This window comes from Pollicipes pollicipes, unplaced genomic scaffold, assembly GCF_011947565.3.
Source record: "Pollicipes pollicipes isolate AB1234 unplaced genomic scaffold, Ppol_2.1 Scaffold_5724;HRSCAF=6776_pilon_pilon_pilon, whole genome shotgun sequence".
Classification (NCBI taxonomy): Eukaryota; Metazoa; Arthropoda; class Thecostraca; order Pollicipedomorpha; family Pollicipedidae; genus Pollicipes; species Pollicipes pollicipes.
In genome coordinates this window covers 19,970,494-20,042,582 of record NW_023596746.1, presented here as the reverse complement: position 1 = coordinate 20,042,582, position 72,089 = coordinate 19,970,494, and the positions used below count along the sequence as shown (strand labels likewise).

General features: G+C 47.6%; 1 protein-coding gene across 1 annotated transcript; it reads left to right on the top strand.

Moving 5' to 3' along the window:
- Positions 1–26,907: 26,907 nt before the first annotated feature.
- Positions 26,908–28,962, top strand: LOC119103344 (ice-structuring glycoprotein-like). The gene is made up of 2 exons (XM_037226845.1): positions 26,908–26,948; positions 27,153–28,962. The coding sequence occupies exons 1-2, from the start codon at positions 26,937–26,939 to the stop codon at positions 28,791–28,793; spliced, it is 1,653 nt and encodes a 550-aa protein (XP_037082740.1). The 5' UTR covers positions 26,908–26,936; the 3' UTR covers positions 28,794–28,962.
- Positions 28,963–72,089: the final 43,127 nt, after the last annotated feature.

Sequence of the window (72,089 nt, the reverse complement as noted above, 5' to 3'; positions counted from 1 at the left end):
ATGTTAGGGTATCACCGCCGGCTTTTGAGTATAGGGTGAAGTAATGTCATGATTTTTTCGTAACTCATCGGATTTCGTTTCCTTTTATACAAGTGTTCCAAAACAAACTCCCCTCGGTAAAAGTTACTTTGCTTTCTTCCAAGTCCAGACTCTAGAGATACCATTTCTTGCAAGACTTTGACCATCTTTGGCAGGCATGCCCCGGTTGCTCCCTTTCCCTTGGATTCGCTCGCGATTTCGCGTCGCAGAAATCTCTGTTTGCGAAGTATCACGGGAAACACGAAAATCTCAAACTATAGTCAAATAGCCGAGATTGCAGCGGTATCGGTAATTGCGTTTTAGGGACCTTTCCCACGACAATTTTTTTCTAGAACACCGGCCCTTTTCGTCGCCATCAAGGTCTGGTTTGACCATCTAAGATACGCCGTCCCTAGGCTTTTTGACGCCCGAGACAACCATGTTCTGTCTAGTCTTGGATGACAACACCGATAGTGAGAAGTCGGCCACGACCTCTCTGTGCCAGCAGCGCGGGATTAGGAGGATACCGCACCGTTCGTCAACAGAGGCACACCATTATCGGATCTGGCAGATGAGTCTCTTTGACTGGCATCCCGTTTCCTTAAGACATTTGCTGGCCGTTGGCCATATAAGCCATTCGAAGGATGGAAAGTCCACAACGGCTCCGTTTTATCCGTTGTATCTTGCTTTTGAGTGGTGTAGAAAGGTTTCAATTTATTTTGCTGAAAGGAGTGTGACAATCATGGAGACCTTTCCAGGCATTGCAACCGGTGACGAGGACCAGATGGAGTGTCTTCTCCAAGAGGTGGAAGCCAACCGACAGAGGATTAACCGCTAAGCGCAAATAAGGATGCACTGGAAAAGCTTCGATGCGTTATAAGGTGTTGCCATAGCAATGAGATGCTGGTGTAATAACATCAAGTTAAGGTTAGTTTAGCACATACATTTTTAATTTACCTGGCTCGACTTTTTCATAAATATCTTGGTTGAGTTCAACCAGAGGATGGAAAGGTTTTAGTGAGGTGAGGTGGGCTTAAAGACATGTCAAATGAGCTTGCATATAATTAATGTACACACTATCAAGTCACTACCGTCGCAAGGATTCGTTTGACACCAGCTCGATGTAGTTCGAGGCATTTTAATGTTTTTGCATTGTTGCTCTCCCTAAATTTTATTGTCCTTTAGTCACGTGATACATAAAGTTGATGTCACGGTAAAACGTCCGGAATCGGCACAGTATGAAAACGGTAAGAGCTTTGCTTCCAGTGTTCATATCGATGTCTATGCTTATTTTTTGCAGCGCCTTTTTGGCCATCTCAGAAGAAAAATGGCTCAAAAGTACGTAACTTTAAAGCCTTTGCCTTCCTCATATATATATATATATATATATATATATATATATATATATATATATATACATACACATGCATACATATATACATTTTGAAAGCATTGACGTCACGGAACGCGCTTTGCATCGGAGAGGCCGACTAACCCTGAAAACCAATACTTTTCCAAAACAAGTGACATTCTGAGACACTCTAACGCAACATCTTCGGGAGAAACTTCTGCGCGCACGCACACAGATGGACCGGACACCGGCGTACTTGGACCAGAGGCTTGATCACACTGCAGTTGCAGCTGGTTCGACATCTGGTCGGCCTGCTGCCGCAGCTAGACCGGCGTATGTCAAGCCTGCTGCTGCAAACAGTAGGAGAGAGCAAATGAAACCAAAATGGCAATAGCTGTAAAAAAACTAACCGATTGAAAGGAATTTGCGATGCCCCAATCACGGCGAGTCACGAACTAGACGAGCATATTCTGCATCGCTATTTTGTATTCCCACGTTGTGGCGATTGGTGACAAGTAAGCAAGTGACGGTTTCTACAAAGTCAATTGCCACGCATGACTACGTGCATTATTTCCTCAAGATTGTGCCCGAACATTTTGGTTGGATTAATCCCATAAGACGCACTGCTGGTTGCCTGGGCGCTGATTCACCAGCCGATCGTAAAATTCGTGGAAAAAGTTCGGCGTGTCATAACGCTTGGCGTAGTCTGCCTTACCCCCTGGACGTCACCCAGCCTTTCGCGCGGCAGCCACCACCGGCCGCAAGCCATCCCAGTCAGGGGCAACCAGAAGATGTGACGTCACAAGCAGACCCTTGGTCGAACGCGCCCAGCCACGCATGGGTGAATTCATACGCAGGCGTTTTAACCAAATGAGGTATCGACGAGAGCGGCTATTTCCCCAGCTCGCACGAACACTTGCATTTTCCAATGGCCGTTGGCAGAGCATGGCTAGTATCCGCTGGATCCATTCTCGTATTTCCACGCCCGTCCATACAGGTGTCCTTCACATGGGCATGGTACAGTCACTTTCAGAAGCAGTTTTACTAATCGCCCTGTACAGCCTTACATCTTTGGGGCGTGGCCGACACCTCAAGCCAGTGGAGCGGGCCGACAGCCTGGTCCAGCCTCAGGCGCATGTGTCCATGCGTGCGCGTCGTCATCGACTGGCATGTGGCTGGGCCAGCAGTTTTTCAATGGGACTTAATGTGGATAATGAGGATGAGCTGAACGAAGGCGATATCGTCATACATAATGGACTATCACGCATAGAATATAGGCGGCTATATTATATAGGCTATGTCACGAATATGTTATGTGGGGTTTTGAACTGAAATAGCAATTTTGACGAAAATTCGGTGCTGAACAGAACTTTGCCCTTCTTAAGGACTTAAACACTCAAGTTGCTGAGTTGTACGCTCGCGAAGATGTGCACACCGTTTCGTGCAGACTTAAAGGTTACCCAGGCTTCCATGACGCCATAATAGCGTCATTCAAATGATGTCATTCCACTGGCCATGCAGCGGTCAAGGTAAGAAAAAAATAATTGTCGAGCCGTTCATGTCAGACGTTAGTGAGCACGACTTCCACATTCAACGGCTGTCTGTTGGCCCTTAATGTATGTGGTGCAGGGTAATCAAGACGTAATGAAACAATGACGTATTGAGGGACATATTTACTAAACAGATGACTTGACTTCTCCACAGCAGTCTTTCCACTTAAAAGTTCATAAATATTATAAGCCAGCTTATTTCATCTTATCTGATTTTTGCTTCAATGTCTTCAAATGGGGAGCATTCTCTTTAAGCAAAGCACATGAACCGAACATGTGAATGCTAGTAACCATATCAAACTCACGGATAAATGTGTGAGAATACCACGAGAACGAGCCAAAACGTGGGCACATAACGATATTTGGCTCAGCAAACCCTGAAAACACTGCAGCTGCTATCTCTTGGGGCATTGAAGAAGTGATTATTGTCAAGAAATTCCCTTGTCTAGAGCAGTCCTTTCCGCTTGAGAGTACACCAGTAGTTATAAGCGAGCTGATTTCACCATATCTGAAGCTGATTTCAGTATCTTCGAGTGCGGAACATTCCCTTAAACTGAGTCTTCAAAGGGCTTCACCTCTTTCCACACTAGCGTTATGAGACGGCATTATTTTAGTCATCTTAGTCCCAAATCTGAAATGAAAGAAAAATAGCTTAAACATGACTTAGAACCCACAGTTTGTCGCCTGGGCTAACAAAATGACTGACACTTTTTAATCCGTAGGCGCATCATGCGTCCATTCGTTTTTTGACGTTCGCGGCAGGCACTAAGCACGACGCAGAAGCAGCCGTTAAACTTTACTTCGTCGTTTTTGTTTCATCGTCATGTACCCACTGATATTGCGCAATCAAACACTCTTCAAAAAGATCTGAAGCCTACCATAGTAACGACGACACCCTCTGAGCAACACAGATTTACCTGAATGCTAGTGTAATGTCCGGTGAAAGACGTCGTTGGTTAGGCCAGCTCACTTTTCAACCAAAAAAGGGTGATTTGCTTCATGCATTCACATCATTGAACCACTTTACCATCCTCGCACCTGTTCAACCTATTCTGCGCACTTCGCAATAATGTGGTGCCCATTGCACAGGTAAGTGCAAACATATTGTTTTGAGTTGATGCACTTACATTCGCGATACAAGTACAAGAATTAACAAATTGACAAACGCAATTCGGACCCATAAATACGTAGTTCGCGCGAGATCACTGGCATAAAGTTCAGAATCTAGAGGAACCCGAGTCTAGAAAAGGACATGGTTGTAAAATGCATTGCATGGTCATGAAGCTCGCCATTTCAGTTCAAACCCCATGCAAACGTGAAACAATCTCTTGAAAGCATGACACAAAACGTGCACTACTTTACATTTTTCAAAGACATTGACATACGCAATCAAAATTATGGGAGTTTAAACACGTAAAAGACGTCAAATGCATACATGTAGAGCACACATATTGTCGTGGTAAATACAGCGATATTTACCCTCACACTTAATGTATTTACATGTCAGGACACATCAAGCAGAACCAAAAATAAGTGGATGGGCCTTCTGCCAATTGCATAACGAACAGGATGCAGGAACATATAACAAAAGCATAGATTGTAAAGCAATACACATAATTACCGTGCCTTCAACAAGGTTTGAAATCCCATAAAATTGAACACATCCGCTGTGCGCAGGGACGCCGTCAGTCGTGCACACTGCAGGTACGCCGCCAGCTGCTAGAACCGCATCTGCGCGTCGTTCGCGTGCACTTACGGGACGCCGTCAGTCGCTGGCACTGTGTTGACGCCGTCACTTGGTGGGGACTCTAGGGAGGCCGTCAGCCGCTAGGACTGTACCGACACCCTCAGTGGCGGGGACTTAAGGGAGTCAGCCGGTGGGACTGCACCGACGCCGTCAGTGCTGGGGACTCTAGGGACGCCGTCAGCCGCTGGGACTGGATCGACGCCCCAGTGGCGGGGACTCCAGGGAGTCAGCCGCTGGGACTGCACCGACGCCGTCAGTGGTGGGGAATCCAGAGACGCAACCAGCCGCTGTGACTGCACAGTGGCCGTCAGTGGCGGGATTCCAGGGGACTCCTGTAATATTAGTATCATTGCGAATATCCGTATTTCATTAAACTTGTATCCGTGCTTATACCCGCGCCCAGATTTTTATCTCGAGTTTGGTATCCAACTCGCCGATTCACTTGTTCATTATGGGTACCTGCGGCTTTACTCACCCTATGAGCTAAGCCCGACATGACTTTCTAGGGCCTCCTGAAGCTTCCAGGTGGCAAAAAAAGAGCTGATCCATCTGGTGTAACGACAAAATGGGCGGCCGCCTCACAACTCAACCAGTAGTGCCGACCCAGCCAGCATGGCCAGTATATAAACCACCGAACGGCCACTCAAGCCAAGCGTCCATGGGGCCACTGCGAACAGTGCCCGACAGACACCCGCGGATGGGCGCGGCAAAACGTCAGAGGCCTAACGCACATCAGGGGGAGCCAGTTTTTGTCCGCGCTGCTCAGCTGTTCTGTTTTTCGCTCGGCGACCTTGTCACTCCGGCTTGATAACACACTTTCACCGCCGCCGCCCGGTACATATAGTGTCTCCGTGCTGCCAGGGCGGCCAAGCCGAAGCATGCTTCCCTACGTCAACAGGGCCCGGTTCGGCAATCAAATGACACCGACCGGGCAGTGGCAGGCACCCTCCGAGAACGGTGGTGACAGCTCTAGCTCGACGAAACCAACTTTTGTCCCACCGTTATTCGACGTGTTATTTACGGTTCGGGGAAAAAGGTTCCTTCAGTAGAACCAATGAAACTACACCAGATCGATAAAGTAAAAATAGTGATATTAAGCTCTGCATCTGACTGGTTTGGCAGCAATGCATTCAGGTTAGACAGTGAGACCAAACTGACGAGCCCATCCCCCTAGGAGCGCTACTAGAAGTATCATTCCGCCGGGCGCAAGTTATTTTCCCCATTGCGTCGCTTAAAATGTGGAAACGTGTGCTGTTAAATTGGCAAAAGCTAAGCTGACAACAAAAGCCGTTCGTTTTTAGTTTTGTGCATATCTAAAACCCACTCCTATCACCAGATGTTCGTTCGAATAAATTCCTCTTGCAGGCGAACTGACTGTAGCGTCCTTGTGCTTACGTGGCTCTGAGCCTGCCGCTCATCGTTCCGTTATGCTACCATACATTTACTATTAGGGCGTCATCCACTTTGACTGCCGCGAGAGATGCAACGAAAAAAAGCTAACAGTAAAGTGAGTGATAGAATAAACGCTACAAGAAATCTTTTCACATCAACCTTTAACATGCGCCCGAGTAGTCCGTTGAAGATGGCGCAATCGGGAAGGGGGATACAGGGTCAGTTTGGCCTCCCCTACCATCCGGCAACCGTATCCAACGTCTTATAATGTGTAGCATAAAACTTAATTTGTCACTTAAATTTGCGTGGCTTTCTAAACATTAATTGGGAGCCCATTGTCGTCCCCTAGGTTTGGAAATCGTGCTCAGCGACGCGAGATCTGAACGACTCGCCTTCCTGACCTTGAGCGACGCCTGGCCTATGGGATGGCAGAATTTGAATAACGTTGCTATGGCGTCATTCATAACTAAATGGCCTTGAAAAAGTCTGCACAAAGTAGTCTGCACATTTCAGGGGTAGCTAAGAAGAAGCGCAAAAGTGAGAGGTTTTTAGGTCTTAATAAGGGTAGGGTTGAGAACTGCACCGAATGGTCTTCAAATTATCTTTATAATTAATTATCAACGCCTAAAACTAAGTCAGGCGCTAAGATCCTCACAGAAAAAAGAACATTTAACTCATTTAAGTCAGTGGCCTTCCCGGACCTCCAGCAAGTCAACAAAATCGATCTGTTAATATCTATGTGAACAAGGAATTCAGAACAAATGTCATCAAATTATCTCATCGCAGATTTTTCGGTAAAAAGTTGTTTGGTTTGAACCTTGTGGTATGCTCATCTTCATCTAAGGACAAGTTATTTAGTTGTGATCGCAAATTTGTCTGCTGACGAAACGATATGAAACTTGCAGGAGTTCGCCTCAAAATATAGTATTGTATCAATTTGAGGGTACCCTAATGATCGAATTCATCCATTGCCTGACTAGCCTACACCAGGCTGGGGACCTAGAGGGGCATATCTTATAAATGCACTCAAAATACCTGCTATTCATTTGCATACAGCTATGCCAATGTTTACTCCACTCCTCTGCCCTGGTCCGAAGTTATTCTTGAAAATCCTGCGGGAGGGTCAAACTACCTCTCCTTCCTTAGCGCGTATTAACATGGACGGGCCAAAATAACAATGCTTAGGTTCTTAGCGTTGCCTGGTATGGGATGTAAAGTGAACGCATGGGTTTGCTTTACATCAGAACGGTCCCGTTGTAAAGCATACATGAGCCAATATCCCACACGAAAATACTTGAATCTTATTCCTAAGATCTGTTTCCGAGACATTCTGGGATCCTGGGTCTTTTTTAAACTTTGTCAACTTATGCCAGGAATCTTTGATCTTTTTATGAAATTTAGTCGAAGGATTCTCTGGAACCCAAAAGTTGTGTTGCAGTTTGGTAAAAGGATCTTCTGGAATCTAGAAACTTTTCATGCATCTTTTTCGAATAATTTTCTGAGATCTTGGATCTTTTTCAGTTTTTAGGATCTTATGGAATTTTGTATTCTCAAGTTTTTCCAGGAAGGACTTTTGCGATCCTAGAATCTGCCTTCATACGCACAGCTGTGAAAAACAGTCTAGATAAATATGAAAGCCAGACCAAAGATTGGCAGGGCTGCTATATATAATGATTTGAACCTCAACCGGAATCACTGCTAGAGTTACGGTGAACCGCAACCGTAACCGGAATCACTGCTAGAGTTACGGTGAACCGTATGTTTTTCCCCCGCTTACTGGCATCCTGTTGTCTTATTGGCAGCTAAGTCATATCTCACGGCTGCATCTATGTACCAGATCAACTTTCAGCACAGAGTGGTTTTACCACTGCTATATCTGTAGTTTGTCAGTGACCCATTAATCTTTTTCAATTACAACTGCTCCCTTTTGTCTCTCCATCCTCTATTTTCACCAAAATATTGCTGTGCTTACATATAAAATAACTAGTTCTGAACATGCGCGGTCACAAGTCATAGAGACAAGAAAAAAAAAAAACGTCGGCCGGCGTTACAATCTCCGCAAGATTCGCGGCGTCAGCCTCGCGGCTAACAATAGGCGACGGTCACCGGGCGGACGAAGACGATGGCGTACCTGAAAAAAACGGTGCTCCTGAGCGCATGAGAGCCACAGTTAGTACGTTTAAAGTGTAGCCCGTTCGGGTATTTCACTTGTGTGATAATAAGATTGATGATAGGAACAGTTTGCTATTTACAGCACCCTGAGCTGGTTCTGGAATATGGTGCTATAGTTGGAAAAGTAACGATAAAAGTTTTATTTTTCGTTATACTTTTACTGCCAGTCTGCTCAGAGGATAGCCGATAAGTTATACGGGGGAAATTTGCGCCCCAGTCTCACCTTTGAACGCTGCAAATTGATTCGAAAAGCCATTGAAAAACTATTTCTCGACGTCGTTCTCTCGCGTCAGACTCCGCCGCCTGGTGTTAGCCAAGGCCCTAGAACAGAGGTGTCAGCTGTAGTGGAAAATGCTGCTCGGTTGGACGGACGCTGCAACCCCGACCGGCCGTATTCTTGCTCGTAAGGTGGCGAGCGCGCGCGTATATATTTTTTCGTACGTACGTTCCTAGGCAATCCATGTAAAAACAATGTGAGCAATACTGGTGACAGATTCCGGTTGGTTCGTCATATTTCACATTTCCGGCGCACAAGTGACGCATTGAAAACGCGTTTCTTTAACCTTAGTTCATCTTCGACATCACAGCATTACTAAGGGGCACAGGGAATGTCCGCATCTTGTGCGGGCCTTCGTTTGGTTTTAGTTGTGCTACTATTGACTTATCATACCTGCGTGGGGCAGGTCTTGCAGTTTGATCATGCTTACAGAGGTAAATTTTTGGTGTAATCCGCTGGATTAGGTCTGGTTTAACAGTTAGTGTGTGTCATAACATTTGTTTTGGCCATGTGTATGACCGCACGAAATTCTAAATGCATACACAATAGACGTCCTGATACTCTATGGTACGTTATATTGTGATATGCAGCAGTGTTTCTCAGTCTTAAAGGGAATGTTCCAAATTTGAAAATATTGAGTTAGGCATCAGATATGATGGGAAATGCTTTTTTGTAACTATTGGTAAGCATTCAAGGTTCAAAAACGAAGCTAAGTAGCAAAATTTCAAAGTTTATAAAAATGGGCCCCATTGCGTCATTGTTTGATGGCGTCATGCAATGGGTTTGTGACGACAGCAAAACCTGGCAGCATCTGGCAGCCAGACCTAAAGAATACCTCGAAACACACGAAAGCTGACGCCAACCGGCCATTCGCGTCGCGTCTCGACACAACCGGCCCCGTTATGTCGGTGGCGGATTAGAGGATGGGCTATTTGTGGATTTTTTGTTTTGGTGTTGGCCGTGAGAAAAGCTTCCGTAGACTGTTTGGCATGCGCAACGTAGCGATCGCCAGCTTTTGTGGCAGATTATTAATATTAAAGCACGATATGCTGTGCTACTGAAGTTGTTGCTTTGCTGTTGATGATTTTGTCAATACTTTATTTTTGACCCGTCGCTGCGCGGAGTGCTGTAGTCCTGACATTGATATCATGTAATGTGCAGAGTAGTCACTGTCCTTATTGTTTGTAACTGTAAATGAGACATCGTTTCAACATTGATAAATTTGTAACATTGTCTTTATTCTTTGTAACTAGAAATGTGGTGTCATGCGAAAATTAAATTTGTTATGTTGCCATGCATTGATTGTCAGAGCATTGCTATTGCCATGGTAAAGATGGTAAGGTTGGGCTACCAAAAAGTTTTTTTTACTTACCATTATTCATGCAATTAATAGTTAAACCTGATATAACCACTGAGGTGCAACGACATTCTTGCCGTAGACAATCCTTTAGCATTGTTAAATAATTTTTTGCCACTCATTCATAATTATAAGCTGCTATCTCATAGGTTTGACATAGAGCACTCAACCATGTGGTACATTGTGTAATGACACTGGTCAATAGCTTCACTGTAACAATATCTCGGTGCTGTACTGTGGTATGACATAATGAACAACACTATGGTTTTTCGACTGCAATCCATACCGCTTTCATAACAAATTTCAGCATGAAAAGATGGGTTAAGCATGTGCTCTTATATTGACTTTCCATCTGGCATATTACTGACCAAAAGCACATGATACAACATATATAAATTTCAGCAACAAACAACAACCAATAAGTGACATCACTTGGTCAGTCTGCTTCGGGAATCCAGAAAACGCAGGTGAGAAAAATGCAAAAACATCTTTCACTTCCATGGTCATGCAACGTGCTGCAGCCATCAGGCTGCTTTAATAAAAAATAACGGGAATTTTTTGTACATGTGGTGAAATGACACAGCAAACATACTGACCTTGCACAAGGCTGGAGACATGACAATTGCATGTTGTTATGGCTGGATGGGAAAAATGCAACGAAGTGATGAAGCTGCCAGTGCACACAGGGCCCATGATTAACATTATTGAGCGCTGTCCAAGACGCCAACAATAGTTTGCCACCTTTCTCAGCACCCAGCATCCCACGCAAGTTGCAGTGACTATGACATTGATTATTCAGGAGCAATGCTTGCCTCCATACAAGATTTGGGAAGGCAGTACATTGTGCATCAGTAAGAATAAAGCTCTTTATTTTCAGAATTCTTTAACGAAAGCCAATTTTGCAAAGCCATATAATGTGAGCCTATACTGAGCATGTCCATTAATGAACTGCACACACCAGTCCCTACGACCAAAATGAATTGCTGATATAATGGCATGCAATGGATCAATTACATGCTGTATTACAACATATACAACCTCGATAGGTTCACAATGTTGGCAAGATCATATTGGAGTACCAGTACCAGTACTTACCTTGTACAGCCCTGCAACATAAGTGCTAGTGTTTCTCTCAGTTTGCCAGCATTCCTTCGTCATGTTCAAACACAAACAAAGGTAGAGCCGGCATCAATATCAATAGGCATCAATGCATCAGACATCAGTATATCACATTTTATTAGGAGTCAGTAGACTGAAGAACACAAAAGAACAATGCTCTCGCTCCGAAGAACAAATCTCGCACGCACCCTCCCCATCACATCAATACCAATACAAGCCACTGGCACACACCACCAGAAATACACGCATTTCGAGCCCCGATTCAGAATCTTTTGTCAAATTAGCGTGATCTCACATTTGCACAGTTCGTGAGACTATCAAATTGCAGGTTTTCTCACAATTTCCGCTCAGATCTTCAGTCACAACACCGAACTCCACCGTGACCCCCCTTCGAAACAAAGTCCCAATGGGGTTCATGGTAATGCCGCTCAAGAGGTTCCTCTTTTAAAACGCAATTTTTTGTTCAAGATCTAAATTTGTGGTACCATATGTGTGTAATACTTAGATAAAAATGCATCTAAAATTACTGTAATGTCTCCCTAATTTCATACTGCCTTGCTAATCCATAAACCCGTGCAAGATTCTGTGCTCCGGTGCACAAGGCGCCAACAGAGCTGTCTGTAACAGATACGCTAGTAGAATATACAAAAAACGCAAGCAGGAGAAAAAGACAGACTTGCCGTCGCGTCTTCTTTTTATAACTTTGGGATAGTGACCATTTTTTGGGTGCCGTACTTTTTAGCAGACAGTGGCGTTCTTTTTTATAACATTGACCTGTGGTCTGGAAATAGGGAAAATGACCCGTTCACGACGAGTGCCGCACAACCCGACATTGCTCACAATTGTGTTCGCGACACGCGCTCAGCAGTAAAATCTTACCATCTTCAGCCAGCCAACAGCCAACCATCTTCCACGAACTGTAGCGCATTTGCATCATCGCCTTTGCGCATGCAGTAGTGATCATGATGTTTTGACCATAAACAAAAACAGCATGTAAAATCACGGGATCTAATGATGCTTCTATGGCGTCGTTATTTAGAAGACGATTTTGAAGCTGGCTGTAAATAAGGCTTTTCGTACTTTGCGGGCGTGTGACTAAGGAACCAGAGCGTTTTGGGTCTTAAAAGGGACATATCCGTGAACTGCATCAATATACCCTTAAGTTGGCTGTTTCGGTTCAAAACGCCACACAAATGTGGAGTATCCCCTTTAATACACTGCTGTTTGACGGAAAATTGATGTTTAATCAATCTGCAAGTGAATTTAGCAAATAAATGTACAAAGATGCGTGATAGGAAGTGTTGCACAGGTTTACTAGCTGAAGCCATTATAACACAACAGTTCTGCATCCGGTCTGACAAGAAACCATTCGCTGCACTGGACACCTACAAGACATCTGTGCTTGGATGCCCACACTTGAATGTAAAACTTTGGCCGGGCCAAATCACACTGAATTTTCAAATTATTGGTGTGTAAAGACATGTTTTGGCACATGTCTACCTGAAACTACCTTTGTGACATTGTGATTCCCTGACACATCGGCTCTCTTACCTCTGGAGTTGGTGGCACCTGTGTGCTAAGCTATGAACTCTTGGATTTAAAGAGCATGTTCTGAAATTGTTTCCATGATGTCGATGCTATGCTGTACAAGATCTACCCTTACCCCAGACATGTCAAATGTTAGGTGTGTCTTGTGCAATCTGGGTTTACATTGATGTTATCATCTGTTATATTTCATCAATTTTCTCTCACAAATGACTGGTGGAATACATATGCAATAAGATGGGAGATATCAGGACTTTTCTCCAACATCTATATTTTTCCAGAAGCATAGTGCATTGAATTTCTGTTTATCATTTTAAATGGGCATAAGCAGTGATGTGGATTCTATTTCATAATTTTGACCTGTATGTTCACATGATCAAATATCTCATACCACGATGCAACAGCGCTCTGGCTTTGGTTTACAACAGCTCAAGTTTGGCATGCTCATGGCCCCAGCATGCTTTTAATATGCTTTCAAAGGAATGCTTGCGATCTCACATGCCCATGTACAATTTCGACGCAACCATAGATTGGTGGACAGCAAAATAGGAAACTTTCCAAATCTGTGTAGACACTGACAATAGATACCAAAAATAAACAATCATCCCAGCTCCCACATTCTAATGCCTGATACCTCGTGCAAAAGGTTATAGCTACATGAGATTCAAACGGCTAAGCCAAAATATCTTGATGATCACAACCGAGCATGGGGTTAGAAATACACGTCCCAGGACCATCAGTATAGTGGTACATCCGGCTCCTACATCCGATACCCTGTGATTGGAAAGGATTGCCCGAAACATGCGACGGCTAGGGTGAAAGGTTTCGAAGTTCTTTGCCGAGTGTAAGTTTTCAGGGTGATTTGCTACAGGACATCAGTACTGTAGATTCAAAGAAGTCAGTCGTCCCTGTAGATTGCACACAATTTTGAGATGACGCACATTACCTTCTTCCAATGAAATCGACCGATTTTCAAAGGATACTTGGACTGTGCTTTCTTGGCAGGCCGACGTGATACGCCATCTGGATGGTTTACCACCCTGAGGGCAGAGGCCAGCCCCGCCATAGAGCCAACGCCAGGACCGACCAGAGAGGCCGCCGAGACACCAGCCGTTCAGCACTCCACGGAGAACCCAAGTGACAAAGTCGATGGCGACAGCGATGACGATGACTTTGTGGATTCCCGTCACGTCAGACCATTTGACCTGTCGGTGCCCGCGGTGATCCGCAGCATCCCCCCCCTGCCTATCAGCGGGGGGGGGGATGCTGCGTCCCCCATCCCCCAGCATCCCCCCATCATCCCCCCCCCCGTGCGCACAACGCCCTGTCGGATCCCTCAGGCAAGATGCAGAAGTCTGTTATTACAGATATGGACGATCACCCTGAGCATGGAACGACATGGAACAAGGCGTTGTCGGCATTCATGATTGACTGGTGCGTCGTTCATCGTACCGTCTGTAGGACGGCGTCAAGCAAAGTCGAGCGCTGGGCCGCAGAACATGTCATGTCAAGTTGAGGTCATGCAACGGCAAGTTAGGTAGTTAAACAGACAACGCACCATAGGAATGTTCTGATGCAGATTGTTTTGTCTCATTGCAGTGTTACTGATTACTGCATGTTCATCAGATGCCTTGTCGTAGAAATATCCTGGCCTTTCAGTAAATTCTATAGCTACAGGCTTAGACTTAGTGGGCGCTTTACTATCTGAGGCCTTTCTAGTCGCTCCAAATACAGAGTTTGAGGTGAGGGCACACGTTTACATCTAAATGTGCTTGGGGTAGTGCGCAAGATATCTGGTGTGCGCATGTATTGAAGAATAGAGGTGGTGCGCACAGGAACCTACATGCTTGTTTTGGGGCACCCAGCCGCTCACTACATGCCTGTACCGGGTGCCGGCCCGGCTCAGACTGCTGCTGTGCGTAGGGCTGGAAAGGAGTCCGATTTAACGTTGCGCAGTCTTCGTCTTCTTTGTGGCTACGGAAGCGGGGTGGTTTGATACCGTGATGTGTGATGATGATGACGTCAGAGTAAGGTGGAAGTGGGAGAAGGAGAAGGGGGCGGGGCGTAAGCTCGTGAGATCAGCTGCGACTTGGCCGCGGCCCGAGAAGTCGAGGCGCTCAACGAAATGCGATTTTAAGTTCCTGGGCCATGTGGCCAGCTTATGATCATTGGACAGTTCTGTTAACATCCAAACTGCTTGCAAAAATGCATAGAAACAAGAGAAAGAAACAAGCGCAAAATATTTGGGGAGGCTTCGCTCCATTAGCATCGCTTTCGTCCAATATATGCTCGACAATGTAGGTTTTAGTGGTCTGAGCTTTCCTGCTCCAAAACATCGTTTCTTGTTTTCTTGAAATCAAAACAGCATTATTTCTAAATATCTAAGAAAATCCAGTGAAGGCGAGGGCGCGAGCCAAACAGATATGCACTCCTCGGTCAAGGTAATGCATTCCGAAAAGAACAAAGTTCAGTGCAAAAAACTGAATTTGAATGTATGTGGTGCCAAGACCTTTTGCAAGAACATCTCAAGGAGCTGTACATTGCATTGCACTGACAGCATGCATTGGCTAATAGCAAATGGTTCAGCTTATTCCATAGGGAACTGGCAGAAAAGTTATAGAACGCCTGGCTTCGAACACGGCCGTTGCATTATGAATGCAGCGTGTCACCGATTGAGCTACTCGGACCACCATATGTACCGCAAGAGTCTGAGAATTCACGGCGTACCGCGCACGAAAACGTTGACCCGGTACGCCGTGAGAGTTCAGCTTCTCTAGAAAAAAGTTCAAAGGTTAGGCTCAAAGACAATTATGCAGTCTTTCGCTTGACACCGGGTTCATCCAAATCGTTTCGATACAATTCGATTCAAATATCTGTGAACAGCAGATGAACGTGAGCCTTATGGGCTAGTAGCAAAAGTACGTCGTGGAAAGGTTGTACTACCAGCGTAATTCGGTGGGGGATGATCTTAGGCAACGGCAGAGATTTGACGAAGGTACTGCTCCTTTCCAAGGTTTGATATCTCTGTTTCCAGGCATTTATTACATTATTTATTGTCATGAACTTCAGACCGTAGTTTTTCGTGCACATCATTAGTTTCATTTCGAGAAACAAAACCTAGGATGTTCCATTTTCGCGCCCATATCAGTTGCAGCTCAGGACATGCAGGTGTCATATGCTCTGTGGGATGCTTCATCCACATTACCTGCGTCTGTTGTATGTTTTGTGTTCATCCTGAGCACTTGGCAAAGGTTCCCAATTCGTTCAGTAGGAGTCGTTTGCTGTTGGCATTACCGTCTAATAGAGACAGGGCGTCGCCTGGATGGAAGGAAGTTTTGCATCATTCGTCCTCAATGTGTATGCGTTCGATATTGTAATTGTCCGCCTTCTTGTCAGCTAGACGTTGGCCAACAGAAACAAGTATCAACTCGAGTGATCCCCCTACGGGCAACAACGACCTAAAGGAGTTTCATCGGGCAAAGGTCCGTTGCATCATGTTCTGAAAAATGCGTTAAAGGAAATGTTCCACATTTGTTTGGGGTTTTGAACTGAAATAGCCATCTTGAGGACCTTTTGATGCAGTTCATGGTCATGTCCTTTGTAAGACCCAACACGCCCTGGTTCCTGAGTTATACGCCCGTAAAAGTGCGAAAAGGGTTATTGGCAGCCTGTAGCAAGGTTGCCTTGGCATTAATGACGTCATAGAAACGTCATGCGATTGCGGACATACTGCAGGCTGTTTTCCGCTTATGGTCAAAACAGCATAGTCGCTGATACATTCACAAAAACGATGATGCGGCACGTATGATACAATGCGCGGAAGATGATTGGCTGTTAGCGAGATTTCGCTGCCGAATGGGTGTTGCGAGCGTATGCGTGAGCACTGTCTGGTTGTGCGGCACTCGTCGTGAACGAGTCATTTTTGCTTATTTCTAGGCCGCAGGTCAATGCTATAAAATTAACCCAACTGTCTGCAAAAAGTACGGCGCCCGAAAAACGGGCACTCCCGAAAGTCATAGGAAAGAAGACGCAATGCAAAATCTGTCTTTTTCCCCCGCTGGCGTTTTTTTGTCCTTGTTCTACTGGCGTATTTCTTACAAATAGCTTGGCTGGCACCTTGTGTGCCGAAGCACAGAACCATGCACGGTTTTATGTGTTAGCAAGGTACTATGAAATTAGGGCAACGTTACAGTAATCTTAGATATATTTCGCTAAATATTTCACAAATGTTGTACGACAAGTTAGAATCTTTAACAAAAAATGTGTTCTACAAGTACAACCTCTTGAACCGCATTACCATGAGCCCCCGTCGGAACTTTGTTTTGAAGGGAGGACACGGTGAAATGCGGTGTCATGGCTGAAAATCTGTGCGGAAATTGCTAGAAAATCGCAAATTGAAAGTCCCACGAGCTGTGCAAGTGTGAGATCACACTTATTTGACAAAAGAATGTGAATCGGGGGCTTGAAATGTGTGTGATCACTGGTGATGTGTGCCAGTGGCTTTCAGTAATCTTGACGTGACGGGGAGTGTGCGTGCGAGGTTTGTATTTCTGAGATAGAGCATTGTTTTGGTACTCTTTAAGTCTCCTGACTCCTAATAAAATGTGATATATTGATACCTGCCTCTACTTTATGCTTGTGTTTGAACACGACAAAGCATAGTCAGCAAACTAAGAGAAACACTAGCACCTGTTACAGGGGTGTTCAAAGGAAAGCTGGTACTTCATTATGATCTTACCAACATTTTGAACCTATTGAGACATTACAGCATGTGATGAGTACATTGCATCTCATGAAGTCAGGAATTCATTTTGGCAGTAGGGGCTGGTGCGTGCAGGTCATAAATATACGGCCACGAATGAATGAACTACAAATGAAAATAATGTCATAATTAATAGTAGATAATACATAATACATTAATAATATGATAATTAATTACCAATAATAATAATAAACCACAAATAAATAAACCAACGGCCACAAATAAATCCCCCACTAATCCCCCACACGACACAGCCCCCGAAGAGAATGGCCGGATTGCGTCAGCTTTCGTATGTTCCAAGGCATTCTTTACGTCTGGCTGCCAGATGCTGCCAGGTGTTGCTGTCATCACAAAACCGTTCCATGACGTCATCAAGCAATAACGTAATCGGGCACATTTTTACAACCTTTGAAATTTCGCTAGGATCGTTTTGAACCTTGAAAGCTTACCAATGGTCACAAGTAAGCTTTTCCCATCATATTTGACGTTCACATCAATATCTTAAAACGTGGAACATTCCCTTTAACAAATTAAGTTTGGAACCACCTTGCCCAGGAAGCCAGGAACTGTCACTTCAGTACTCTCTCGAATGAAGGGCAGTAATATGAAATTAAACGCGCATTCGATATCGAAGGCGACGAACAAGCCATATTTCTGTGACCCTCAATTCGTGGATTGTGTCCGTCATTATACGCATACTGTCTCCTGTAAACCTTCATTTAAGAAGCGCTGTCTGTTCTGGAGCTACTAACTTGGCTGTTCAACAAATTCGTGCCACATGAACCTGGACCAAACCATATACTACTTGATGTAACTTGCCCGCATTCCTGTCCTCACGTGCTTTTCTGCCATTCTGTTAGCCAACATCTCATCTTTATTTTGGTCCAACTGAGATTCAAGCTCATTTAGGTCTCTGATTAACTTCCTCGCTTGCTCTTCTCTAGTCCGTTTTTTTTTTGTACACCGCGTACGAAATTGTTGTTTCTGTGGCATTCATGAGCAAAATTTGAGCACACAGCGAATCAGCCATAAATAATTCATCATCTTGTTGGTTATTAAAGAGAGACTTCGCTACGCAAGGGGGCTGAGTGTTGCCGCACGGTTTGACGGATTTCATTCTCAAAATCAACATGTGTGCTGTCCCGCAACAGGTACGTGTTCAGCTTGAAGCACCCCTACCTCGACTGCTCTGTTAAAGTTAGGTCTAATGTTGTCATAAAAAAGTTTGTTCGATATCCGGTTTGTGTGCTCGCATCCAGAATGTCCTGCTCAAAGTCATCGAAGCATAAGGAGACGTCGAGGCGTGCCTTCTCTTCAGGACCTGGCTTCTAATTCACCATGGATATTTTCGGACATTCTCATGCTGTGTTTTTTTACAGAAAAGGACCGTCAGTTGGATAGGTTCAATTAAACCCAAAAACGCTTTCATTCTTTCGCGTTAATGTTGTTTTCACGGGCGCAATTGCATGCTTGATGTTTTGGGAAAACATCAAGCTGAAGTCATCTACTAATATGATTGGAATAATAACTGTTCCCCGAAACTGTCCTTATTTAACATCATGAAAGGATTGAGAATCATCCCGATTAATCACATCCGGATCGTATGACCGCTTTGCTACATGTTTTTATTAGCATCACTACGAATTGGTGAAGCATGCATTGGACTCCTGATCCGGTACCCATTTCCGAATTATCCCCCCTTACACCAAACCACAGGAGAAAACAATTTTTGAGAAGCAGCCTGCCTTAGGCATACACTGCTCGTTCGGGCATTTATTTGTTTTCCTTCGACGAAGTCTACTTAATCTGCTTTTGTGTGTGGGCAGGGGCGTGTACAGAGCCTTACCAGAGAGGGGGGGGGGGGATATGATGACTTTACCTTCCAACCAAAGCAAGAGCAGAATCTAGAAGCTACCGCAAAATCAATTCTGTTTGTATATTGGAATCAATGAACTACAGGAGTCAGGCGTTCGAGGACTGCACGAAACAAGTCACTGAAGGTCTTCATTTTACAACTGTTCAGTGGAATCATCCTAAACCGGTAGGATTCGGAAGCCTGGCCTGACTGTTTGCTATGTTCTTCAGAGATATTGAGGACCTACTGAACGTAGATTGTAGATCGAAATGGGGTCCAACAGTGGCAAGTGCCTAGTAGCATTGGCAACCTATATTCATCTTGAGCTGTTCAACATCCAGTCAAGGTCGGTTACTGAGAAAAGTTATGCAACAAGGTTTTGGACGCTCGCACTAGCAAATCGCAAATAAAATCTTAGGGAACAGCCTCAACGCCCGACGCTTCAGTATCTAGGCCGCGCGGCGTCGGCCCCGCGACTGGCACTAGGCGTGCTAACGGGCAGAAATAAGAAGAGTGATTGAAAAAAGCATCTTTGGACACTCTAAGACGTCAATTCGTACATTTAGCAAATGGTCGGAGCGTTTCTAACTAGTCCGAGCATTGGGTTGGGTTGAATCTGTATGGTTGTGTTGTTGATGTAGGTATATTCACCATTTAACAAAATAGGTCGCAGCCTAATTCTGAACGATTCAAACATACTTTGAAGGATCGTCGGAGGCATCTTTCACGACGAGCGTTATCGTGCGCACGGCGCCCGCCTCCTGGCAGCGGCTATCGCCGTTCTGTTTTACGAGAAATGTACTACGGCCATCCCTGTTCCTGTTCCTGAGATGGCAAGCGTACAGGGTATAAAACTGCCTGCGGTTAGTTGTTTCACTAGTTGATTCTATGAAATAATGGACGGTTTCAGGTGAACTCTTCTAGATAACATATTTTGCAATGCCTTTTTAAAAGTGATGCAGGCATTCTCCCCATGATTTGTCCGATCATTTCCCTATTTTTTCTTCAATGAACTATGCCTCACACACATACTCCCCTGCTGTTAAAACACCTATTACCACATTTGATTACAGAAGCCTGGAATAATTTAAACAATTCCTTGTTGATCACCTTGTTGATATTGAAAATGAGCCAGAACCTGATGCTATTGCAAATCAAATTGTGTATGTTTACAATGCGGGTATCACCAGGCTTTCTCACACAAGGCACATTTCTCGAAAAACCAGCTCACGCAAGCCATCGGTATCACCTGCACTTTTTCTATCGATTATACATAAAAGTAAGCCATTCGAGCAGAAATTGAAGCATCCCAATCCTCCCAAAAAATGCAAAATACACTTCTTACTGAAACATTCTAACTACATCTCTTAGGCTATCCAAAAAGAAATACTGCAGTGATGAATTCACTTGACATTCTGGCAACTCTAAGGAAACATGGAAAACATTACACACTCTCATAAACTCAAAACAAAAAAGGATGCAGATCCAACCAGGATTATTGAGGCTAACGATACAATTATCACAGACGATCCGGATATCGCAGAATCATTTAGCCGCTTCTTCACTGACATTGGACAACAGTTACAAGACAAGATTCATAAATCATCATTCAACCCCCCCCCCGCTCATCACAAATGTAGAAAATGAAATGGATCTGCCTCCCCCCGCCCATTAATGAACAGGAATTAATTCTTGCCATCAATTGGGCTAAACAACGTTGGAGCTGGAGTCGACGATATGAATTCAAAAATATTCAGGTTATCTTATAGGGTAATACTCAAGGAAATTCTCCATATTTTCAACAGTTGTTTGTCCCGGGGATGTTTCCAGGCATTTTCAAAAATATGTGACCTAAACCCATTTTTAAAAGTGGGGACTCGAAATTTGTAAATTATTACAGACCTATCAGTATTTTGCCGCTTATGTCCAAAATTCTCGAAAAACTATTTATAATAGTCTCATCCTTCATCTAAACCAAAACCACCGAATTCATCAAAATCAGTTCAGATTTCAGATGAATAAAAGTATTTAAATGCCAATTGTTCTTCTCCAGGAAACCATCTCTAAGGCTTTTGAAAACGGAGAATATGTGTTTGGTTTGTATTTAGATTTGAAAAAGCCTTTGACACTGTAAACATAAACCTTCTACGTAAATTTAATAAATATGATATTCGACGAAAATCTCATGGAATCATACCTTTTTACTTGTCTGGCATAACTCAACACGTAAAAATTAGCAATTATCTATCAGCAATCAAACACGTAACAATGGGGGTACCTCAAGGATCCATTCTGGGCCCAATTCTCTCCTTAATGTACTTAACTGACTTGCCTAAATTCAGCAGTAACATGATTTCTCTGTCTGACGTTGATGATTCTGCGATTATTTTCAAAAATCAAAGTATTGTTTAACTTCAAAGCAGTGCCAGTACGCTTTTGGTTCTAATGACTTCTTGGTTTACTGCTAATTTTCTTTTCCTGAACGTATCAAAAACATTTACACAGCATCGGACTACCATTTCTTTGCATTTCCAGTTAAATGTGCAAATTAATAACTCACCTAGTGAAGAAAAAAAATCAAATACCTTGGTGTAATCATTGACAAATCTCTTAAATTTACAAGCCACATTAATTTTGTTGCAAGCATAGTAAGTAGAAATATTGGAATGATAAGTAGGGTTAAGTGCTTTATTGACAAAACAAGGCCACATCTACTCTATAACACTTGGATTCTTCCTTTGCACTGGCACACTGCTGCTGCTTGATTTGTGGTATAAATTATTCTTCTCAACTAGATCGGTAAGTGATTTTGCAAAAAAGGGCTGTGCGTCTTATAAAAAATGTGTACCCTTCACAAAAGCTCAGAGCCAATCTTTAAACGGTGCAACATTTTGAAGCTATCGGATATCGCTAAATCCCAAATCTTAACTGTCATGCACAAAGTTGTAACTTCACAGCTCCCTGCATCATTCGATTTAATACACAAGCTCTACTAATCAAATGACATGGATATGAGGCGAGTAAAACATTTAGAGCAACCTTTCTCTAATCGTAATCATAGACTACTTACAGCATCTTGCCTTGGCCCTAAGCTGTGGAACGACATTATGGTCTCATATTTTCCAAGAATATCTGATGTCTCTGTATCAAAAATCATCGCTCAGAGCATCATCCGCATGCACTTCGTGAATACATATTAACGTAACCAACATATCTGAAGATATTGCAATCCTTTGCACTGCACATATCCAACGCACTTCATATCTGACCTCCCTCATGTTCCATAATCAAGTTCCGATATAGTTAAAGTCATGGATATGTACCCAAATTCACGGCGCTGGCTCCGGGAGTTCTCCCAGCAACAAGCTCCGCTTAGCTGGGTGGACTCCCTGAACATCCAGCTCTTAACCCAGCACGAAAATGACCAGATAATTGCCCCCTCCAACTTGTGCGAATGTACAACCCTTACAACACGATGAATTGAGTGGTTGTAGCTTACTGGGCGGTTATAGCGGGCTGTCATTAGCTGACTTTGGCTAATGGCTACTTTAAGCCCTCTCATCTATGATTTTTCCTTGCCTATTACATAACACAATTCCTTCGGGTCTGCACCACCTCTTCGCACGCCTAGTTACGTTTGTTTCGTCTTCCTAGCTGGGAGTGCCGCGACTTGATTTATGTTTTCTGGTGTTAACGCACGGTTTTATGCGTCGCTGGGATTGAGGGAGGGGCGCTCCTGGTTACCTGTTCTTGCGTAACGGCACAGAAAAAAACATGAGTTGGCATTGTTCATTTTGCCTCTGAACATTTTGTACAGAGAGCGGAACGCGTTCAGAAGATTTTGCATGCTGGTGGTGGGCAGTTACGACACACAAATATACCTTAAAGGTGAGAATTGCTGAAAGTGGTTAGCGCCCTGTGTAACGACTATGAGGCCGCTAGCCCAATGCCTACGTCAATGCAATGCTACAAAACAACATTGAGTTAGTGCAAGATCACACGCACGTTGTGTGTGTGATCTTGTGCCCCCAGCGGACATGTGCCATTCACATTCAATTTGTGGCATGTGTCAATACGTACGTTATTTTAAACTCAATGCAAGTTGGGAAACTTGTGCCCTAAATGCTGTCTCTCCTCTTGCGAAATCCTGCTTGCGCCCCTGGGCTCATATACTGCAGAGACTTTGGAGTTAATCAGGGCATATCAGGGAAAATCTGGTAAGTTGCGTGCACACGAAGACTTCTGCCAATGAAAGACTTAACAGCCAGTGACCGGTAGACCAGTGGAAACTTACGGCTGTATGTAAAGCCATCTCAAGTGCAGGTTGAAGAGTATGCGGAGCAAGAGCCAAACGGTAAGAAAAGTACCAGAGCATCCAAGGATGTTCGAAAGCGATGAAGGTCAGATCATTGTGCTTTCTGTTGGAGCTTCGTAAGTTATGTTGGTGTTTGGAGGCCCAAACTAAGCACAAAAAATGTTATTGAGTCGTTCTTCTTCTGAGAGCTTTCAGAAATCTCCTGAGCTTTTTCACGTACTCACTTCAGCTCTATTTTGTCTACATGCATCTCGAGGCCTTGTATCCTCAGGGGTTCTTAGAGCGTCACTCCTACTATCCTGGGACCTCAGAATGAGACCCGATGATGGGCCCGCAAGCGGACTCAATTTCTAACACAAGTCTCTGCCCCTTGGTACCCAGTTACAATATTGCTATTAACAAATTAATATTTCTTCGGACGATCGTCCTCGCCTGGCGTGCGAGCCCGCAGTCCATATACAATGTTCTGGACAGTTAGTTATCCGACCTTCATCAGTTCGGAGTCGGAGTTAGTAAGTCCTGAGAAGGACAGCATGGTGTTTAGCTTCCAGCCGTGCACGCCGTTTCTTAAGCTTCCTGACGTCCATTTACCTAGTTTTGGGGTCCACCTCTTGCCATCGCAATTTTTGTTGGACTGATTGTTGCATTCATTAAAACATAGCGTGAAATATACATATAATGTGAAATATATACGTAATATGATAAACACAGCCAAATTTTAGCAGTTTACAGAGCAACTCCAATCAGCCTGAGAGGAGCCCATTGTCCGCATATGGGCTGCCCCCCACTCCCTGGAACGCCCTTCTTTGGTTATGTGTGTGCATTCGTTTGTTGACCGCGAACTACTCAGACCCGGGTCGCTCGCTCGCTCTCTCGCTCTCTCGCTCTCTCGCTCTCTCGCTCTCTCGCTCTCTCGCTCTCTCGCTCTCTCGCTCTCTCGCTCCCTCGCTCTCTCGCTCTCTCGCTCTCTCGCTCTCTCGCTCTCTCTCTCTCTCTCTCTCTCTCTCTCTCTCTCTCTCTCTCTCTCTCTCTCTCTCTCTCTCTCTCTCTCTCTCTCTCTCTCTCTCCAGTTGGCAAGCGTGCTCTTCCCTGTCTCGTCAGGTCTAACCTTGAACTTCACCTTGCCATTCACTTTGAAGTGCTCCTGCACGTGGGTGGGGCGAGACTCTACACTCGTTTTCGTGGTTTCTCATCCACTAAGCAACCAGATTGGCTTCATCATGCTAGGTGTGTTCGTCCGCTGGGTCTGCTTGCTTTTTTTAGCGTCCCTTCACTTGAGATTGAGGCGCACCGAGTGTCTCTCTAGCATAGCTCACGTCCTCTCTATCCAGGCTTAGTACACAGTAAGCTTTGCCTTAAATTTAGAAATGCCGTTCTACGTGGACTTAGCATGCCTATCTTCTGTATTTCAGGCGTCCCTGCGTTCAGGCTTAGCGTCGTCTAATCGCCTCGGTTGAGTGGCTCTGCTCTGCCCGGGCTGAGTGACAATCTTCACTTAACTTCCCGCGACAGGGCCACCGGAACGGTCGATGCCAAAATTTTCGGATGCCCGGGGACCTAAGACTCTTATTAAGTTGCGCCTCTGAAAATAGCGTCCGGAAAACGTGAGCAGCCCCAGCCACAGTGTTTCTTCCGCGACACGGCCTGCTCGGCTCGCGCTGCCACGAGGCCGTCTGCCGATGCCTCCAACTGCCCACGGCCAGGGCCATCTCACCGCTCGGCCATGGCCAAATTCCTCAGTAACAGGGACAGCTTGCCTTAATTGGTATCTGGATGTCGACTGGCTTGACCAGTCTTGACGTTAGAAGTTCAGTTTTATACGAGACATGAGTGCGATGGGTAAACTGTCCGAATCAAGACATACGAGCCGCGTAGCACCTTTATGGTGAGATTTCCGCAGAATAAGTGCTTGTTAAGGATGCTTAAGGTCTCATCTTATTGATATCTTATCAAGATGGCTCACTTTGATGACCATTTATCAGTAAACAAAACTTGAATAAGTGTAGATAAAGCACGCTCGTACAGGTTTGGCTTTAAGTCTTGTTAGTCAGCCAGGGAAATAGTCATAGCTCGTGTGCGAGGACATTCAAGCCCTAATACATCTTTAAGATATGACGCCACTCATTTAACAAGGCGGATTTACTTCTTTAACTTTGGTAGCTACACAACCATGCATCGATTGTGGCAGATTTGGACTGTGTTACCTTTGCAGCAAGGCGAGCATTACTGCACTATTGATTTATTCCTCAAGTTCACCCCGGAGTCTGCGTGGATCGACGCTTCCTCGTCCTGGTGCATCATCGTGACTGCAATCGATCTCACGCTGGAAATACAACCACGGCTAAAACAACGGAAGCAAGAACGTGAAGCGCTTGAAGGCTCAATCAAGTAAATTCGGATCAATACCTCAGTGTTCTACGATGCTCTGTTTCGAGACACCAGTCACGATGAACTACATTTTAACAAGCGTTCTTGAAGTCTGCATATCCCATGATAAGCCCACAACAGATCTCTGTCGTTTGGCCGCTAATAACTCGAGAACAGTTGAGGTAAACTACCAAACCGCATCTTGTTAGAGTCAGCATGATGAGAGGAAGGCGTATGTGATGCTTTGGTCATATGCTGAATAGTATTTATCGTATCTCTCACCGTCCTCATCGGAGCCATTGAACACACACCCTGCAAACTGGATGTTTATGACTGTTTCAATCCCTCCTAGATGTCCATAGTTCCGAGACTGAGGTTCTGAGATTATGGTTTTCTGATCTGAAACCAAACAATGTTGAGATGCCTGGCGGTGCGCGTGTGAAATACCGATATCTTTTTTTCGAACCGGAGTGTCTTCTGAGAAGCTTTAGCGGGCTAATTATGCAACGCTTGAACGGACTGAAACACGAACAGTCTTACCCGTTCATCGTGTTCTCATACATCATTATCCGAGCCAGGATCCCGCGATCCGAACAGGGCAGTTTTCCCGGCGCTAATCGCGTCTACGCTTGGACCACCCCGATCGATCCGAAACCATCCTGGGGACGGCTCTGGTGGGGGGGATATACCATAACAAATTGTACAAAGCATCATTTTGTTCCTCCAAATTTGTCCATGGAGAGCACGTTTTTCGCTTTTTTCCATTGAAATGTCATGAACAGGTCAGGTTTTCCCCTGTCAAAAGCGCCAGCTTGACCTCCTCCCCCCCACCCCGAACTGTTCCCCGTCCTTAATCCAGAGACGCAAATACATCCATACCGGTGGCGGCCGGCTGGTGGTCGTCGCACCGCGGTGCGTCGCGAACTGACGCGTGACGCGGCGGGAGTGCGCACGGGGCGGGGTCCTCACCGTGACCGGAGGCGTGTGTCCAACTCGCCCGCCGGCCGGCCAGCCGGCTCCCCCGCAAGGACGGCCCGCCGCCGGCCGGTATATAAACGCCGACGTCCATCCCAACGATGTCCAGTCGGAGATTTCTGTCAGATCACAACATGAAGGGCCTCGTAAGTGTTCCAACAGTCTCCCGCGCCGATGAAATGTGACACCATTCATTTCCTGCTGTTAAAACGAAACGCTATTTTCATGCTACCTCCTGAAATGACCTATTACTTATATTTTCTGAGTAAATACGACCGCGAGAGGATGCTTCAAGCGGTGGGGTGAAATTTGCTATATCTTAACATGTGAAAATGGTTGCCCGATTCCAGGTGGTGATTGCTGCACTAGCTGTGGTGGGCTCAGCTGCCCCCGGCAACTATGCCAACCTCAGGAGTGCTGCTTTCCCCGCTGGCCTGGGTGCCATCGCTGCCCCCGTCGAGCTCAAGACCATCAAGGTGGATGAGGTCAAGTCCACTCCTGTGACCGCGAACCACGCTGCTGTGACCTACTCAGCTGGCGCCATCGCCGCTCCTCTTGGCTATGCTGCCCACGGCTATGCTGCCCACGGCTTCGCTGCCCCCGCAGCTGTGGCTGTGAAGGCTGCTGCCCCCTTAAAGCTCAAGACCATCAAGGTGGATGAGGTTGAGGCTGCTCCTCTAACCTCGAACCACGCTGCTGTGACCTACTCGACTGGCGCCATCGCCGCTCCTCTTGGCTATGCTGCCCACGGCTATGCTGCCCACGGCTTCGCTGCCCCCGCCGCTGTGGCTGTGAAGGCTGCCGCCCCCGCGCACTTCAAGACCATCAAGGTGGATGAGGTCAAGGCCGCCCCCGTGGCCGCAAGCCATGCTGCTCTGACCTACTCCGCTGGTGCCATCGCCGCTCCCGTGGGCTACGCTGCCCACGGCTATGCTGCCCACGGCTACGCTGCCCCCGCTGCTGTGGCTGTGAAGGCTGCTGCCCCTGTGGAGCTCAAGACTATTAAGGTGGAAGAGGTCAAGGCTGCTGCTGCTCCGGTGGCATATGCCAGCCATGCCGCTGTGGCTGTGAAGGCTGCCCCGGCTGTGGCTGTCGCTGCCCCCGCCGTCACCTACGCCGCCGCCGCCCCCGCCATCGTCCGTCAGGAGGTCGAGATCCCCGTCACCAAGACGGTCCACTACGCTGACGAGCAGGTCGTCACTGGATATACCACGAGCATCCACAAGCCGGCCATTGCTGCCCCCGTCATCGCTGCCCCCAGGACCCTGGTTGGCAAGACCGTCACCAACCCGGCCACCGTTAGCGTGCAAAAGTACGCCGCTGAGGTCAAGACCATCAACCACGTGCCCCAGCCGTACGATGTGCCTTACGATGTGCCTGAGCCGTACGCCGTGCCCACCCCCGTGCACACGGCCCCCGTGGAGGTGAGGAAGCGCGTTTACGCCCCGGCCGCCTACGCCGCCCCTGTGGTCCAGGCTGCCCCGGCCGCCGTTGCTGTCAAGGCTGCTCCCGCCGTTGCCGTTAAGGCTGCCCCTGTGGCCTACGCTGCCCACGGCTACGCTGCCCCGGCCGCTGTTGCCGTCAAGGCTGCCCCCGCCGCCGTAGCCGTTAAGGCTGCCCCCGTGGCCTACGCTGCCCATGGCTTCGCTGCCCCGGCTGCTGTTGCCGTCAAGGCTGCCCCCGCCACCGTTGCCGTCAAGACCGCCCCCGTGGCCTACGCTGCCCACGGCTTCGCTGCCCCGGCCGCTGTTGCCGTCAAGGCTGCTCACGCCGCCGTAGCCGTTAAGGCTGCCCCCGTGGCCTACGCTGCCCACGGCTTCGCTGCCCCGGCCGCTGTTGCCGTCAAGGCTGCCCCCGCCAGTGTTGCCGTTAAGGCCGCCCCTGTGGCCTACGCTGCTCACGGCTACGCTGCCCCTGCTGCCATTGCCCTCAAGGCTGCCCCCGCTGCTGCGGAGATCAAGTCCGACAAACCGGCCGTCCACGCCTGGTAAATTGATGGACAAGTGCGTCACGCGGTTGGTGTTGCAGCCCAGCGCGAGGGTTGGTTGGTTTGACGCGCGTCGGCTCGTACGGCGAGGACTGTAGGTGTAAGAGTGGTGTCAGTGTGTGGTGCCCTACCATGTTGTGATCATCTTCCTCAATATACTTCCATCTCCATCATCGTGGCGTTTTGTGGCAGTGATTTGCGCAGGGGTAATGTAGATTTCTGTTACGAAGCTCAGCATTAGCATGCTGTTCTTGCCGTCTAACTCTGCCCATTTTGCGTGGGTGCCGATGGTGCGGTACTTAAGGTGCGGATGTGGGAAACTGGAGATACAGTTTTCGTCAAACCGCTGTACCGCTCTTTTCCGCTAAGGTGAGAGGCGGGCGAAGCTAAGAACCCATGACTGTCGTCATTGGTTCACACGCAAGCAGGGAATTTCAATGCTGTTTTGGTGTCGACTGCTCATAAAAGGTCTCAGCAGTATGAACTTGAGGAATTTCGCGCTCAAAATAATGCGTATTTCCAAGTGTTTCTGTATGCACGACCGACGGGAATTTTGTTTTCTGTGTACAGTGAGTCTCGCTCCGAACAATCAATCAGACATTTCAGAAAAATCCACAGCGTGGTTTTCAGTATTCCACATCACTGACTGTAAAAATACACCGCACACGCAAGTGCAACACACCCTAAAAATATAAGCCAACCTGGTCCTTAAAACGACTACGTCCGTGGGCGGCGCTACCAACGCTCTCGATGCGCGACTCAAAATGAGCGCCGACCGTGTCCCCTGCCCAATTTGAGACACAGTTCAGGAAATGATTGGCTCCAACTGCATCACGTACCTCATATCAGGGCAGTCCAACTCCTATAAATGCAAACGACAAATAACCACTGTTGTCGGACCTTTTGGAGCAAGCTTCAAAAACACGCGATGGTGAAACCCCAGAACCAATTGTCTTATCGTACCGCAGTAGGGCCACTGCAGCACCATCAAGAAAAAATAAGGGTAAACTTGTTGCTTGTTTTCGAGTCCAAAATACTCTGTCTATCCTTTCTAACAGCACTGTTCTTCATTTATTGGCAGCTCTAGAGGGTACCCAGAGTCCGCAATAGCTGTAGTTGTCGCAACTGACGTCGTCATGACAACCGTCGTCCCCGCGACGGTGGCAGAATCGCCTGAAGGTCCTTGCCAGCTGTTTGGTTTGGAAGTGCCACTTTTGAGTTATTTTAACCCGCACATTGCGGGTCGGCGGGTTAGAAGTGGCACCTTTACTGGTGTGAATGACGTCAGTACAAACTAACGGTCGTGATTGGCGCGGCGGGTCAGTTACCGAGAAGCACATTGGTTGAATTTTGCACCAGTCCATCACTATAAGCCATACACTATCCCGTTTCCCAAAGCTAAAGTATGCTTTGAAAAGAGCCGCTGTGGTAAATGTCATAGGGGAGATATCAAAGCAATTGCATAACGTTTCGTTGAATATGCGGGATAATGGCCTAAGGCCTTGATCTGTGGTTTTCAAACAGCGTGTTTCAAGCTTACGTAGCATTTCAAAGGACTAATCTTTATTGACATTGGGTTTTGAACCAAAATAGCCATCCTGAAGACCTTTCGGTGCCGTTTACAACCCAACCCTTCTTAAGATCTTAGCCTCCCCTAGTTTTTGAGCTATACGTCTGCGAGAATGGGAAAAGGTATACCGGAAGGAGTATTCCAAAGTCGTCTTGGCATTCGTCCGCCACAACAACGCCATTTAAATCCTGTCATTCCATAAGCCATGCAGCAATCAAGGCCGAGAAAAATGTAATTGTCGCGGAGTTCATATCTGGCAATCGTAAGCGTAATTTCCAGACATGACGGCCATCAACTGTCTCTCAATGAATGTCGTGCATAGTGCGATGACGTAATCAATCCATGGCGCATTGAGGAGCTTATTAAACAGAGAATCGTGTTGTCAAGAGCGGTCTTTTCCACTTGAAAAATACATCAATAGTTGTAAGTAAGCTTGATTCATCACACTTGATGCCCGCTTCAGTATCTTCAAATTTAAAACATTCCCTGTAATTTGACACCTTAATATGTTGTAAACATTACAGAACACACACGTTGCAAAAAGCAAGGCAAATGAAACGCATTACTTTCGTAGCGGTGAGCAGGGAGTCCAATGAGATTTCTTCCGCAAGAGCGGCCATTTCAAATACAAATTCTGAGCTATTCAGAAGGATTCTTAGAAAACTGGTCTCACCGATCAAATCGGACGAGTCTGGTCCAACAATAAGTGGCATAACCAAAAATGGTGTCATACTCCCTTTAAATACTGTCAACTGGCAACACGTGTCGGTGTTCCATTCAGCCACTGAGCGAAAGAAGGCTGGATAATTCGCATTGGGATTCACAAATATTGCGGCAAGAAAGCAGAAGGCTGCCCGCATGCTCACTTAGCGTGCCTCCTTTTGTGCTCAGGCTCATGCGTCTTGCGTTCCCATTCCACTCCAGCTCCGTTTTTTCAATCATGCGCATTTGCTACCGTTCCTTCATAACTCTTCGGCATCGCGGGTGTGCCAGGACCGTCGCCTTGGTTGGAGCCGTTGACCGTGGCCAGCGTCAGTGACTTCCTGTTCGCCAGCGCCAGCACCGACCACTTTTCCGGGATATGCCTCCTTCAGGAAGACGCCAACAACGACAGCTGGCACCGCGGTGGCCTACTCCAACAGCGTGCCCATATGTGCGCTCGCGTCAGCTTATGTCCGTTTGACTGCCGCCGTCCATTCATGCCGGCACATTTGGTGTCTTGGTGTGTCGTACTTGGATCCCTCGATCAGCGGGCAGCCGATTAGCAGCCACTGACTGACAAGCAAACTTCAACTGCAATCAGCGACAGCATCCGCCATACTCTTGTATTACAAAGTTATTCTGTACTGCACGAGTTTTGAAACCTTTCGGCTTATCAACCTGCGATTCGAGCAGTCATTGGGAACAGTGCCGCTGTACCTGGGGCTCCAGCGCGAATTATGAACAAGTGGGTTCGTCACTACTATAGGGTATACATTCGTCTCTTCAGTGAAAAACACACGGTGCTACGCTTCCCACATGTGTTTGCACAAACGGTCACACTCGGCGCTAAACCAGTTACTAAGACTTTCCGGCTGACCCGTGTTTATAAACGACAGCTCAGAGGAATGCTGATGAGCTAATGCATGAGTTGCATAGATAAGTGACATCACCCGCATGATGTACATGTCCTTTTCTCAGGACACCGTAAGCGGACGCATTTTTCCTAAGGCATGTCCTTGCGAGTGTGTTCAACTTTGTATTATTACGGACCGAGAGTTGTAGATGCATGAGCCGGGTAATAGCCAGGGATTCGACTGCACAAGGCTCTATAATTCATTTGAGGCCAAAATGGAATATCATAACGCCATGATCTAATTGTATAAGATTTTGTGCAAGCAATCAAGATCAAAACTTACTAAACGCAATAAGTGAAATTTTCAACAGCATTCGCTAATTTATGTCAATAGTATTCCCAACTTGTGGATTTCCAAACTTTCCAAATTTGTGGACCAATAATTTTGGATGCATGCACCGGATTATAGCCAGGGATTGGACTAGACCGATATCAAAAATACCGTCCAGCATCCAAAAGCACCAAGAGTGAAATTTTTGTTGCATGCGCACTCGTTTGTGACACGCGATTTGTGTCCTATTCTTGCAGTTGCATTTCTCCTGCCTGTGCAACTGTATTCTATCAACACCAAAGGACGAACAAGATCGTCTGAAAGATATGTTCCGTTTTGGAACAGATCGATCTTACTTCAGTGATATGCGAAAACATCACAAGCCACGTATTAACTTGAAGATAAACACAGGGTAATGACAATGCATTAACATAAACAGGTAAAGCAATTTGGCCAAGAATTGCAGATGCAGAGGTCAGGACAGGGCGAGGAAAAGGGAAGGTGGATGATGCAACTCTTAATGGATGCGACATAGGATGACATTTTGACTCTCCAGCTCTGTCTACTGTTGTTTAAAAGGTGTCCGCGATCAATTTGATCGATCAGTTTAGAGCTATGGTCTGTTAACGGTCAGGGTACCCTATTTTAAAAGCTTAGCTTTCAGGCCTTGGCTTCATCGGGTATAATCATGTAGGTAACGACATTGCTGTTGAGCCGGATTGTAAATCCTGCAGACAGGGCATTTTTGGTGTGATAGGGATGGTGTGATGACAAATGGAGGTAGCATTGGCTGTGGTACAGAAAAAATCGTTTGGATATGATCAGGGAGGCTTAAACGTCCTGACTTGGTGGGCTATTTTGGGGACAAACATGTACAGGTTCTAGTTTTGCGCAACGCTTTGTGCCATAAATGCCTTTGATTGATCGTTTTAGTGACGGCAAAGAAACAGTAGCTTAGAACACGCTGCACTTCCTTACATGAGGCTTCCATGGTCATGCACTTCGTCACACACCACTAGGAGGCCTTTTTGTAATGACTTAAAGGGGAGTATGAGGCGTTCTTGTTTGCTTCCTTGGAAGTATCTCATGGTCGAGAATCTGTTAAGTAGTTCTTTTGTGGGTTTTAAAGGGAGTGTGTCTAGTCAAGTTAGGATTTTTGATTGTGCACGTAGGATGGGAGGGAGTTCCGATTACAAATTTCGGCGCCATTGGTTTGAGAAATTCGCGTCCACTGACAGATATATAAAAGAATGAAGTTATCGGGCACCCCCCAAACCATATTCAATACCAAACACATCGACATCATTGAGAAGGTATCGTTAGCTCCAGCTAATGGCTCTTCGAGGATGTCATTTGTCAGCGCTGACAGCAGCTGGCGAACGCAGCGATGGCGGCAGCCATTATGTCGATGTTTTTTGTTTTTTGTTTTGCTTTCAGCTGAGGGCTGCGGGTGTACGGTTTTAGACGCATGGTAAGGCTGGTCAGTTGATACGCACCAGTTCATGTCGGCCTATTATACACTGAGAAGGGAAACAAATATTGTGTCATGTCATTCGACTGCACCAGGCTCTATGAAAATGTGATTGTTCCACGTTACCGCTACGTGTTGGTTGTACGTTCTACGTCATTACAGGTTTCGCTAATGGAAACCAACATTCAGGTACTACCATCTAGAGGCAAATACAATTTCAGAGACATACGTCAATGCGACTTCCTACTATTTTCAAGTCGCCAGTCGGCCAAATGCAATTGTAGTTGCCGTCTGTCCGTCCTACTCGTGCCGTCCAACTCCAGAAAACGGTGGTGACAAACCAATGTACTTACGATGGCCTGCCCGGTCTGCGGATTCTCAGTCTTCGCCAGTGAACTCGCAGTGTCCCATACCAGCCAGTGGAAAATACTGCAAATGATCAAGATACGAAGCTTCATCTGGCATTGAGGGCATGTTTCAATTTCTGCGATGCGACCGATATGAGGCGTGCGGCGACTTTCAACACACTGCGACTTTGAACGCGGCTTTGCATTGCAGTTTGATGAATACTAAGCTTGGCTAATATCTTGGCCTTGTTGACTTTATCGGCGATAGTGCAATAGAACGCAATGTCCTGAGCGACAAGAGGCACGGACATTTCACGGAAAGTTAGCGAGATGATCCGAGGTAGCGTTCCCTACGCTTAGGCGGACTGCTATTTTAAGACACGAAAGGCTGCTGACGCACCGTAGTAGTCGCAAGTACCCGGTCCAGGGGTTTAGTTTCCCCATTCAATTCGGGAGCGGGGAGCACAGACAGGAGCACATGTAGGGGAGGGGCTGTCCCCTCCCCTACCTGTGCTCAGCCCCCCCCCCCCCCCACCACAATTTGAGGGGAAAGCGGGCTAAGTCTGGGAAGAGGCACGTCGCCCATGTCAGCGGCGTGGCTTCGCAAAATGAGTGAGGCTAGCGGGATGCTAAACAGAGGAAAACAGGGAACCTTCCCCTAAAATGCCCTGGCGCACGCGTTTCTTCCGGATTTGATGAACTTCGTATGCTTAGATCGGGGGCTCTAGCATCTTCCATCCCGAACTAAACAGGTAACTGCAACCTGATTGGCGTATTTTGGGATAGGTTGCGTCATGTTTCGCTGATCAGCCCTCCGCTCCCCGGGGCTCATGCGCCAGACAAGACTGTAGGATCCTTTTTTAGACAATCATAGTCATACCATAAGAGTTGATCAACGTGACTCAGTTATAGGCTTCATAAGAGGAAACTTTGTGACGAAGTCAAATATTTACCTTACACCCACAAACTTTTTGTTTGGATTTGTCGCTTATTCCGGTTGAGTCGATGCAAAGCGTTAATAATTTTGCTATTTTCGGCACTGTTTGTAACTAAAGCTTAACAATGGATTATTTTCAGTGTTCCTTAAAAGGCAATGGCCGATGCATCATGACGCCGTGATTCGACTGGGGCTTTTAAAAAAGCAACGCATATAGTCAACCCAATTTGCTAAGGTTAATTTGCCGTCCAAACGGTAAAAAAGCACGAGGATCATTTTTTGGAAATCGAGTTGTCCATACTACTCGACGCAGCTCCGAGACTGTATCTTGTGATGCTAAATTGTCAAGTCACGTTTGAAAATACTTCCACTCCAAATGCGTCCAATATTTTGAAGGCACATTAGCATTGGATGCTAAAAACGTTTATTCTCAACAAATTACCTGATAGCGTCAGGCCATTTTGCCATTCATTGACGTAAGGGTGCTACTGACTTTAGGATTTATTCTGAAAACAATCTCAAATGTTCAATATAACTTCTCGAAACAGGCATACAATTAATAAAATCTAAACGCTACTGTGTGCATAAAGCGGTTGTTACCCAGTCTCTACTGGAAAACGTTTTTAAAAAGCACTTTTCATGAATATCCTTGCAATGCAACGATCTGGGGGTTTCTTAGTTATCGATACCTTTCGGCATAAGCATTACCTCAGGTTCGACCTTAACTGTCTGAGGTATAAAGAGAGGTTGCAAAATTATTCAGGCGCCGCGAAACCACAACCCAATGCTCTTAACCACGGAGACGACTGGAAATGGAAATATGTTGAGAAAGATGATCACAACAGCTTCAACCTTCCCACCGATGTGCTGCATTGCAACTCTGATTGTGTGGCATAGGGAAGGGAGAAATTACCAAGCCTGAGCGGGGGCAAGGTAGCCAGACTTGAGCTCCACAGCGGCGGGGACAGCCTTGACGGCAACGGCGGCCGGGGCAGCGTAGCCGGGGGCAGCGTAAGCCACAGGGGCAGCCTTAACAGCAATGGCGGCGGGGGCAGCCTTGACAGCAACGGCGGCCGGGGCAGCGTAGCCGTGGGCAGCGTAAGCCACAGGGGCAGCCTTAACAGCAATGGCGGCGGGGGCAGCCTTGACGGCAACGGCGGCCGGGGCAGCGTAGCCGTGGGCAGCGTAAGCCACAGGGGCAGCCTTAACAGCAATGGCAATGTCAGCGTCGTATTTGTTGGTCGACGAGCTTTCATACTACACCCGTATTGACTATGTTCCACGTCACGCGCGCCAAAGATGCGTACGGGTCTAAAGCATGACTTCGCTGTTGACCTCGGTGACACACCACAGATTTGTGGTTACAAGAAACCTGGATGTGACCATTTCGCAATGCGTTGAATGCCTTCCAGTTACCGAATGTTCGTTTTTCAAAATGGTGTTCGTGGAAAAGCCACGGACGTGAGAAAATTTCACGAGACCGCTGGATTATTACATCACCGTGTGGTCATCGCCATTGTTGAAAGATGTAGAGGGTATCTCCCTTTAAATGGCTCGTAGGCACCATAAGTTCTTAGCGGTCGTTGCGTAGAGGATAATGCTTTTCTGTTCCAACAGTCTAGAAAGCCCTCAAATTTTGTGACTTTCATCTAGTACACGATGCAACCCAAACAAGAAAAACGGGGTAATGTTGTGCTGCAGACGCCTATGTGTGCCGGCTTGCGTCCAAACTGCAGGTGGTACTGTAAATAATTATAGGCCTTCCTGGATGAGCTGGACAGAGACGGCCCAGAGATCCAAAACTGCACAGAGCACAGCAAGACGTTTGCATACATATGAGACCTGAAAGAGGTTTGGTGACAAAGGGCTGCAGATGTGGATGTCAGAATACAGTGGAGAATAGGAGGGCGGATGATGAATACTATAATGAATGCAGCCCAGGATGATCGATTGGCGCTCCGACTGCGTTCGCTGTTGCTGCATATATGCATACGTCCGTGTTTTCGCCATCCCAAAGCTGCGGTGAAGTACCTATCTTGGTACCCTGTTTTGAGGCATATCTTTTGTGGTTCTGTCTATGCCGCATGCAGGTATTCATGACCCTTTATGTATTTTGAACTACAATTGAGATTCTAAAGGTACAGCAGTTATGGAACGAGAGGATGGTTTGAGGACGGTGGAGGAAGGATTTGCCGCCTGACGGGTTGCAGAACAAGTTCGGATGGATATGGACAGATATGTCTGTTTGGTGTGTGACATCTTGACTTGGTGTGCAATTAAGGTGAAGAGAATATGCATTTTAACACCACACTTGGTGCTGTGCATTCTTTTGACTGCAAGTTTTAATGACGGTCACGACAAAATAAGTCAGCACGTAATGCACAACCTAACGTTATGTCTCCCTGGTAATACACTTCGTCACACGACACTGGCAGTCCTTTTCTTTAAGGCTTAAACGTACCCTACAGTACCATTGTATGTTTTTTTAGGTTTTATCCAAGCCGGCGAAAAATGTCCTTTGACATTTCTTTGGCCGCTCTGCACGGGCACTGGGAGGCGACTTAACTATCACACTATCATATTAGAAAGTAGAATATGCTGCAATTAATCAAGAGACAGTTCATCAGAACCCGAGGGCATGTTTCAATTGCAACAATGCGAATACTATGAGATACGCATTTACTTTCCCATGCCTGCAGCTTTGCAAGCGTTATTTCTATTGCATGTCATGAATGCTTACCTAGACTCATCTTTTGGCCCCGCTGCATCTATTGGCGGATGTGGATAAAGCATCCTTTCCTGAGCGACACTAGGCATAAACATGACAGGAAAAGGTAGCGAGATGATGTTATGGAGGTAGAGTATTATCTGTGGTTATTCCGAATGCCTTTTCAAGACACAGAACGCTGCTGAAGCACCGTAATAGCCGCAAGCAGCCGAGCCAGAAGTTTTGTTTCACATTCAGTTGGTGGGGGGGGGGGGGGTGGGGGGGGGGGGGAGGTTGCTGTAAGGAGCCTCCTAGCTATGCTTCACCCGCCCCCCAAAGTTAAGAATCAAGTTTCATTTCAATCGGCCAAATTTGGAGAGAAGCTTGTCGGTTTGTGTCAGCAGTGTAGTTTCGCCAAATTCTTTGGGAATGGGGATAGGGAGGAAGCGATCCATCGAGGAAGCGATCTAACCTAACCCCAAAAACGCCAGAACAGGAGTTTCACACCGGATTGGGTCATCTTTCTTGTCTACGATGGAGGGCTGCACTCTCCCTTTCCTAAAACCAAATAATAAACTGCATAGCTTGATAAGGACACGTTGTGACGAAGTCACATCCTAACTTTAGGAAAAATAGCATTGTACTTGAGATTTGTCTGGCCTCTCTGTTGATTTTAACGATGTACAGCGTTTCATTATTTCGGGAGCCGCAGGACGACAAGTACTCTTAAAGCACGGAGGCGATGGGAAATGGAAATATATTGAGGAAGATGATCACAACATGTCTGGGCACCACACACTGACGCCGCTCTCACACCAATAACACAAGCCGCACGCCGCGTGAGCAGAGCAACTTCAACCTTCCCACCAATGTGCTGCACTGCAACTCTGATTGTGTGGCATGGGGAAGGGTGAAATTACCAAGCCTGAGCGGGGGCAAGGTAGCCAGACTTGAGCTCCACAGCAGCGGGGACAGCCTTGACGGCAACAGCGGCCGGGGCAACATAGCCGTGGGCAGCGTAGGCCACAGGGGCAGCCTTAACAGCAATGGCGGCGGGGGCAGCCTTGACAGCAACAGCGGCCGGGGCAGCGTAGCCGTGGGCAGCGTAGGCCACAGGGGCAGCCTTAACGGTAATGGCGGCGGGGGCAGCCTTGACAGCAACAGCGGCCGGGGCGGCGTAGCCGTGGGCAGCGTAGGCCACAGGGGCAGCCTTAACGGCAACGGCGGCGGGGGCAGCCTTGACGGCAACAGCAGCGGGGGCAGCGTAGCCGTGGGCAGCGTAGGCCACAGGGGCGGCCTGGACGGCCGGGGCGTAGACACGCTTCCTCACCTCCACGGGGGCCGTGTGCACGGGGGTGGGCACAGCGTACGGCTCAGGCACATCGTAAGGCACATCGTACGGCTGGGGCACGTGGTTGATGGTCTTGACCTCGGCGGCGTACTTCTGCACGCTAACGGTGGCCGGGTTGGTGACGGTCTTGCCAACCAGGGTCCTGGGGGCAGCGATGACCGGGGCAGCAATGGCCGGCTTGTGGATGCTCGTGGTGTGTCCAGTGACGACCTGCTGGTCAGCGTAGTGGACCGTCTTGGTGACGGGGATCTCGACCTCCTGACGGACGATGGCGGGCGCGGCGGCGGTGTAGGTGACGGCGGGGGCAGCCACAGCCACAGCCGGGGCAGCCTTCACAGCCACAGCGGCATGGCTGGCATAGGCGGCGGGGGCGGCGTACGCCACGGGGGCAGAGTAGGCCACAGGAGCGGGAACAGCCTTGACCTCCTCCACCTTGATGGTCTTCAGCTCCACGGGGGCAGCAGCCTTCACAGCCACAGCGGCGGGGGCAGCATAACCCTGGGCAGCATAGCCGTGGGCAGCGTAGCCCAGGGGAGCAGCGTAGCCGTGGCCGGCGTAGCCCAGAGGAGCGGCGATGGCGCCAGCCGAGTAGGTCAGAGCAGCGTGGTTCGCGGTCACAGGAGCTGACTTGACCTCATCCACCTTGATGGCCTTGAGCTCCACAGGTGCAGCAGCCTTCACAGCCACAGCGGCGGGGGCAGCGTAGCCGTGGGCAGCATAGCCGTGGGCAGCATAGCCCAGGGGAGCAGCGTAGCCGTGGCCGGCGTAGCCCAGAGGAGCGGCGATGGCGCCAGCCGAGTAGGTCAGAGCAGCGTGGTTCGCGGTCACAGGAGCAGACTTGACCTCATCCACCTTGATGGTCTTCAGGTGCACAGGGGCAGCGATGGCACCCAGGCCAGCGGGGGAAGCAGCACTCCTGAGGTTGGCATAGTTGCCGGGGGCAGCTGAGCCCACCACAGCTAGTGCAGCAATCACCACCTGAAAAGGGGTGGTAAGCGTCAAAGAGAGCACGTGATCCTCTGCCTGGATTGAGGTCGTTTTTAAAGTACTTCAGAGATGACATTCAGAAGACGGACGCAGTTTTAACGGCAGGTAACATACCAGACATTTAGCTTCCAACTCTGTCCATGAACTGCCAAACGCGAGGAAACCAAACGACGTTGAAAGGCTCAAGAGCCGACATATGAGTTATGAAATCAGTTGAGGAAGCTGTGCCACTTAGTTTCAAAATTATTCTTTCACGCAACCACATGCTGAACATGGGAATATTGCAGCTTTGGACAACAGCTTTGGACTTTGGACTACGAGTGTCACTCTGCAGCGTTATGTCGCAGAACAGAACCGTGATGCTGGTACACAATGATTGGGAGAACACCGGATTTTTCAGATGGTGATTGCTTCGAAACATCCGCATTTCTTTTGAGAGCACAGCCAACGTTTTGGGTTCCAGCCACCGAACATATTGAAGGTTCCACACGTGGCTAACAGCGCTTGCCCTCCACAAGACTCGTGAAGAAACCAACCGTTCTGCAGTACATGGATACTCCCACAATCAATGGCACATAATTTTACGAGGGCAGCGCAGTTTCCCAGCTCCGTGGAGTACTTACAAAGGCCTTCATGTTGTGATCAGACAGAGGACTGGATGCCTGTGAGCGGCCTGGCTGGGTTTTTATACCCGGGCCCCCCGCGCCATGAGCCGTCCTTGTGGGGCGGTCCGCCCGATCGTGGAGCCCCACCCACAGCGGAGGCGAGATCTCTGTAACGGCGTTGGGCCGCACGGCCGCGGGTCAGGGCAATCTCTGGAGGATCGGCCACGGCGTCCGGTACCGGTCCTCCACTTCCGTTAGAGAGTGGTCAACAAGAAACAAGCGATAACCGAGCAAACTTAGACCGCTTAGCTCTTGATAGCTGAAAGCAAAGCACAGTCGCTTTATATAAGTGCTATATTTAAAACAGTACTGATGATGCACACTTGAACACCTCAATGATTGAAAAATGCGTGGACGTTTTCTCGTGCAGGCTATTTAGTTACACGTTCTTTGCATGCTGACATTCATTGAGCGACTAGAAGATATCCAGTTAAAGTATTTTCGAGGGGGATTCGGAGGCTGCATCGCACTCATTTACCATTGCCATGTGTCATGTGTGTGTTTTATTTCTTTCTTTCGAGTGAATAGATTAGAAGCCCGTTGACCCTGCCCTCAGCCATGCACTGCAGACTAGTTGCACATATGCACTGCTGCAAATTATGTCTCTGTCAACTACGGCGTTAGTTCTTTATGATGCTGCTTACACTGTAAAACCTTTAACAGTCTTTGCTTATAGACAAGATGGTTGTAATAGCCTTGTTCCTCGGAGAAAAGCCTGTAAAATGAAAATATAGAATGGCTGATATTTCGGTAACATCCGCTTATCGAAACAGTCGTAGAAGTGAATTCGAAATAGCCTGCAAGTGATCGTATTCGATTTTTCAGGTTTTTGTTTGAAACAGCAAGCAACAGTTTTAGAGGAGACCAACATTCCGGGGATTAAACCAAAAGCTATGTCCAACCTTAACCACGATACAGTGTATGTCTAAGAATTAGAATTCTCCAAAATGCGTGTACATGCAAACAAATTCAAGCAAACAGGCATCACGCATCTCGCTTTATTGAAACATGCAAGCTATTTAAGGTTAATAGGCATCACACATCGCGCATCAATTATATATTTAACCGAGTTCAGTTGAACAGACATTGCACCTCGCGTGTCAGGCATCACTTACACATGTAAGGGATTTTAAGCTAACACACATCACACATAAAGGCACAAATCACCTTCGTTAATCCGCCATGATGAGCCCTTTTCGTTATGGTTTGGTCGCCTTCTTTCTATAAGGATAGATTGCGTTTGGATAATCGACCGTGATCAGCCCTGTTCGTTAAAATTTGGCCGCCTTCTTTTTATAAGAATGCACACACTTATTTTCGTGTCCGGGTGGTCCTGCGCTTTGCAGATGACTGAGCTCTAAAGGTGCATAGAGTCCATACCTCTCTCGGTTTCAGCCTGAGCGTGTTTTGCAAAACAAATGGTTACCTAAAGGGGCTTTTACTGTTTTTTTTAGCGTCTCGCAGGTGTTCATTATATCTCAAACCAATAGGGAGCATGGATTCCGCTCCTTGGTCATTCCTCTGGTGGTTGATACCCTGTAAGTCTATGACTTGCTGTTTCGAAGAAAACTTAAAAATCGTGTATGATCATCGGCAGGTAATTTTAAGTTCACTTCTGCTATTGTTTCGGTAAAGGCGTGCTGCAAAAATATCATTTAACAGATAATTACATTCTTCTCCATTTATCTGAGGAATAAGGCTATGTGCCATAAGGGTAAGGCTACTCTCTCATCTATGTGAATAATGTTCCTTGCGAACACACCGAGCAACTTGCGTTGCCTTTGCTTCTGTCGGATTTTTTTTAGCTGCAAAGACACGACATTGGTGTTGACCCGACGAAAAGCTACAAACTGATATCCGTCATTCCTTCTACTACAAAGCTCTGCATTACCATTTATATGATGCATTGCTGGCAGTGTCAGCAGTACTCGCAACATTTTTGCTATACGAGAAAACCCACGTTTGGAAAACTCACATTCTTCGCGTCTTCGAATAAAATAGCTTTCACGGTCTTAAGTTCTACACAAAATTATTTACACCATCAACACTTATATGTAACACTAGCGCTACACGGCAAAATGTATGTTTCAGATACTTATAACCGCTATTGCTTCAAACGAAAAAATGTTTGTGATCTTACCTTGTGCGCGGTATCATGTCTGTTGCCAGGCCTAATATGCGATACACGTGGTTGGTAACAAAACTTGTGCTTGAAAAATGTTAAAATAAATTTTCACCGACCTATAAATGTGGTAAAAAGAGTTAGGCTGTACTAGTTGTGATGACAGCATTTTGCTCTACTCACCAGAAATTTTTCACGGATCCTTGCTATTACTAGAAAGGTTGCCAGATCTGAGAAGTTTACTTGCGCCCCACCCGGGCTGTGAGGGTCATGGGTTGGATTGGGTAATGTTTGGTAAACCTACGGGTATGAGTAGAGGCATGGGTTAAAAGTATGGGATGTGGATATCGGTTATTGGAACATTACGGGCATGAAAGAGCTAAGGTGCTCGGAATATTCTGGTTAGGCATGTCTCTTAACAGAACCCAACGCTGTTGGTTGTGCTTTTTCGGCGCACTTAGCTCTATTCGACTAGTTTGAGCATGAAATTTCAGAAAAAACCTTTAGTAAGCTCATGCAAAGGTGTTGGGAATCGCAAAGTGGAGCATACCAGGTGGGTACTAGTGGCTATCAATAAGCAGCGAACGAGTATGGACACTCCGTGTGTAGCGAGTAAATTCGGTGAAGGGAATGCTAACCGTAACGGGCTCTAATTCCAAGATCTGTGTTCTGGAGATTGACTTAATGTTGTACGTCACATGCACCAAAGGCGCGTACGGGCCAATAACATAACCTCGCTGTTTACCCCGGTGACACGTCACAGATTCGGAGTTACAAAGGAAACTGGATGTGATCTTTAGCAATATGCTGGATACTGTTGAGTTAACTAGAGTTTCGTTTTTCAAAGTGGTGTTTTTGGAATGGTTATGGATGCAAGAAGATACCACTAGGTTACGGGATTAATAAATAACCGGGTGCTCATTGCTATTCGTAACATATGTAGAAGGTCATCTGACTTTAAATGGCGCGTAGTTGCGAGGAGATCTTACCATTCGTTGCGTAGGTGATACCGTTTTTCGTGTCCAATATTCCAGAATACTCTCAAAACTTGTGACTTCCGTCTCCGGATCTTGATATCTAAACAACTAAAAAATGGAGCAATTTCTGCTACAGGCGTCTTTATGTGCCGCCATGCGTCCACACTGGAGATGTTACGGTAAGTAATGGTGCGTCTTCCTAGATGATATGGCCAGGGATAGCCCAGCGATAGAAAGCTGCACAGAGGGCAGCAAGACGCTTGCATATGAGAATTGGAAGAGGGGTGGTGACCAAAGGGCTGCGGATGCAGATGTCAGAATGCAGCGGAGAAAAGAAGGGCGGATGATGAATGCGGCCCAGGATGATCGATTGGCGTTCCGACTGTGTTCGCTGTTGCTTTATTGACACACACGTCTGTGTTATCGCCACCCCAAAGCTGCGGTCAAGTACCTATCTCGGCGCCCTGTTTTGAAGACTGTCTTTTGGGGTTCTGTCTATGTCGTATGCAATTATTTATGTCCCTTTATGTCTTCTGAACCACAAAGGAGATCCCAAAGGTATGTGAGTTATGGAATGGAGAGGATGGTTTGAGAATAGTGGAGAAAGGTTTTGCTGTCTGACAGGGGACAGAACAAGTTCGGTTGGAAATGGACAGATGTGTCTGCTAGGGGTGTAACGTCTCGACTTGGTGGGTAATTTCGGCGAACAGAATATGCATTTTAACACCACACTTGGTGCTGTGCATTCTTTTGACTGCAAGTTTTAATGACGGTCACGACAAAATAATTCAGCGCGTAATGCACAGCCTAATGTGATGTCTCCATGGTAATACACTTTGTCACACAACACTGGCAGTCCTTTTCTTTACGGCTTAAACGTACCCTACACTACCATTGTGCGTTTTCTATGTTTCATCCAATGCGGCGAAAAAAATCCTTTGACGTTTATTTGGCCGCGCTGCACGGGAACTGGGAGGCGACATCTTGGTGTGCATTTCCACGACCTGTCTGTCGTTTTGCTGTTTTCCCAGTTAACTCTCAAACTATGATATTAGAAAGTAGAACATGCTGCAATTTATCAAGATGTGACAGTTAATCTAACCCCGAGGGCATGTTTCAATTGCTACAATGCAACTTCGATGAGATACGCATCTATTTTCCATAGTCCGCGACTTTGCAAGCGTTATTTGTACTGCGTGTAATGAATACCTACCGATTCTCATCTTTTGGCCCCGCTGACTTTATCGGCAAATGTTGATAGAACATCCATTCCTGAGCGACACTACGCATGACCATGGCAGGAAAAGGTAGCGATGCGAATGGTTATTCGGAATGCCTTTTCAAGACACGAAACGCTGCTGACGCACCGTAGTTACGGCAAGCAGCCGGGCCGAGAGTTTTGTTTCGCATTCAGTTGGTCGGGGAGGTGGTGCTAAAGGAACCCCTTAACTATGCCCCACCCCACCGCCAAAGTTGAGAATAACGTCGTACAAATTTGGAGAGAAGCTCGTCTGTTTGTGTCAGCAGTGTGGTTTCGCAAAATTCGTTGAGAATAGGGATGAGGATCACTCCATAGACGAAACGATATAACCTTACCCGAAAATACGTCAGCACACGTGTTTCACCCCGGATTGGGTCATCTTTCTTGTCTAAGATGGAGGGCTGCACTCTCCCTTTCCTAAAACCAAATAGTAAACTGCATCGCTTGCCAAGAGCACGTTGCGACAAAGTCGCATCATAACTTAAGGAAAAAAAAACAGCATTGTGCTTGAGATTTGTCTGGTCTCTCTTTTGGTTCTAGCAATTTACAACGTTTTAATACTTCAGGAGCCGCGGAGCCGCAACCAGTACCCGTAAAGCACCGATACGATGAAAAATGGAAATATATTGAGGAAGATGATCACAACATGTCTGGGCACCACACGCCGACGCTGCTCTCACATCAATCACACAAGCTGCACGCTGCGCAAGCAGAGCAACTTCATCCTTCCCACCAATGTGCTGCACTGTAGCTCTGATTGTGTGGCATAGGGAAGGGTGAAATTACCAAGCCTGAGCGGGTGCAAGGTAGCCAGACTTGAGCTCCACAGCAGCGGGGACAGCCTTGACGGCAACAGCGGCCGGGGCAGCATAGCCGTGGGCAGCGTAGGCCACAGGGGCAGCCTTAACAGCAATGGCGGCGGGGGCAGCCTTGACGGCAACAGCGGCCGGGGCAGCGAAGCCGTGGGCAGCGTAGGCCACAGGGGCAGCCTTAACGGTTGTGGCGGCGGGGGCAGCCTTGACAGCAACAGCGGCCGGGGCAGCGTAACCGTGGGCAGCGTAAGCCACAGGGGCAGCCTTCACAGCAACGGCGACGGGGGCAGCCTTGACGGCAACAGCAGCGGGGGCAGCGTAGCCGTGGGCAGCGTAAGCCACAGGGGCAGCCTGGACGGCCGGGGCGTAGACACGCTTCCTCACCTCCACGGGGGCCGTGTGCACGGGGGTGGGCACAGCGTACGGCTCAGGCACATCGTAAGGCACATCGTACGGCTGGGGCACGTGGTTGATGGTCTTGACCTCAGCGGCGTACTTCTGCACGCTGACGGTGGCCGGGTTGGTGACGGTCTTGCCAACCAGGGTCCTGGGAGCAGCGATGACCGGGGCAGCAATGGCCGGCTTGTGGATGCTCGTGGTGTGTCCAGTGACGACCTGCTGGTCAGCGTAGTGGACCGTCTTTGTGACGGGGATCTCGACCTCCTGACGGACGATGGCGGGCGCGGCGGCGGTGTAGGTGACGGCGGGGGCAGCCACAGCCACAGCCGGGGCAGCCTTCACAGCCACAGCGGCGTGGTTGGCATAGGCGGCGGGGGCGGCGTACGCCACGGGGGCAGCGTAGGCCACGGGAGCGGGAGCAGCTTTGACTTCCTCCACCTTGATGGTCTTCAGCTCCACGGGGGCAGCAGCCTTCACAGCCACAGCGGCGGGGGCAGCGTAGCCGTGGGCAGCATAGCCGTGGGCAGCATAGCCCAGGGGAGCGGCGTAGCCGTGGCCGGCGTAGCCCAGAGGAGCGGCGATGGCTCCAGCTGAGTAGGTCAGAGCAGCGTGGTTCGCGGTCACAGGAGCTGACTTGACCTCATCCACCTTGATGGTCTTGAGCTCCACAGGTGCAGCAGCCTTCACAGCCACAGCGGCGGGGGCAGCGTAGCCGTGGGCAGCATAGCCGTGGGCAGCATAGCCCAGGGGAGCAGCATAGCCGTGGGCGGCGTAGCCCAGAGGAGCGGCGATGGCGCCAGCCGAGTAGGTCAGAGCAGCGTGGTTCGCGGTCACAGGAGCAGACTTGACCTCATCCACCTTGATGGTCTTCAGTTGCACAGGGGCAGCGATGGCACCCAGGTCAGCGGGGAGAGCAGCACTCCTGAGGTTGGCATAGTTGCCGGGGGCAGCTGAGCCCACCACAGCTAGTGCAGCAATCACCACCTGAAAAAGGGGTGGTGGCGTCAAAGAGGGCACGTGATCCTCTGCCTGGCTTTAGTTCGTTTTCGAAGTACTTCAGAGATCACATTCAGAAGACGGACGCAGTTTTAGCGGCATGTAACATACCAGGTATTTGGCTTGCATCTCCGTCCATGAACTGCCAAAGGCGCGGAAACCAAATGACGCTGAACGGCTCAGGAGCCGACATATGAGTTTTGAAATCATTTGAGGAAGCTGTGCCACTTAGTTTCAAAATTATTCTTTCACGCAACCACATGCTGAACATGGGAATATTGCAGCTTTGGACAACAGCTTTGGACTTTGGACTACGAGTGTCACTCTGCAGCGTTATGTCGCAGAACGGAACCGTGATGCTGGTACACAATGATTGGGTGAACACTGGATTTTTCAGATGGTGATTGCTTTGAAACATCCGCATTTCTTTTGAGAGCACAGCCAATGTTTTGGGTTCCAGCCACCGAACATATTGAACGTTCCACACGTGGCTAATTGCGCTTACCCTCCACAAGACTCGTGAATAAACCAACCGTTCTGCAGTACATGGATACTCCCACAATCAATGGCACATACTTTTGCAAAGGCAGCGCAGTTTCCCAGCTCCGTGGAGTACTTACAAAGGCCTTCATGTTGTGATCAGCCAGAGGAATCGATGCCTGTGAGCGGCCTGGCTGGGTTTTTATACCCGGGCCTCGCGCGCCATGAGACCGTCCTTGTGGGGCGGTCCGCCCGATCGTGGAGCCCCACCCACAGCGGAGGCGAGCTCCCTGTAACGGCGTTGGGCCGCACGGCCGCGGGTCAGGGCAATCTCTGGAGGATCGGCCACGGCGTCCGGTATCGGACCTCCACTTCCGTTAGAGAGTGGTCAACAAGAAAACAAGCGAAAACCGAGCAAACTTTGACCGATTAGCTCTTGATAGCTGAAAGCAAAGCACAGTCGTTTTGCATGAATGATATTTAAAACAGTATGGATATTGCACACTTGAACACCTTAATGATTGAAAAATACGTGGACGTTTTTTGTGCAGGGTATTTAGTTACACGTTATTTTCATGCTGACGTTCATTGAGCGACTCGAAGATATCCAACTGAAGTGTTTTCGAGAGGGATTAGGAGACTGCATCGCACTCACCTTTCATTCCTACGTGTCATGCGTTTGTTTTATTTCTTTCTTTCGAATGAATAAATTAGAGGGCCGTTGATCCTGCCCTCTGCCATGCACCGTAGACTTGTTTTCACATTAGTACTGCTGCAAATAATGCGTCTGACATTACGACGTTATTTCTGTGTAATATTGCTTCCACTGTAAAACCTTTAACAGTCTTTGCTTAAAGACAAGATAGTAGTAAAAGCATTATTCCGCGGAGAAAAAAATAGTAAAATGGAAATATAGACTGGCTGATATTTTAGTAACATGCGTTTATCGAAACAATCGTAGAAGTGAATTCGGAATAGCCTGCCGATGATCCTATTCGACTATTGAGGTTTTTGTTTAAATAGCAAGTAACGGTTTTAGAGGAGACCAACATTCCGGAGATTAAACCAAGAGCTATGTCCAGCCTTAACCACGATACAGTGTATGTCTAAGAATTAGAATGCTCCCAAATGCGTGTACATGCAAACAAATTCAAGCAAACAGGCATCATGCATCTCGCTTCATTGAAACATGCAAGCGATTTGAGGTTAAAAGGCATCACACATCGTGCATCAGTTATAAGTGTAAGCGAGTTCAGTTGAACAGACATCGCAACTCACGGGTCAGGCATCACTTACACATGTAAAGGATTTTAGGCTAACACACATCACACTTAAAAGCACACATCACCTTCTTTAACCGGCCATGCTGTCCGGGTGGTCCTCTGCTTTGCGGATGACTGAGCTCTAAAGGTGCATAGAGTCAACACCTCTCTTGGCTTCAGCCTGAGCGTGTTTTGCAAAACAAATGGTTACCGAAAGAGGCTTTTATTGTTTTGTTTTCAGCGTCTCGCTGGTGTTCAATATATCTCAAACGAATAGGGCACATGGACTCCGCTCCTTGTTTATTCCTCTGATGGTTGGTATCCTGTTAAAGCTGTGACTTACTGTTTCTAAGAAAAATTAAAAATCGGGTATGATCATCGGCAGGTAATTTTAAATTTACTTCTGCTATTGTTTCGATGAAGGTGTGCTGCCAAAATATCATTCAATATAGATTTACATTCTACTGGCATTTGTCTGAGGAATAAGGCTATGTGCTATAAGGGTTTCATGCTACTCTTTCTTCCATGTGAATAATGTTCCTTGCGAGCACACTGAACAACTTACGTTGCCGTTGCTCATATGCGATTTTTTTAGCTGCAGTGACTCGACATTGGTGCTGACCCGACGAAAATCTAATAGCTGGTATCCGTCATTCCTTCTACTACAAAGCTCTGTATTCCCCATTTATATGATGCGTAGCTGCCAGTGTCAGCAGTACTTGCAAGATTTTGGCTACACGAGGCAACCCACGTTTGGAAAACATACATTATTCGCGTCTTCGAACAAATTAATTTCTACGGTCTTAAGTTCTACGCAACACTATTTACACTGCCAATAGTTAGATGTAACACTAGCGCTACACCGCAAAATGCATGTTTCAGGTACTTGTAACCGTTATTGCTTCAAAAGGAAAAATGTTTGTGATCTTAACTTGTGCGCGGTATCACGTCTGTTGCCAGGCCTGATATGCCATATTAGTGGTTGGTAACAAAACTTGTGCTTGAAAAAAATGTTGAATAAATTTTCACCAACCTATAATTCGCGGCATGTGGTAAAAAGAGTTGGGATGTACTCGTTGTGATGACAGCGTTTTCCTCTACTTGCCAGCAATTTTTCACGGATCTTTGCTATTTCTAGAAAGGTTGCCAGATCTGATAAGATTACTTGCGTCCCACCCGGGCTGTGAGGGTCATGGGTTGGATTGGGTAATGCTTGGGAAACCTACGGGTATGAGTAGAGGTATGGGTTAAAAATATGGGATGTGGATATCGGTTATTGGAACATTTCGGGCATGAAAGAGCTAAGGTGCTCAAAATATTCTGGTTAGGCTCGTCTCTTAACAGAACACAACGCTGTTGGTTATGCTTTTTCGGCACACTTAGCTCTATTCGACTAGTTTGAGTGTGAAATTTTAGAAAGAAACCTTTGATAAGCTTATACAAAGGTCTTGGGAAACCGCAAAGTGCTGCATACCAGGTGGGTACAAGTCACTAACAATAAGCAGCGGGTATCAACGGGTGTGTATTTCCAATCGTCCTCACTGTCTGCCGATTTTCCTTTTTCCCAGTTAACGCTCAAACTCTCATATTAGAAAGTAGAATATGTTGCAGTTAATCTAGATGTGACAATTCATCTGACTTGAGGGCATGTTTCAATTGCCACAATGCGACTTCTTTAACATATGCATTTACTTTCCATAGTCTGTAACTTTGCAGGCGTTTCTTGTATTGGATTTTATGAATACATACCTAGACTCATCTCTTGGCCCCGTTGACTTTACTGGCGACTTTCGATGGAACATCCTTTCCTGAGCGACACTAGGCATGACGACGCAGGAAAAGATAGCGAGATGATGTTATGGAGGCACAGTATTATCTGAGGTGATTCGGAATGCATTTTTCAAGACACGAAACGCCGCTGACTCACCGTAGTAGAAGCAAGCAGCCGGGTCAAGAGTTTTGTTCCGCGTTCACTTGGGGGGGGGGGAGGGGGGGGGGGGGGCAGGGGGAGGTGGTGCTATAAGGAATCCCCTATGATCTATCGCACCGTCAACGTTGAGAATAAAGTCGGCCAAATTTGGAGGGAAGCTCATTTGTTTCTGTCAGCTGTGTGGTTTCGCAAAATTCTTTGGGAATGGGAATGGGGATCACTCCATAGAGGAAACGATATAACCTTACCCCAAAACATGTCGGCACACGTGTTTCAACCCGGAGAGTCATCTTTCCTGTCTAAGATGGATGACTGCACTCTCCCTTTCCTAAAACCAAAAAGTAATCGGCATTGTTTGATGGGGACACGTTGTGACGAGGTCACATCATAACTTTAGGAAAAATTATCGTTGTGCTTGATATTTTTGCTGGTTTCTCTGCTGGTTCCAGCAGCGTTTCATTGATTCGGGAGCCGCGGAACGACAACCTTAAAGCACGGAGACGATGGGGAATGGAAATATATTGAGGAAGATGATCACAACATGTCTGGGCACCACACACTGACGCCGCTCTCACACCAATAACACAAGCCGCACGCCGCGTGAGCAGAGCAACTTCATCCTTCCCACCAATGTGCTGCACTGCAACTCTGATTGTGTGGCATAGGGAAGGGTGAAATTACCAAGCCTGAGCGGGGGCAAGGTAGCCAGACTTGAGCTCCACAGCGGCGGGGACAGCCTTGACGGCGACGGCGGCCGGGGCAGCGTAGCCGTGGGCAGCGTAGGCCACAGGGGCAGCCTTAACGGCAATGGCGGCGGGGGCAGCCTTGACAGCAACGGCGGCCGGGGCAGCGTAGCCGTGGGCAGCGTAGGCCACAGGGGCAGCCTTAACGGCAATGGCGGCGGGGGCAGCCTTGACAGCAACAGCAGCGGGGGCAGCGTAGCCGTGGGCAGCGTAGGCCACAGGAGCGGCCTGGACGGCCGGGGCGTAGACGCGCTTCCTCACCTCCACGGGGGCCGTGTGCACGGGGGTGGGCACAGCGTACGGCTCAGGCACATCGTAAGGCACATCGTACGGCTGGGGCACGTGGTTGATGGTCTTGACCTCGGCGGCGTACTTCTGCACGCTAACGGTGGCCGGGTTGGTGACGGTCTTGCCAACCAGGGCCCTGGGGGCAGCGATGACCGGGGCAGCAATGGCCGGCTTGTGGATGCTCGTGGTGTGTCCAGTGACGACCTGCTGGTCAGCGTAGTGCACCGTCTTGGTGACGGGGATCTCGACCTCCTGACGGACGATGGCGGGCGCGGCGGCGGTGTAGGTGACGGCGGGGGCAGCCACAGCCACAGCCGGGGCAGCCTTCACAGCCACAGCGGCATGGCTGGCATAGGCGGCGGGGGCAGCGTACGCCACGGGGGCAGCGTAGGCCACGGGAGCGGGAGCAGCCTTGACCTCCTCCACCTTGATAGTCTTCAGCTCCACGGGGGCAGCAGCCTTCACAGCCACGGCGGCGGGGGCAGCGTAGCCGTGGGCAGCATAACCGTGGGCAGCATAGCCATGGGCAGCATAGCCGTGGGCAGCATACCCCAGGGGAGCGGCGTAGCCGTGGGCAGCGTAGCCCAGAGGAGCGGCGATGGCACCAGCCGAGTAGGTCAGAGCAGCGTGGTTCGCGGTCACAGGAGCAGACTTGACCTCATCCACCTTGATGGTCTTCAGGTGCACAGGGGCAGCGATGGCACCCAGGCCAGCGGGGAGAGCAGCACTCCTGAGGTTGGCATAGTTGCCGGGGGCAGCTGAGCCCACCACAGCTAGTGCAGCAATCACCACCTGAAAAGGGGTGGTAGGCGTCAAAGAGAGCACGTGATCCTCTGCGTGGCTTTAGTTCGTTTTCGAAGTACTTCAGAGATCACATTCAGAAGACGGACGTTGTTTTAGCGGCATGTAACATACCAGGTATTTGACTTGCAACTCCGTCCATGAACTGCCAAAGGCGCGGAAACCAAATGACGCTGAACGCCTCAGGAGCCGACCTATGATTTATGAAAACATTCAGGGAGCTGTGGCTCTTAGTTTCAAAGTTCTTCTTTGACGCAACCACATGCTGAACACGGGAAATAGTGCAGCTTTGGACAACAGCTTTGGACTTTGGACTACGAGTATCACTCTGCAACGTTATGTCGCAGGTCGCAACCGTGATGCTGTTACACGATGATTGGGAGAACACTGGATTTTTCAGATGGTGATTGCTTGAAAGCATCCACATTTGTTTTGAGAGCACCGCCAACGTTTTGGGTTCCAGCCACCGAACATATTGAACGTTCAACACGTGGTTAACAGCGCTTGCCCTCCACAAGACTCGTGAATAAACCAACAGTCCTGCAGTACATGGATACTCCCAAAATCAATGGCACATAATTTTGCAGGGGCAGCGGAGTTTCCCAGCCCCGTGGCGTACTTACAAAGGCCTTCATGTTGTGATCAGACAGAGGACTGGATGCCTGTGAGCGGCCTGGCTGGGCTTTTATACCCCGGCCTCCTGCGCTATGAGACTGTCCTTGTGGGGCGGTCCGTCCGATCGTGGAGCCCCACCCACAGCGGAGGTGAGCTTTCTGTAACGGCGTTGGGCCGCACGGCAGCGGGTCAGGACAATATCCGGAAGATCGGCCACGAGTGCTATTTTTAAAGCAGTATTGATGGTACACATTTAAACACCTCAATGACTGAAAATTGCGTGGATGTTTTCTCGTGCAGGGTATTTGGTTACACGCTATTTTTATTTTGACGCTCATCGAGCCACTAGAAGATATCCAGTGAGCGCTTCGATATCCAGTGAGCAGTGACTTTGAGAGTGATTTAGGGGCTGCATCGCAATCATCTATCATTCCCATGTTTCATACGTGCGTTTTATTTTCTTCGTTTGAATGAATAAATGAGAAACCACCCGGGTCCCAGAGCAACGGTTTTTATGTACGGTATGTCAATACCGTACGTGTGTCTCGGCCTGTTCTGCTCTGTCCTCGGCCCTTCCCTGACCTCGGATCTGGCTTATCCGGCGTTGCATGTTATGCTGCAAGCTACCCTGGCGTGTCCTGGATTGCGCCCTATTGCTATTCCCATAGATCAGACGATACAGAGGGCAAATAGCGCATTCTTGTCCTCAGTCCCTTATTCTTTGTTGCCTGCCCTGCCTTTGAACTCTTTCTATGTCGTGGTTTTTCATAGTCGTGGTCTGCTTTCTCGTTCCTAATTTCTGTCAAGCATGTTTCCTTACCTCTATACAGGCATCTTGTCTGCAGTTGTTTCTACCCTCTGCCACGCACTGCAGACTGGTTTCACATGAGTGCTGCTGCAAGTAATACGTCTGATAACTACGACGCTATTTCTTTGTGATATTGCTTCCACTGCAAAACAGTTAACAACATTTGCTTAGAGATAAGATAGAAGTAAAAGCATTATTCCGCGGAGAAAAACGAGGAGAGTGGAAATATAGACTGGCTGATATTTCGATAACATGCGTTTATCGAAACAATCGCAGGGGTGAATTCAACATTGCCTGCCCATGATCATAATCGATTTTTCAAGTTTTTGTTTGAAACAGCAAGGCAAGGTTTTACAAGAAACTAACATTCCGAGGATTAAACCAAGAGCTATCTCCAACCATGCCCACGATACAGTGCGCGTGTAAGAATTAGAATACTCCAAAATACGTGTACATGCAAACAAATTCAAGTAGACAGGCATCACGCATTACGCTTCATTGAAACATGCAAGCGATTGGAAGTAAATAGGCAGCACACAACGCGCTTCAGTTATATATGTATGCGGGTTCAATTGAACATACATCGCACCTCACGCGTCAGGCATCACTTACGCATGTAAAGGATTTTAAGTTAACACACCACACATCAAAATTCATATCACTTTCGTTAATCGGCCATGACGAGCCCTGTTCGTTATGGTTTGGTCGCCTTCTTTTTATGAGAATAGATTGCGTTCGCATAATCGGCCATGACGAGCCCCGTTCGTTAAAATCTGGTCGCATTCTTTTTTATAGAATAGATTTACTTGTTTTCCTGTCCGGGTGGTCCTGTGCTTTGCAGATGACTGAGCTCTAAAGGGGCATAGGGTCCATAGCTCTCTCGGCTTCAGCATGAGCGTTTGCAAAAGCGTTTGCAAAAACAATTGTCATCGAAGGGGGTTTTCCCAGTTTTGTTTTTAGCGTCTTGCAGGTGTTCACTATATCTCAAACGAATAGGGCGCATGGACTCCGCTGTTTATTTGTTCCTCTGATGGTCGATGTCCTGTAAGAACTGTGTTGTTGTGTTTCGAAGAAAAAATTGAAATGCGAGTAGCATCATCGGCAGGCAGTTTTAAGCTCACTTCGGCTATTGTTTCGATAAAGGCATGCTGTCAAAATGTACATCAAAATATATTTTCAATCTCCTGGCATTTATCTGAGGAGTAAGGCTAGAAGTTCTCATTTATCTATGTGAATAATGTTCTTCGTGAATACACTGAACAACTTGCGTTGCATTTGCTTATGTGCTTTTTTTTTGCTGCGAAGTCTCACCATTGGTGTTGACCCGACGAAAAGCTAAAACTGATATCCGTCATTTCTTCTACTACAAAGTTCTGTACTCCTCATTTATTTGATGCATTGCTGCCAGTGTCAGCAAGTGCACGCAACATTTTTGCTATATGACAAAACTCACGTTTGAAAAACTTACATCCTTCGCTTCTTCGACTAAAATAACATCCACGGCCCTAAGTTCTACACAAAATTATTTGCACCGACAATAGTTATGTGTAACACTAACGCTACACGGCAAAATGTGTCCTTCAACCGGAAAAAGTTTGTGATCTTACCTTATGCCCGGCATAACGTCTGCTGCCCAACGGTAGATGTGATATTAGTGGTTGGTAAGAAAACCGGTACTTGAAAAATGTTGAATAAATTTTCATCAACCTATAATTCGCGGCATGTGGTAAAAACATCTTGGTTGCACTATTTGTGATGACTTTGCTTTTCCCTACTCGCCAGCAATTTTTCACGGATCATTGGTACCAGGGCTGCCAGATCTCATAATATTACCTGCGTCCCACCAGGGCTGTGAGGGTCATGGGTTGGAATGGGTAATGTTTGGGAAACCTACGGGTATGAGTAGAGGTATGGGTTAAAAATATGAGGTGTGGATATCGGTTATTGGAACCTTACGGGGATGAGAGAGCTAAGGCGCTCGAAACATTCTAGCTAGGCACATCCCTTGATAGAAAACGACGCTGTTGGTTGTGCTTTTTCTTTGTATTTAGCTCTGTTCGACCAGTTTTAATGCAAAATTTCAGAAAAATATTTTACAAGCTTATACAAAGGTACTGAGAACCAGCAAAGTACTGCATACCAGGCGGGTGCAAGTCACTAACAATAAGCAGAGAGTGAGTATGAACACCCCGTGTGTAGCGAGCAAATTCGGTGAAGGCAATGTTAACCATAAAGGCCTCTAATTCCAAGATCTTTGTTCTGTAGCTTGACTTTGCGTGGTACGTCACATGCACCAAAGGCGCGTACGGGCCAATAACATGACCTCGCCTTCGACCCCGGTGACACGTCACAGATTCGGAGTTACAAACGAAACTCGATGTGATCATTTACCAATATGCTGGACACTTTTGAGTTTACTAAAGTTACGTTTTTCAAAATGGTGTTCTTGGATTGGTTATGGATGTAAGAAGATACCACAGTGTTACGAGATTAGTAAATAACCGTGTGTTCATCGCTATTTTTAGCAGGTGTAGAAGGCCATCTGACTTTATATGGCGTGTAGTTGCGATGACACCTCACCAGCCGTTGCGTAGATGATAACGTTTGTCGTGTCCAATATTCCAGAATCCTCTCAAAATTCGTGACTTTCGTCTCCTGAATCATGTTACCTAAGCAAGTAAAAACTGGAGTAGTTCGTGCTACAGGTGTCTTTATGTGCTGGCATGCGACCAAAATGGAGGTGTTACGTTAAGTAATTGTAGGTCTTCCTGAATGATATCGCCAGGGATAGCCAACAGATGAAAAAACTGCGCAGAGGTCAGCAGGACGTTTGCACATGAGAATTGGAAGAGGAGTGGTGACAAAAGAGCTGCGGACGCAGATGTCAGAATGCAGCAGAGAAAAGGAGGTTGGATGATGAATGCGGCCCAGGATGATCGATTGGCGTTCCGACCTTGTTCGCTGTTGCTTTATTGATGCACACGTACGTGTTATCACCATTCCAAAGCTGTGGTCAAGTACCTATGTGGGTACCCCGTTTTGAGGACTGTCTTTTAGGGTTCTGTCTATGTCGCATGCAATTATTTATGTCCCTTTACGTTTTTTGAACCACAATGGAGATCCCAAAGGTATGGGAATAATGGAATGGAGAGAATGGTTTGAGGACAGTGGAAGAAGGTTTCGCTGACTGACGGGTTACAGAACAATTTCGGATGGATGTGGAGAGATAAGTCTTTGTGGGGTGTAACGTTTCGGCTTGATGGGTAATTTCGGCGAAAATAATATGCATTTTAACATCACACTTGGTGCCATGCATTTTTTGACTGCACGTTTCGGTGACAGCCACGGCAAAACAATTCAGCGCGTAATGCACAACTAAACGTGATGTATCCCTGGTAGTACACTTCGTCACACAACACTAGCAGTCCTTTTCGTTAAGGCTTTAACGTACCCTACAGTACCATTGTACCTTTTCTAGGTTTCATCCAAGCCGGCGCAAATATGTTCTTTGACGATTATTTGGCCGCTCTGCACGGGAACAGGGAGGCGACAAATTGGTACGTATTTCCAATGGTGTTCACTGTGTGTCGTTTTGCCTTTTTCCCAGTTAACTCTCAAACTCTCACATTGGAAAGAAGAATATGTTGTAGTTAATCTAGGTGTGACAATTCATCTGACTCCGAGAGCATGTTTCAATCACTACAATGCGACTTCTTTGTGATACGCATTTACTTTCCACAGTCTTCAGTTTGCAAGCGTTTCTTGTGTTGGATTTGATGAATGCCTACCTGGGGTCATCTTTTGGTCCCGTTGACGTTATTGGCAAATATGGATAGAACATGCTTTCCTGAGCGACACTAGGCATGAAGGCGCAGGAAAAGATAGCGAGATGATGTTATGGACTGGTGATTCGGAATGCATTTTCAAGACACGAAACGCCGCTGACGCATCGTACTGGAAGCAAGCAGTCGGGCCAAGAGTTCTGTTCCGCGTTTTCTTCGGGGGGGGGGGGGGGGAGGGAGGTGGTGCTATAAGGAATCCCATAACTATGCTCTATCGCACCGCCAAAGTTGAGAATAAAGTCGGCCAAATTTGGAGAGAAGCCCATTTGTTTCTGTCAGCTGTATGGTTTCGCAAAATTCTTTGGGAATGGGGATGGGATCACTCCATAGAGCAAACGATATAACCTTACCCCAAAATATGTCAGCACACGTGTTTCAACCCGGAAGGTCATCTTTTTTGTCCAAGATGAAGGACTGCACTCTCCCTGTCCTAAAACCAAATAGTTATCGGCATTTTGTGATGAGGACACGTTGTGACGAGGTCACATCCTAACTTTAGGAAAAAACATCGTTGTGCTTGATTTTTTTCTGGTCTCTCTGTTGGTTCCAGCGATGTACAGCGTTTCATTGATTCGGGAGCCGCGGAACGACAACCTTAAAGCACGGAGACAATGGGGAATGGAAATATATTGAGGAAGATGATCACAACATGTCTGGGCACCACATGCTGGCGCCGCCCTCACACCAATAACACAAACCGCACGCCGCGTGAGCAGAGCAACTTCATCCTTCCCACCAATGAGCTGCACTGCAACTCTGATTGTGTGGAATAGGGAAGGGTGAAATTACCAAGCCTGAGCGGGGGCAAGGTAGCCAGACTTGAGCTCCACAGCGGCGGGGACAGCCTTGACGGCGACGGCGGCCGGGGCAGCGTAGCCGTGGGCAGCGTAGGCCACAGGGGCAGCCTTAACGGCAATGGCGGCGGGGGCAGCCTTGACAGCAACGGCGGCCGGGGCAGCGTAGCCGTGGGCAGCGTAGGCCACAGGGGCAGCCTTAACGGCAATGGCGGCGGGGGCAGCCTTGACAGCAACAGCAGCGGGGGCAGCGTAGCCGTGGGCAGCGTAGGCCACAGGGGCGGCCTGGACGGCCGGGGCGTAGACGCGCTTCCTCACCTCCACGGGGGCCGTGTGCACGGGGGTGGGCACAGCGTACGGCTCAGGCACATCGTAAGGCACATCGTACGGCTGGGGCACGTGGTTGATGGTCTTGACCTCAGCGGCGTACTTCTGCACGCTAACGGTGGCCGGGTTGGTGACGGTCTTGCCAACCAGGGTCCTGGGAGCAGCGATGACCGGGGCAGCAATGGCCGGCTTGTGGATGCTCGTGGTGTGTCCAGTGACGACCTGCTGGTCAGCGTAGTGCACCGTCTTGGTGACGGGGATCTCGACCTCCTGACGGACGATGGCGGGCGCGGCGGCGGTGTAGGTGACGGCGGGGGCAGCCACAGCCACAGCCGGGGCAGCCTTCACAGCCACGGCGGCATGGCTGGCATAGGCGGCGGGGGCGGCGTACGCCACGGGGGCAGCGTAGGCCACGGGAGCGGGAGCAGCCTTGACCTCCTCCACCTTGATAGTCTTCAGCTCCACGGGGGCAGCAGCCTTCACAGCCACAGCGGCGGGGGCAGCGTAGCCGTGGGCAGCATAACCGTGGGCAGCATAGCCGTGGGCAGCATAGCCGTGGGCAGCATAGCCCAGGGGAGCGGCATAGCCGTGGGCGGCGTAGCCCAGAGGAGCGGCGATGGCGCCAGCCGAGTAGGTCAGAGCAGCGTGATTCGCGGTCACAGGAGCAGACTTGACCTCATCCACCTTGATGGTCTTCAGGTGCACAGGGGCAGCGATGGCACCCAGGCCAGCGGGGAGAGCAGCACTCCTGAGGTTGGCATAGTTGCCGGGGGCAGCTGAGCCCACCACAGCTAGTGCAGCAATCACCACCTGAAAAGGGGTGGTAGGCGTCAAAGAGAGCACGTGATCCTCTGCCTGGCTTTAGTTCGTTTTCGAAGTACTTCAGAGATCACATTCAGAAGACGGACGCAGTTTTAGCGGCATGTAACATACCAGGTATTTGGCTTGCAACTCCGTCCATGAACTGCCAAAGGCGCGGAAACCAAATGACGCTGAACGGCTCAGGAGCCGACCTATGATTTATGAAAACATTCAGGGAGCTGTGGCTCTGAAGTTTCAAAGTTCTTCTTTGACGCAACCACATGCTGAACACGGGAAATATTGCAGCTTTGGACAACAGCTTTGGACTTTGGATTACGAGTATCTCCCTGCAACGTTATGTCGCAGAAGGGAACCGTGATGCTGGTACACAATGATTGGGAGAACACTGGATTTTTCAGATGGTGATTGCTTAAAAGCATTCACGTTTGTTTTGAGAGCACCGCCAACGTTTTGGGTTCCAGCCAACGAATATATTGAACGTTCAACACGTGGTTTACAGCGCTTGCCCTCCACAAGACTCGTGAATAAACCAACAGTCCTGCAGTACATGGATACTCCCAAAATCAATGGCACATAATTTTGCAGGGGCAGCGCAGTCTCCCAGCCCCGTGGCGTACTTACAAAGGCCTTCATGTTGTGATCAGACAGAGGACTGGATGCCTGTGAGCGGCCTGGCTGGGTTTTTATACCCCGGCCTCCCGCGCTATGAGACCGTCCTTGTGGGGCGGTCCGCCCGATCGTGGAGCCCCACCCACAGCGGAGGTGAGCTCTCTGTAACGGCGTTGGGCCGCACGGCCGCGGGTCAGGACAATCTCCGGAGGATCGGCCACGGGTGCTATTTTGAAACCAGTATTGATGGTACACATTTAAACACCTCAATGGCTGAAAAATGCGTGGATGTTTTCTCGTGCAGGGTATTTGGTTACACGCTATTTTTATGTTGACGCTCATCGAGCCACTAGAAGATATCCAGTGAGCACTTTGATATCCAGTGAGCAGTGACTTTGAGGGTGATTTAGGGGCTGCATCGCAATCATCTATCATTCCCATGTTTCATCCGTGCGTTTTATTTTGTTCGTTCTAATGAATAAATGAGAAACCACCCGGATCCCAGAGCAACGGTTTTTATGTACGGTATGCCAATACCGTACGTGTGTCCCGGCCTGTTCTGCTCTGTCCTCGGCCCTTCCCTGACCTCGGTTCTGGCTTATCCGGCGTTGCATGTTATGCTGCGAGCTGCCCTGTCGTGCCCTGGATTGTGCTCTATTGCTATTCCCATAGATGAGAAGATACAGAGGGCAAATAGCGCATTCTTGTCCTCAGTCCCTTATTCTTTGTTGCCTGCCCCGCCTTTGAACTCTTTCTATGTCGTGGTTTTTCATAGTCGTGGTCTGCTTTCTCGTTCCTAATTTCTGTCAAGCATGTTTCCTTACCTCTATACAGGCATCTTGTCTGCAGTTGTTTCTACCCTCTGCCACGCACTGCAGACTGGTTTCACATGGGTGCTGCTGCAAGTAATACGTCTGATAACTACGACGCTGTTTCTTTGTGATATTGCTTCCACTGCAAAACAGTTAACAACATTTGCTTGTAGATGAGATGGTAGTAAAAGCAGTATTCCGCGGAGAAAAACGAGGAGAGTGGAAATATAGACTGGCTGATATTTCGGTAACATGCGTTTTGTCGAAACAATCGCAGGGGTGAGTTCAACATTGCCTGCCCATGATCATAATCGATTTTTCAAGTTTTTGTTTGAAACAGCAAGGTAAGGTTTTACAAGAAACTAACATTCCGAGGATTAAACCAAGAGCTATCTCCAACCATGCCCACGATACAGTGCACGTGTAAGAATTAGAATACTCCAAAATACGTGTACATGCAAACAAATTCAAGTAAACGGGCACCACGCATCACGCTTCATTGAAGCATGCAAGCGATTGGAAGTAAATAGGCATCACACAACGCGCTTCAATTATATATGTATGCGGGTTCAATTGAACATACATCGCACCTCACGCGCCAGGCATCACTTACGCATGTAAAGGATTTTAAGTTAACAAACCACACATACAAACTCATATCACTTTCGTTAATCGGCCATGACGAGCCCTGTTCGTTATGGTTTAGTCGCCTTCTTTTTATATGAATAGATTGCGTTCGCATAATCGGCCATGATGAGTCCCGTTCGTTAAAATCTGGTCGCATTCTTTTTTATAGAATAGATTTACTTGTTTTCCTGTCCGGGTGGTCCTGTGCTTTGCAGATGACTAAGCTCTAAAGGGGTATGGGGTCCATAGCTCTCTCGGCTTCAGCATGAGCGTTTGCAAAAGCGTTTGCAAAAACAATTGTCATCGAATGGGGTTTTCCCAGTTTTGTTTTTAGCGTCTTGCAGGTGTTCACTATATCTCAAACGAATAGGGCGCATGGACTCAGCTGTTTATTTATTCCTCTGATGGTCGATGTCCTGTAAGAACTATGTTGTTGTGTTTCGAAGAAAAAATTGAAATGCGAGCAGCATCATCGGCAGGCAGTTTTAAGCTCACTTCGGCTATTGTTTCGATAAAGGCATGCTGTCAAAATGTACATCAAAATATATTTTCAATCTCCTGGCATTTATCTGAGGAGTAAGGCTAGAAGTTCTCATTTATCTATGTGAATAATGTTCTTCGTGAATACACTGAACAACTTGCGTTGCATTTGCTTATGTGCGTTTTTTTGCTGTGAAGACTCACCATTGGTGTTGACCCGACGAAAAGCTAAAACTGATATCCGTCATTTCTTCTACTACAAAGTTCTGTACTCCTCATTTATTTGATGCATTGCTGCCAGTGTCAGCAAGTGCACGCAACATTTTTGCTACATGACAAAACTCACGTTTGAAAAACTTACATCCTTCGCTTCTTCGACTAAAATAACATCCACGGCCCTAAGTTCTACACAAAATTATTTGCACCGACAATAGTTATGTGTTACACTAACGCTACACGGCAAAATGTGTCCTTCAACTGGAAAAAGTTTGTGATCTTACCTTATGCCCGGCATAACGTCTGCTGCCCAACGGTAGATGTGATATTAGTGGTTGGTAAGAAAACCGGTACTTGAAAAATGTTGGATAAATTTTCATCAACCTATAATTCGCGGCATGTGGTAAAAACATCTTGGTTGCACTATTTGTGATGACTTTGTTTTTCCCTACTCGCCAGAAATTTTTCACGGATCATTGGTACCAAGACTGCCAGATCTCATAATATTACCTGCGTCCCACCAGGGCTGTGAGGGTCATGGGTTGGAATGGGTGATGTTTGGGAAACCTACGGGTATGAGTAGAGGTATGGGTTAAAAATATGGGATGTGGACATCGGGTATTGGAACCTTGCGGGGATGAGAGAGCTAAGACGCTCGAAACATTCTAGCTAGGCACATCCCTTGATAGAAAACGACGCTGTTGGTTGTGCTTTTTCTTCGCATTTAGCTGTGTTCAACCAGTTTTAATGTAAAATTTCAGAAAAAAAATATTTTACAAGCTTATACAAAGGTACTGAGAGCCAGCAAAGTACTGCATACCAGGCGGGTACAAGTCACTAACAATAAGCAGAGGGTGAGTATGAACACCCGTGTGTAGCGAGCAAATTCGGTGAAGGGAATGTTAACCATACAAGCCTCAAATTCCAAGATCTTTGTTCTGGAGCTTGACTTTGCGTGGTACGTCACATGCACCAAAGGCGCGTACGGGCCAATAACATGATCTTGTTTTTGACCCCGGTGACACGTCACAGATTCGGCGTTACAAACGAAACTCGATGTGATCAATTACCAATATGCTGGACACTTTTGAGTTTACTAAAGTTACGTTTTTCAAAATGGTGTTCTTGGATTGGTTATGGATGTAAGAAGATACCACAGTGTTTCGAGATTAATAAATAACCGTGTGTTCCTTGCTATTCTTAACAGAAGTAGAAGGTCATCTGACTTTAAATGGCGTGTAGTTGCGATGACACCTCACCAGCCGTCGCGTAGATGATAACGTTTGTCGTGTCCAATATTCCAGAATACTCTCAAAATTCGTGACTTTCGTCTCCTGAATCATGTTACCTAAACAAGTAAAAAATGGAGTAGCTCGTGCTACAGGTGTCTTTATGTGCTGGCATGCGACCAAAATGGAGGTGTTACGTTAAGTAATTGTAGGTCTTCCTGAATGATATCGCCAGGGATAGCCAACAGATGAAAAAACTGCGCAGAGGTCAGCAGGACGTTTGCACATGAGAATTTGAAGAGGAGTGGTGACAAAAGGGCTGCGGATGCAGATGTCAGAATGCAGCAGAGAAAAGGAGGTTGGATGATGAATGCGGCCCAGGATGATCGATTGGCGTTCCGACCTTGTTCGCTGTTGCTTTATTGATGCACACGTACGTGTTATCGCCATCCCAAAGCTGTGGTTAAGTACCTATGTAGGTACCCCGTTTTGAAGACTGTCTTTTGGGGTTCTGTCTATGTCGCATGCAATTATTTATGTCCCTTTACGTTTTTTGAACCACAATGGAGATCCCAAAGGTATGGGAATAATGGAATGGAGAGAATGGTTTGAGGACAGTGGAAGAAGGTTTCGCTGACTGACGGGTTACAGAACAATTTCGGATGGATATGGACAGATACGTCTGTTTTGGGTGTAACGTTTCGGCTTGATGGGTAATTTCGGCAAAAATAATATGCATTTTAACATCACACTTGGTGCCATGCATTTTTTGACTGCACGTTTCGATGACGGTCACGGCAAAACAATTCAGCGCGTAATGCACAACTTAACGTGATGTATCCCTGGTAGTACACTTCGTCACACAACACTAGCAGTCCTCTTCGTTAAGGCTTTAACGTACCCTACAGTACCATTGTACCTTTTCTAGGTTTCATCCAAGCCGGCGCAAATATGTTCTTTGACGATTATTTGGCCGCTCTGCACGGGAACAGGGAGGCGACAAATTGGTACGTATTTCCAATGGTGTTCACTGTGTGTCGTTTTGCCTTTTTCCCAGTTAACTCTCAAACTCTCACATTGGGAAGAAGAATATGTTGTAGTTAATCTAGATGTGACAATTCATCTGACTCCGAGAGCATGTTTCAATCGCTACAATGCGACTTCTTTGTGATACGCATTTACTTTCCACAGTCTTCAGTTTGCAAGCGTTACTTGTGTTGGATTTGATGAATGCCTACCTGGGGTCATCTTTTGGTCCCGTTGACGTTATTGGCAAATATGGATAGAACATACTTCCTGAGCGACACTAGGCATGAAGGCGCAGGAAAAGATAGCGAGATGATGTTATGGAGTGGTGATTCGGAATGCATTTTCAAGACACGAAACGCCGCTGACGCATCGTAGTGGAAGCAAGCAGTCGGACCAAGAGTTCTGTTCCGCGTTTTCTTGGGGGGGGGGGGGAGGGAGGTGGTGCTATAAGGAATCCCATAACTATGCTCTATCGCACCGCCAAAGTTGAGAATAAAGTCGGCCAAATTTGGAGAGAAGCTCATTTGTTTCTGTCAGCTGTATGGTTTCGCAAAATTCTTTGGGAATGGGGATGGGATCACTCCATAGAGCAAACGATATAACCTTACCCCAAAATATGTCAGCACACGTGTTTCAACCCGGAAGGTCATCTTTTTTGTCCAAGATGAAGGACTGCACTCTCCCTGTCCTAAAACCAAATAGTTATCGGCATTTTGTGATGAGGACACGTTGTGACGAGGTCACATCCTAACTTTAGGAAAAAACATCGTTGTGCTTGATTTTTTTCTGTTCTCTCTGTTGGTTCCAGCGATGTACAGCGTTTCATTGATTCGGGAGCCGCGGAACGACAACCTTAAAGCACGGAGACAATGGGGAATGAAAATATATTGAGGAAGATGATCACAACATGTCTGGGCACCACACGCTGATGCCGCCCTCACACCAATAACACAAACCGCACGCCGCGTGAGCAGAGCAACTTCATCCTTCCCACCAATGAGCTGCACTGCAACTCTGATTGTGTGGAATAGGGAAGGGTGAAATTACCAAGCCTGAGCGGGGGCAAGGTAGCCAGACTTGAGCTCCACAGCGGCGGGGACAGCCTTGACGGCGACGGCGGCCGGGGCAGCGTAGCCGTGGGCAGCGTAGGCCACAGGGGCAGCCTTAACGGCAATGGCGGCGGGGGCAGCCTTGACAGCAACGGCGGCCGGGGCAGCGTAGCCGTGGGCAGCGTAGGCCACAGGGGCAGCCTTAACGGCAATGGCGGCGGGGGCAGCCTTGACAGCAACAGCAGCGGGGGCAGCGTAGCCGTGGGCAGCGTAGGCCACAGGGGCGGCCTGGACGGCCGGGGCGTAGACGCGCTTCCTCACCTCCACGGGGGCCGTGTGCACGGGGGTGGGCACAGCGTACGGCTCAGGCACATCGTAAGGCACATCGTACGGCTGGGGCACGTGGTTGATGGTCTTGACCTCAGCGGCGTACTTCTGCACGCTGACGGTGGCCGGGTTGGTGACGGTCTTGCCAACCAGGGTCCTGGGAGCAGCGATGACCGGGGCAGCAATGGCCGGCTTGTGGATGCTCGTGGTGTGTCCAGTGACGACCTGCTGGTCAGCATAGTGGACCGTCTTGGTGACGGGGATCTCGACCTCCTGACGGACGATGGCGGGCGCGGCGGCGGTGTAGGTGACGGCGGGGGCAGCCACAGCCACAGCCGGGGCAGCCTTCACAGCCACGGCGGCATGGCTGGCATAGGCGGCGGGGGCGGCGTACGCCACGGGGGCAGCGTAGGCCACGGGAGCGGGAGCAGCCTTGACCTCCTCCACCTTGATAGTCTTCAGCTCCACGGGGGCAGCAGCCTTCACAGCCACAGCGGCGGGGGCAGCGTAGCCGTGGGCAGCATAACCGTGGGCAGCATAGCCGTGGGCAGCATAGCCGTGGGCAGCATAGCCCAGGGGAGCGGCGTAGCCGTGGGCGGCGTAGCCCAGAGGAGCGGCGATGGCGCCAGCCGAGTAGGTCAGAGCAGCGTGGTTCGCGGTCACAGGAGCAGACTTGACCTCATCCACCTTGATGGTCTTCAGTTGCACAGGGGCAGCGATGGCACCCAGGCCAGCGGGGAGAGCAGCACTCCTGAGGTTGGCATAGTTGCCGGGGGCAGCTGAGCCCACCACAGCTAGTGCAGCAATCACCACCTGAAAAAGGGGTGGTGGCGTCAAAGAGAGCACGTGATCCTCTGCCTGGCTTTAGTTCGTTTTCGAAGTACTTCAGAGATCACATTCAGAAGACGGACGCAGTTTTAGCGGCATGTAACATACCAGGTATTTGGCTTGCAACTCCGTCCATGAACTGCCAAAGGCGCGGAAACCAAATGACGCTGAACGGCTCAGGAGCCGACCTATGATTTATGAAAACATTCAGGGAGCTGTGGCTCTTAGGTTTCAAAATTCTTCTTTGACGCAACCACATGCTGAACACGGGAAATAGTGCAGCTTTGGACAACAGTTTTGGACTTTGGACTACGAGTATCACTCTGCAACGTTATGTCGCAGAAGGGAACCGTGATGCTGGTACACTATGATTGGGAGAACACTGGATTTTTTAGATGGTGATTGCTTAAAAGCATCCACATTTGTTTTGAGAGCACCGCCAACGTTTTGGGTTCCGAACATACTGAACATATTGAACATAGCCACCGAACATAACGAACGTTCAACACGTGTTTAACAGCGCTTGCACTCCACAAGGCTCGTGAATAAACCAACAGTCCTGCAGTACATGGATACTCCCAAAATCAATGGCACATAATTTTGCAGGGGCAGCGGAGTTTCCCAGCCCCGTGGCGCACTTACAAAGGCCTTCATGTTGTGATCAGACAGAGGACTGGATGCCTGTGAACGGCCTGGCTGGGTTTTTATACCCCGGCCTCCCGCGCTATGAGACCGTCCTTGTGGGGCGGTCCGTCCGATCGTGGAGCCCCACCCACAGCGGAGGTGAGCTCTCTGTAACGGCGTTGGGCCGCACGGCAGCGGGTCAGGACAATCTCCGGAGGATCGGCCACGAGTGCTATTTTGAAAGCAGTATTGATGGTACACATTTAAACACCTCAATGACTGAAAAATGCGTGGATGTTTTCTCGTGCAGCGCATTTGGTTACACGCTATTTTTATGTTGACGCTGATCGAGCCACTAGAAGAAGTCCAGTGAGCACTTTGATATCCAGTGAGCAGTGACTTTGAGAGTGATTTAGGGGCTGCATCGCAATCATCTATCATTCCCATGTGTCATACGTGCGTTTTTTTTGTTCGAATGAATAAATGAGAGACCACCCGGGTCCCAGAGCGACGGTTTTTTATGTACGGTATGCCAATACCGTACGTGTGTCCCGGCCTGTTCTGCTCTGTCCTCGGCCCTTCCCTGACCTCGGTTCTGGCTTATCCGGCGTTGCATGTTATGCTGCAAGCTGCCCTGTCGTGCCCTGGATTGTGCTCTATTGCTATTCCCATAGATGAGAAGATACAGAGGGCAAATAGCGCATTCTTGTCCTCAGTCCCTTATTCTTTGTTGCCTGCCCTGCCTTTGAACTCTTTCTATGTCGTGGTCTTTCATGGTCGTGGTCTGCTTTCTCGTTCCTTATTTCTGTCAAGCATGTTTCCTTACCTCTATACAGGCATCTTGTCTGCAGTTGTTTCTACCCTCTGCCACGCACTGCAGATTGGTTTCATATGAGTGCTGCTGCAAGTAATACGTCTGATAACTACGACGCTATTTCTTTGTGATATTGCTTCCACTGCAAAACAGTAAACAGCAATTGCTTATAGATAAGATAGTAGTAAAAGCATTATTCCGCGGAGAAAAACGAGGAGAGTGGAAATATAGACTGGCTGATATTTCGGTAACATGCGTTTATCGAAACAATCGCAGGAGTGAATTCAACATTGCCTGCCCATTATCATAATCGTTTTTTCAGGTTTTTGTTTGAAACAGCAAGGCAAGGTTTTACAAGAAACTAGCATTCCGAGGATTAAACCAAGAGCTATCTCCAACCATGCCCACGATACAGTGCACGTGTAAGAATTAGAATACTCCAAAATACGTGTACATGCAAATTCAAGTAAACAGGCATCACGCATCACGCTTCATTGAAACATGCAGGCGATTGGAAGTAAATAGGCATCACACACCGCGCATCAATTATATATGTAAGCGAGTTCAATTGAGCATGCATGGCACCTCACGCGTCAGGCATCACTTACGCATGTAAAGGATTTTAAGTTGACACAGACACCACACATAAAAATTCATATCACGTTCGTTCATCGGCCATGATGAGCCCTGTTCGTTTTGGTTTGGTCGCCTTCTTTTTTTATAAATAGATTGCGTTCACATAATCGGCCATGATGAGTCCCGTTCGTTAAAATCTGGTCGCATTCTTTTGTATAGAATATATTCACTTATTTTCCTGTCCGGGTGGTCCTGTGCTTTGCAGATGACTGAGCTCTAAAGGGGCATAGGGTCCATAGCTCTCTCGGCTCCAGCATGAGCGTGTTTTGCAAAAACAATTGGCATCGAAAGGGGTTTTCCCTGTTTTGTTTTTAGCGTCTTGCAGGCGTTCACTGTATCTCAAACGAATAGGGCGCATGGACTCCGCTGTTTGTTTATTCCTCGGATGGTTGATATCCTGTAAGAACTGCTTTTGTGTTTCGAAGAAAAAACTAAAATGCAAGTAGGATCATCAGCAGGCAATTTTAAACTCACTTCCGCTGTTGTTTCGATAAAGGCATGCTGCCAAAATGTCCATCAAAATATATTTTCAATCTCCTGGCATTTATCTGAGGAGTAAAGCTATTGGTGCTCTTTTATCTATGTGAATAATGTTTCTCGCGAATACACTGAACAACTTGTGTTGCATTTGCTTATGTGCGTTTTTTTTTTTGTTGCTGCGAAGACTCACCATTGGTGTTGACCCGACGAAAAGCTAAAAACCGATATCCGTCATTTCTTCTACTACAAAGGTCTGTGCTCCTCATTTATATGATGCATTGCTGCCAGTGTCAGCAAGTGCACGCAACATTTTTGCTATACGAGAAAACTCACGTTTGAAAAACTTAAGTCCTTCGCTTCTTCGACTAAAATCACTTCCACGGTCTTATGTTCTACGCAAAATTATTTGCACCGACAATAGATATGTGTAACACTAACGCTACACGGCAAAATGTGTCCTCCAACTGGAGAAAAGTTTGTGATCTTACCTTAAGCCCAGCATAACGTCTGCTGCCAAACCGTAGATGTGATGTTAGTGGTTGGTAAGAAAACTGGTGCTTGAAAAATGTTGAATAAATTTTCATCAACCCATTTTTCGCGGCATGTGGTAAAAACATCTCGGATGCACTATTTGTGATGACTGTTTTTCCCTACTCGCCAGCAATTTTTCACGGTTCCTTGGTGCCAAGGCTGCCAGATCTCATAAGATTACTTGGGTCCCACCGAGGCTGTGAGGGTCATAGGTTGGAATGGGTAATGTTTGGGAAACCTACGGATATGAGTAGAGGTATGGGTTAAAAATATGGGATGTGGATATCGGTTATTGGAACATTAAGGGCATGGGAGAGCTAAGGCGCTCGAAACATTCTGGCTAGGCACATCCCTTAATAGAGAACAACGCTGTTGGTTGTGCTTTTTCGTCGCATTTAGCTCTATTCGACTAGTTTTAGTATGCAATTTCAGAAATAAAGTTTTAACAAGCTTATACAAAGGTGCTGAGAACGCGCAAAGTGCTGCATACCAGGCAGGTACAACTCACTAACAATAAGCAGAGGGTGAGTATGGACACCCCGTGGGTAGCGAGTAAATTCGGTGAAGGGAATGTTAAACATAAAAGCCTCAAATTCCAAGATCTTTGTTCTGGAGCTTGACTTTGCGTGGTACATCACATGCACCAAAGGTGCGTACGGACCAAAAACATGACCTTGCTTTTGACCCCGGTGACACGTCACAGATTCGGAGTTACAAACGAAACTCGATGTGATCATTTAACAATATGTTGGATATTTTTGAGTTTTCTCAAGTATCGTTTTTCAAAACGGTGTTTTTGAATGGCTATGGATGTCGGAAGATACCACGGTGTTACGGGATTAATAGATAACCGTGCGTTCATTGCTATTCTTAACAGGTGTAGTTGGTCATCTGACTTTAAATGGCGCGTAGTTGCGATGAGACCTTACCATTCGTTGCGTAGATGATAACGTTTGTCGTGTCCAATATTCCAGAATACTCTCAAAATTCGTAACTTTCGTCTCCTGAATCATGTTACCTAAGCAAGTAAAAAATGGAGTAGTTTGTGCCACAGGCGTCTTCATGTGCCGCATGCGTCCAAACTGGAGGTGTTACGTTAAGTAATTTTAGGTCTTCCTGGATGATATGGCCAGAGATAGCCCGCAGATAAAAAAGCTGCACAGAGGGCAGCAAGACGTTTGCATATGAGAATTGGAAGAGCGGTGGTGACAAAAGGGCTGCGGATGCAGAAATCAGAATGCAGCGGAGAAAAGGAGGTTGGATGATGAATGCGGCCCAGGATGATCGATTGGCGTTCCGACCTTGTTCGCTGTTGCTTTATTGATGCACACGTACGTGTTATCGCCATCCCAAAGCTGTGGTCAAGTACCTATGTGGGTACCCCGTTTTGAAGACTGTCTTTTGGGGCTCTGTCTATGTCGCATGCAATTATTTATGTCCCTTTACGTTTTTTGAACCACAATGGAGATCCCAAAGGTATGGGAATAATGGAATGGAGAGAATGGTTTGAGGACAGTGGAAGAAGGTTTCGCTGACTGACGGGTTACAGAACAATTTTGGATGGATATGGACAGATATGCCTGTTTTGGGTGTAACGCTTCGGCTTGATGGGTAATTTCGGCAAAAATAATATGCATTTTAACATTACACTTGGTGCCATGCATTTTTTGACTGCACGTTTTGGTGACGGTCGCGACAAAACAATTCAGCGCGTAATGCACAACTTAACGTGATGTCTCCCTGGTGATACACTTCGTCACACAACACCGACGGACCTTTTCTTAAGGCTTTAACGTACCCTACAGTACC